Here is a 72,089-nt window from a genome sequence, read left to right on the forward strand (position 1 = left end):
GGCGCGCGAGGGCGGCCCCACGGACCCGGGATGGCCGGCATTCGCGCCGCCCGAGGCCAGCACCTTGCGGCTCAGGACGGCCGGCACCTGCGCCGCCCGAGGCCGGACCCCCGGGTCCCGGGACGGCAGGATCCCCCGCCGCCCGAGGCCAGCATCTTGGGGTTCGGGACGGCCGGCACCCGCGCCGCCCTAGGCCGGACCCCTGGCCCTGAGAGTGCCGGCCTCCGGGCCGCCCGAGGCCGGACCCTAGGGGCCCCGGGACGGCCGACCCCCACGCCGGCCGAGGCCCGCTCCACGGACCCGGGCCGCCCGGCCACAAGGGCCCCGGGACGGCCGGCACCCGCGCCGCAAGCACCTAAATTAACAGCTGTATTAACACCTGAATGTATAGGTTTAGACAACGTCTGAGAGCAGTTCCTGGCAAAAATGCAGCCATGTGGAATGTTGTTTGCAATTTTACTAAGTAGTGGGCTTTGGCATTCACTTTCACCCCCTGTTCATGTCTTGGTAAAGCAGTGCTTCAATCTACTTGTCTAGAATTTCTTGGGTTGGGAGATGTGAAATAGGCAGGGAGTTTGTTTAAACTTTAAAAGGGAATATGTGTGTTAGTTTCTTTTCTTTGTGACTTAGTAGGTCTTGAAGGATTAACACATTTTCTGGGAAAATGAAATAAAATGTGTGGAAGTAGGCTAGAGAGAACAGAGCACATAATCCTGTTGGCATGAAGGATTTCTCTTTCAACAAGGATATAGAAGCTGTTCAGAGCCTACTGACCTTTCTGAAATGACAGTTGAACAGTGTTTTGCATAAAAACCTAGGCAGCAGGAGACTCCACTGTTTTACTGCTGTGTGCCATGGGCAGCTTGGAGTTCAGACTGTTCTGGAGTCAACAGATAAATTATCATACGGGATCAGTATTTTACCTGTTTTATTGATTTCCTCATTTTCTCAAAGTATTTTCAAATATTTTTAATGAAACATTTTGGTCTGAAAATTGGTGAAAGTGCAGCAGGACAGTATGATGCAGTGCTTTTTCCTAAACGTATATCAACCCTCCCACTTCCACAGTACTTTCTGTTGGGTATTCCAAACCCCTTCTGATCACGTAAGGAGCCAAGAGCACAAACTTATGTAACGCATAGCACTGTCTGGAGGTTCTATACTTGTGAGTAGCTCAGAAATGACACTGACTGATGGTTCTAAATATTGGGAAGATGGTTATCTCATACTAATATTTTTTTTTCTCCAGCATAAAACAGCATAAAAAGCTGTATTATCTTTTCTATGTGGTAAGAATCTGTATTGTCTTTTTCTGGTGTTGCTTGTATTGTAGCAGGTAAAAATGGATCTGCTGAAGTCATCCAGTTAAGACTTGCTTTTGCAATCCTGTTGCTGTGATAAGAGGTAATGGTGTTTTACCTTTTGGTTCTTTTCAGGGTCAGTACTTTATATGCCTTCCTATGAGAATGTTTTTCTAACTCAAGTGAGATTAGTTCAGTGCAACGTACTGCTCTGTGGTATGTGTAGAATTTCATTAGGATGCCAGAAGTGGTTACTCTTGAGAGTTTCTTGAATTTTCATGTTTTTATCTGTAGTAAAGTTGACAGTGGTGAAGCAGAGAATATTGTGTCCTGCCATGGTATGATTAATAAAATTAACCTGAGAACAGTGTTTTACCAGCAGTGGTACTTGAAGTACCACTTATTAAGGTCGCCTTAAACTTGCCTTTTAAGGTAGTTTGCATTTCTATTTGTTCTACTCTTTAATTGCTTCTGGTCTAATTGCCATGTGAGTTGTTTGCAAATCAGCTCTTTCAGCCAAAACTGTTTGCCTTTTCTGGGAATAAGGACAGAGGAATATATGCTCGCTGCTGTTAAAACATTCTGGTAAATTCCAGTATCTACCTTGTTTAGGGTAGGGATTTGAAAGGTGCCAGGGTGTGTCTTCTAACTGAAGTCACAGCTGAACAGGAACTAAATAAATAATGGAAAACTTGCAAGAAGGTGCTTGGTACAGAGCTAGATCAGGGTGTGTTACAACTGCTCTGGCCTTGACACAGACTGTGAGAGTATCTTGGGAATGCTCAGGCTGTGCCTGGGGACAGTCAGGGCCCTGGAGGCAGAAGCTTGTGCACTTTCCTCCCTGGGATTTGTGTGGGGGGGTTCTGAACCCAAAACCCTTGACCATAGCGCAGAATACATGGAGCCAGCATCAGCCCTCAGGTCAACTGCTCAAGAACTTGGTGGAAAACAGCTTTCCTTTGTTGCTGATGCATGTTTGTGTTATGTGCATGTAATGCAACAGAAATGGGGGTTTCCAGTTTTCTTTTAAACATGTAAATTGTCTGCATACCTACCGCCTACTTTCACAAGACCTGCCCTTCAAAGACCTTTTAGGTTGAACAGTTGAAGGTAGAAAAAGTTAGATTACATCCATTCCTTCATCTTATTGTTTAATTTGAGTTCACATTGGATGGTAGAAAAATAAATCAAAAGCAAAAAGGACAGTAATCACACATCTTTAATCCACAAATATGATAATACATCATATACTTAAAGTGACCTGGACATTGTCCATTAGCAATGTCGTTACATACCAAACTACTAGTACAAAAGTAAACAATGAATATACCAGATAGGCAAATATGAGAAATGCTCAAAAACATTTTATTTCATTAAGGCTACTCAGATTTGTAAATGACAGATGTTCAGCTGGCCTAAAATATCAGATTTTGGATATTGATACTTGCACAAAAAGGAAGTCATATATAGGATATCTCTTTCCTTGTGGATATCTTCAATATTGAATAATCTCTTTGTCTGGCTTTAAAAAACATCTTATATTTGTTTGCCACAAGAGAAACAAACACACAGAATCTGACGTGCACTGGGGCAGGAATGTTGGATACAATAACTACTATTCAAAAGCATCAGTTGACAAGTACATGCTCTGAGAAAGAATGCAGCTAATGGTGCATGTAAATATGGCTCTGCAAATGTCTCAACTTGCAACCTTGTAAGGCAAATCTTAATAGACTTTCCATCCCAAAAGTTCATACGCTATTACTGTGCTGTGCTGCAAAGGAACAGTTTACCTTCATTGCTACTAAATGTACTTTTATGGTTGAAGGAAACATGAGGGAAAATTACATCATTACAAACTGCCCTGGTAATGTCTTGTGCTGCCATTTTTAGTGTTCCTCCTGTGCTCCAAAATGCATTCTCCTGGGAACAGATAAAAAACGCTTCTTGTACAAACCGTAGTGAATACGTGATCTGGGTATGTGTATTCTTACCTGTATGAAAGTCAGTAGAATGGTTAAAGTTGTTTTTGCAGGAGATGAGCTACAGTTTTTCTGGGATGAGGAAAGACAGAAGAATGAAAATAAAAATTTGAAAAGTTTTCTCCACCACCACATTATTTAAGAGTTTAAATGGGAAAATATAAATTTTTGTTATCTTGAAGTAATGGGTGATAACCCTTGGATGTTTTCTTTAGAGAGGAATGGCTTCTTGCATTTTGTCAATTTTAAAGTACGTAAGTCTCTGCATTATAATATATGCAATATGATATCTCCAGGTAATGGGATTGTCCGTTCTCTGTGTCCTAGTAAAGGACTGAGGTGAATCTGTGGGATAAGATGCAGAAAGCAAGGAGAGAGGAGAGATTTCTGCCCATTCTCCCCCTACTTAGAGACAGGCAGCACCATCAGCTGAGCTGTGAGATCCAGCAAGCTGGAGTATCTGCTCTGCTCTGGTTCTCCCTTTATCCCAACAAAACTTTCAAGAAACTAGTATCTCTTCAAAATGTTTTTGGTTTAAAGACATCAGTATATTTCATTTAAAAACAGAACAAAAGCTTGTTTATGAAGCTTTCCAGAGTCACTGGAGCTAAGAGGGCTGTGGATATTCTGCACTAAGATGGCACTGCAAGCATAGCAGATGGAGCTCCTTTTTTTGTCACAACTCTATTTTACTGTAGGCACAAATTCACATCATGGATATGGTAAACCATTTTACCTAGGCTGAATGTTATCTTTTGAGGATATGAGATGTTAATGTTGCTTTATAGATCCACTGATTTCTTCACAAGTGCAATTTCAAAATCTTTGCAGAGTGTTTTGCTCTGCTGGGCAAAACAGTAAGAGCACAAAGAGCAGCATAACCTTCAGCCTTAGCCTCAGCTATGTTACCAAATACCCAAAATCTGAGAGAGGGAGAACCAATGTTGTACTACTTTGTCTAATTTTCTAATTACCTTTAAGCTTGAAACACTGAGCTGCTTTTCAAAATTAAAGTGAAATCTTCTCTTATTAGAAGGTATAAACCAAAAATCTCTAATGAGAACATTGTTTCATGGAAAAGCTCTTTAAATTTTGTACCACTTCTACTCAATTTGTATTACTTTTTATCCCCTAGTAGACTTAAATACCATGTGAAATCAGAGATGCATTCTCACAATGATTCCTGATCCTTTAGAAAGGAGAGAGCTTAATCCATGAGAGCCTTACCTTCTAAGACTTTTCAATTAGTGTGGGAAAACATACACACCAAGGGGAGCCTAGGGGTAATTTCCATGCATTGCTCTTTTTCCATCACCTATTTTTACATAGCCATGCATTGGAGCTTACATTCGTTCATGTGCTCAGCCTTGACCACAAAGCTAGTAAGATCGTGATGTATAGCAATCTATTTCTGAACAATATACGTCAGCAGCCTTGTTCACACCACTCCTTGGAAAAGACTCAATTATCTGGAACAAAACATTAACATTGATAGCTTTCTGATTTAGGTGTTCCACTTCATCATGAGCCAAGTGAGCACCTTCAGGCTCCTGCTGGAGACTGTATCAAGAACGGTACAAAGGAAGCTCGCATGCTCACCACGGCTCATGAAGGGTGGCCAGTTCTAGACAGAAGTTTTTGGTTGGTTTCTTGTTTCTGAGCGTACTTTCAGAGGATCTTCTCATCAAGTAGTTTGTTGATGCCATCGCAGATCTTTTTGAGGTATGGCCGACAATCCCCATCAAGACTGTACAGGGCAGTTAGAAATTCCACATCTGCAAAATGATTGAAGACGTGGTTGATACGCCCATGGGATCTCGGTGTCAGGTGTCGATCTACTAGTTCATGCACAAGGTCTTTACACTCATTCAGAAGTTCTGCAAGAACATTCCTATCAAAAGTGTATTCTACCTCATAGAAACTGACAATTGTCATGGCAGTTTGGTTCAGCTTCTTCCTGAACTTGTCTACGATTTCCATTTCCTCTTGGTTGAACTGATTATTTCGATAGAGGATCCCAATTTTTATTGCCACTTTAATCAGGTCTTTCATAATTTTATGGGCTTCCTTTTTGTTTCTTGTGTGTTCCTTTGTTACCTTGTACAGCTCATCAAAGATTTCACTGCTTGTGTCATCAATTAGCATGTTAGCCATGGTTTTAGTGGCCATTTTGCTCAGGAGCTTTTTCTGGGCTTGCAGTGCAAGATTCTTGGAACTGAAACAATCAGGACCTGTTTCAGGATAGCAGAGAAAAGAGAAAATGTTAATTTTATTTGGTGAATCATTTTCACAAACAGGTAGGAAAAGTAGTACCCATGTGTATAACTGAGGTAGTGCTTATTTAATTGATCGTTACATATGGTCATGATTTGCAGTAACAGGAACATTTGCAACACTGAATTCCCAAGTATATCCGTGGGCTTTCAGACATCCATGTTTCAAGTCTTGTCACTGAGGATTTTTGTTTACAAGTGAAGAATAGGACGTTGTGGTGGGGGATACCTATGCCACCTCTTTTCTAGTCACTGGTTCAATAACAAAGCTTTTTCTATTCCGTAGTTCAATGTTAAAGCTTTCTTGGCAGAAAGATCCGTTGGGATGTGTTTATGAAGGTAACTGAGCTATCACGGAGAAGCAAAAAGCACAATACGGGCAAACATGTACGTGAACCTGAAAGAATTATTCTTTTGGCCACTAGGAGACACTGTTGCTCCTTGGTCAGGCAGCAGCGGCATAGACAGGCTAGTAAATCGGAGTAGGGCATTTCTTTTGCTTTCATCGCCACAGTTCCAGTTTGTTACCAATTTACAAAACTCTAGGCTGTGATTTTTGCAAAACGTTGGTGCTTCAGTGCATGCAGTTCCTGCCAGTTGAAAATACCTCAGCTATTTGCTGGACAGTTGTCAAATAAACGTAAATATCTTGGATTTTTCTGTCTCTTACCTATCTTTGCAGGTTCCACTCAGAATAGAATAGTTCTAGGATAGGATAGTTCCTTTGGAGCATGTGGCTACTGTTAATGAACTTTATCCAACGAAGCTCTACTGGTAGAGCTTAATTTGACCTTCCTCTGCTTTTCATCTTAACGTTTTTTAACTGACCCTATGTGACCAAACTAAAGGAAACAGAAACATTTCATATGAAATAACCACCCAGTTTAGTACTGCAGCAGTGGAGTCCCTGTAGGAGCTAAGGGCATTTTGTCATCGTACCAAAACAGTGATGAGTGTGTGTGTAGCTGGGGGAGCTCGGTCTGATGTGAGGAGAATGGAGAAATTGTGCCCTTTGCCAGCTGCTGGGGAAGTGGTCCACTAAGAGATTAAAAAAAAAAAAAATCAAATCTTCCTGTGCTGATTTGATTTTGGAGCCTGAGTGGGTTTTTGGCTGAGGCTCCTTCCAGCCATCAGGGCATGAACGTGTGGCTGCAGCAGCCACGCTGCAGTTCAGTTGTGCAACAGGGATTCGTCACTGTTGTGGTAGGGCCTGGGGTATTGCACTCTAAATGTGTGCTTGTATCACAGTACTCTATATGGCCTTTGCTCATGCTGCTGTGCTCTCACCCCAGCCTTCTTTCCCTCTTGGTGCTTCCTACATTGTCACATGAGGCAGCAGTAAGTAGCACCAAGAATTTAAAGTCCTCTGTTTAAAAACTGTTATCCACATTTGCTAGTTAAAAGTTGTCATCACGTTAAAGTTGTCATCTTTCCCTGTGTGCTACATCTGTACCACTGAGCAACAGAAAAGAGTAGCATTTAATTTCAGCTGAACCACCACCTGGAAAAAATAATTCAACATATTTAAAAGAATTGCCTGTCCTTTGGAGACAAAACTGTGGGCCTGATCTGCTGACTGGAGGAAATAGAAAAACTTGGATTTAATCTAAAAATGATAAAAACCAAGACAAAAGCTTTCTTTCACTTTGCAGTACAGGGGTATATAAATAGTATCTGTGATGAATAATTATGTGCATTAAACACAGTAAAATGGGAGGTTAGCATTAGTGTCTGTTTCTGTAGCAAGCGTTTGCTATTAATCAAGTGGATGCGGTTGTTCAGTATCTGTTTTGATCAGAACCTGCAAATAACTGCAGTAAGCTTTTAGAATATTAATTTGACTGGTATTCATGCCAATTCAGCCGCTGTGTCATATTCCCCAGTTGCCAACCTGGCTGGGTCCCTCTATGCTTGGACCTTGCAGCAGGAGTTGTGCATACACACTGCTGGGCCATGGCGTGAGGTAAAGTGAGGCCTGGGGGCCTGGCCAGGCCCCACACATGCACCCAGCCCCACACATGGACACCAGGGTGTCCATGAGGGGAGAGGGAGCAGCAGTGGCCTGGCCACCAGTGGGCTCCCAAAGCCCACAGGCGGTTAGCCACACCATTAAGGTCTAGCTTCTGTGTGGACTGCACGTTTACAGTGGAAGACATTTCTTCCTGCAGCACATTTCCCTTTAAACGTCATCACCTCCCACAGGCAGCACTTGTTTTCTGCTTTGTAGCAAAACAGATCACCAACAGCATTATAGATGCCATTAACTTTCAGGAACAGTACACCAAATCTGAAGAAGAAAATGCAGCCTCTGAGCATGCCACTTCACTGGGTAGTGGTTAGCCTCCGTTACAGAAATCCTGGCACCTGAGTTTTCACTAAAGCAGTGATGGGTTTTGCCTCCAGATTTGCACTCCTCTCTAAACCATCTGAAGTGTCGTCTATGATAAAAGCTATTCCAAAAGCCCATATGAAGGGATCAAGGGATCAATCCCACAGCAATCTCCCACCCTTCAGAAAATGCAGCTCCCCAGACCCGTATTTCCACAGCGGTGACAACAAACCCTGGCTGGTGCCAGGCTGAAGCAGCTGGGGTGCCAGAGGGCCTGGCGCACACAGTCAGCACCGTGCTCAACTCGACTGGCCGCAACCAGCTCCTGCACGCAACGCCGAGCGGGACAAGGACACCTCCCATCCACTAACCTTAATGACAGGCTTGCCTAATAACAGGCTTGCCTAATAGCAGAAGTGTGGGAAGAGTTCAGTGACTCTACAGAGGGGATATCTGAGTTTTATAAGTGTTTTCAGAGTTTTTGAGATTAAAAGGCAAGAGCATCTGTAATATTCTCAAAATGATGGCTGTGCCAAGTACAAATGGTTAGAACTAAATGCTCAGCAACTGTATTTTCATGTAAATAGCCATTCACCCAGTATATACATGACAGCAGAAACAGTACAAGCATGGGAGAGAGTGTGGCTGACTTTCTGGAAGCAATGACGTGGATGTGGAAACAACTACCCTGAGCAGATGAATCCATTTCACTCTCACTTAGCTCCTTTAGCCAAAGCCTTAAAAAAGTCTTGCAGCCAGGCTATTTTCTCCCTGGCAAAAGGCTGAAAAATGCATTGCTGTGAGCTCTGGAGGGAGCGCTTGTTCACAGGTAAAAATCTGCAGGGAAGGAGCTGATCTTCAGATTTGGTAGAGTTTGCCAACCACAGATTTTCTGCTAAGTGTATTAACAGGCTTGCTTTGAAGATAAGGAGATAAGAAGCAATTTATCTGGTTTTGTCCCACCTGTGGAGTTAAGTTTGCTTGTCTGACACTGGGAGTTGTTACTACGGTGCCTGCTGCAGCTTGTGCCAGTTCATCAATCAGCTTAGCCACTGACTGCCTCAGCTAAAGCCAAATGATGCTTGCAGCTGTGTGTGTTATCGCCCATTGAAACTGGGAGAATAATGCTGTGATGAGTTACACTACCAGCCTGTGGCAGCTGGTGGGGTGCTGTGCTTTTGGATCCATATTGAAGTGCATGTTTGTGGGGCACCTGGTGAGCCTGCATGTGTCCCACAGAGGTGAGGGGGGCTGAGGGCATTGAGGGGCTGGGGGAAGAAGAGGGTCAGGAAAGGTCCCTGCCTCTGTGCTGCAGCTGTCCTCTAAGTTAGCAAAGAGCTGCCCCTTGAACTGAACAAGAGGCATACTGTACATAAGAAAACAAAGATGATGAAGAGGCTGAATTATTTTTAATGTTCCTGAATCCTCAGTTTTCAAATGCAATGCAGTATCTGCAGCAAGAAGCAGGCTTCAAGGAGTCAGCAAAGCTACTGGAAATGTGGGCATCCATCCAGCTGCTAGCAGTGCTTGTGCCTTGGGGAGATGGACTAAGCCAAAGGACGGATATACCCTCCAAGTCTGCTCCTGTAAGAGAGATTGTGTTATGGAAACTGCTGTGGGAATGGGCACAACTGTGCACAAAAGGGATGTGCTGTGTTCATGATCTCAGTGATTCATGTGGCACAGTTCGAATGCATCTGTGTGTCTTAAGATCGTGCTACACCTGCCCCAGAGCCTGGGGAGTGCAGGTGCTTATGAGAATGAAGGAGGCAGTGATATTATTGTAAGCCATGGCACTGTATGGGCTGTATCATGAGTTGTGGCACTGAGGGATGTGGCTTAATGATGGGACTTGTAGGTCAGGGTGATGGCTGGACGTTATTATCTTAAAGGCTTTCCCAACCTAGGTGATTCTATACCACTCCTACAGGGAGTTAAATGAGCAGTGGATAACTACATGGCTGATCAAATGTTGCTGCTGTTGCTGAGAGCTTGCTTAAGTATAGCCTGGTTGCCTGTAATGTCTCTTTCTTGACATAAATAGTTTATAGAGCATAAATAACACTTGTGGAAAATAAATGAAGTTTTATTAACCTGTTAAGTAAAATTATAAGCACAAGAACAAGTGAGTGCTATTTTAGAAATAAGAATATGTAAAATAAATAACAGAAACCTCTTATTGCTCAGTGTGCAACCATCAGATAAAACATTGAGAAGTAGGAAGCAGAAAACTTGCGCATTGTACTTACCCTTCACGTATCACTTGTGCCATAAGATAGGTTAGAAAAAGCAAATGGTGGAACTTGGGATTTCAAAATAGCTCTAAGACCAGGCAGGGAAAGAAGCGTAGAAGTACTTCTCCCACAGTGTTTTAGTACAGCTTGCTGGCTGTAAGTGTGCGTATTGCTCTTGGACAGCTATGGGATCACTGCAGAAGAAACATTCAGTGTTTCCAGTAACTTTAAGCCAAGAAATCCAATAGACCAGATGGAATATATCGGCCTTCAGGGAGGGCCAATTTAAACATGTGTAAGCACAGGGAGCCTGGCGTGTTCAAACTGTTAGCACTTCTAAATGGTTACCATGAGTGTAAGAGGGCTGCTCCATTCTGCAGGGGAATGGGAGGTTCAGTAGTGATAATTACACAGCCCTGGGGCCAAATACCAGTATCCAAAATTCTGAAGTCAGGCTGAAATGGCAGCAACAGCCCCAAACAGAGGGAACGTGACTGAATGGAAGGTGGAGTGGGGGAAAGAACACTGCTCTCAGTGCTTCATGCAAGCAGCAATCACTCCCCCCCCAAAAAAAAACACTTTTTAGTGACCTCAGAACTGGAGATGCCTAGTGATAATCTTATTTTCAAAACACAAGCCAGCTGCTGAAATACTTTAATAATATAATGTTGGTGCATAATGGAGTGAGCCTTCCAGTGCCTGGCAGAGGAGCTGAGGAGCATTTTCAGCAATGAAAAGCCATGCAGATGGAGCAGCTGAGCTGCTGCCAGTGCCTCTGCCTGGCCTCTGGGCTGCAGCCAGGGAGAAGCAGCTTATTTGTTGCCTCCACCTGATCCGCTGGGGCTGGCCAAGTGCTTTTCCTGCTGCCCCCCAGAAGCTGGATGCGAATCAGTCTGTGCTGCTCTGTCTAAAGGCAGGAGCTGGCAAAGGGAGTCTGGATAACAGTGTTGTCCCATTGCTGGAACTGGGCCTTGGTGTGGCGGCCTTCAGGAGCTGCCCGGGCTTTGTGACAGCTGGTGTGGTGCTGTGACTGCTTCATCTCCAGACAAATCAGGTGTTTCGCCCCAGTCATGTCCTGATAGCTTGTGAGGCAGGAGCCAATCCCTGACTAAAAGGGCTCAGTGAGGACCATCCTCATGTGCCATGTCCCAAGTGGAGGGATGCTGCAGTGACCATGCTGCTGCAGGGGTGTCTCTGGGGGCAGGCTGCAGAGGACAAGCAAGGCATGTGGGCAGCCAAGTCACAGCTCTGAGAATGGCTGCCAAACCCTTAATTTTACTAATCTGATAGCATATCGGAACCAAGATCTAAAGCAGGCTGCTAATGTCTAATTGCAGTGTTGGTATCTTTGAGGACTGATTTTCAAACACTTGGTTTAAGCTTTGCACTTCCTGTTTGGTGACACACAGGGACGCTGTGCCAAGGCAGCAAATGTCTGGCTGACTTTTGGGAAGTGTAAGCAATGCAGGGGCCTTGTGTGAGCCTCAGGGTGCTGCACACAGACTATGAACAAGCTTTTTCTTATCTGGAAATGCATAGGTATTGCAGAGATGAGTAAGTCTTACTGCCACAAGTGCTAATAAAATACTGGTGTTTAAGCTTTGCTATACAACTGCAAGTTTTTGATGAATTAATCGTATTTTATAAACAGGTTTAAAGACTTTCGATGTTACTCACGTTGATAGCAAGTGTAAAATACATCAAACAGACTGAACATCCATACTCGACAAAGTTTAACTCTGGTTGATGCTGCAAGACAAAACACACACTGACAGCAAGCTTCGATAAGGGGGATATTTGCAGCAGATGGAGCCATAACAAACCAAGACTTTGCTGGGGCTGAGCTTTAGGGAATGAGACTGCAGGGGGAAACTGCTCTTACTGGGAAACCCCAGCCCTGCATGTGAGTAGCTCAGGTCTGGCTGTGCAGGAGGACTGGCAATCATCAATTGCCATTGATCCTATTCTTATATTTTGAGATGGAAATAATTTATGGTTATAATGGCAATGTTTTTCTTTAAATGGTAACTTCAGCCGAAAACCTTTTAGAGAAGAGAAACATGCTGATATATCCACAATGCAAGAGCAGGTTCCTCAGTAGATATGGATAGCTTGGAAAGCAGCAGAGAGCTCTGTGCAGGCAGTAGAGGGCATCTAGAATTACTGGGGATTTTTTTCACCTTCAAATTGTGATTTTTTTAATATCCAGCAAATCCTGTGCATCAACTCAGCGTTTTTACTACAGTCTCTGAAATATTTTGTGCTTAATTGCATCTTCCCCACAATTAATCACATTTCCTGTGATTCCTACGCCCTCTTCTTTTTAAAGATGATGTACTTTTTGTTAATCACAAAACTACCTTATTTTTTAAAAGTCTAATTACACAAGTAATTATTGCTATAGAAAATTAAGTTTGTTTTAATGTTAGTACATGTGACTTTCATAACAGGACAGTAGTAAGTTCCTTCTTACGTGCTAAGAAACTGTTTCCTGCTTAGACAGGACATGTTCTTTGGGAGAACATCTTATTTATAAGGAACAGTAAGACAATTTTCTTGTTAAGGGGAAAAAAACATGTCAGACTTGTGTGGAAAAATATGTTGGTCATATCCTTCTACACATGTAATGATTACCTAGAAAAGATCTTCTTGTGAAGGTACTATTTGCCACCGAGACTCTTATAATCCATGATAAAGCTTTCAAGATCTGTAACTACTCTGTGTTTACATATATGCAACTATTGTGGCAACTATTTGTATATGACTGGCAGAACATGCTTGCAGTGCTACTTCATGATCAGTTTCCAGGCTGGCAGATTCCATGTTGTGCAAAAACTTGGAAAATTAAAATTGCAAGCACTGAAAAATAGAAAACCTCCCTGCATCATCCAAGCATGGGAGATGCAGGAACCAGAATCACCTCACCTAAAGCTGTCGAGGCTTTCTGTGTTCAATACGCAGTCATTCTTGCTGCTGGAGTGCAGGTACAACTCGCCTCTTCAAAACAAACAGCCTGCACCTCCAAGAGGAGGAAAGAAGAAATGGCCCCAGGACTGACAGTGTTGAGCAGTGTGGCAGGTGCTTTATGCCTTTTGGGTCTGTGCTTTGAGCAGTTGCTTGCAGAGGCCCAGAAACAAACCTCCTGATTCAATCTCTGGCTGCTTTCCTGGTGTAGGTGAGGATTTGGAGCCTGGGAGCACCTACACCCTGCTCTGATGTCTGAATGCTGTGGTGGTTGTAATGAGTCTTAAGGGAACTCAGCCCAATTTCATGAATGACTTTAGGTTCTTTCTTGCATGTTCATTAATATCCTCCACTGGTAGTGCGAGAGAAAATGAGGGCTATGGAGTTATTTGGGATCCTGTGGTGTTTGCATTCAGTCATTACCATGCTCATAACTCCTCGCTAACAGGACATGTAGGCTTTGCAGAGCATCTGTAGCTCAGATGATTTTTATTCCTTCCCCAGCAGTCTCTTTATCACATGGGAGCCACTGATTCTCAGTAGGAATATAGTAATATGTTAGGAGAGCAAGGCTTGGCAATATCATCTCTAAATATTAAATGAGGCCTCCATGCAGTATGTGTGATTCAACAGGCTATTGGTTTCTGTTTCACTGATTTTTCTTTCCCCCACTTCTCATGTGCTCAGGAAGAAAACTGTGGGTTTATTTTTGTGCTTGAAGCTGTTTCTTGTTGCAGTAACTGCTCCTTCTCCAGAGATACAACCCCCTTGCCTTTTACATGGAGTAATTCTATTTTTGACTCTGATATATTAAGAATGGCATGAAAAATAACTACATCTACGCTCTAGGGATGCACAGAATTCCGTGAGAAAGCAAGCAATCAGGACCCCAAGGACGGCTGGTCCAAGGATGCTGTGAAACTCAAAGATGGCATTGCTCTATAGTGTGGTATGAGGCTGCATGAAAATGGGGGAAAATGTATGTCTGAACAAGGTCAAGGTGAATAACTGATTAAAACTCAATAGGCTGTGACTGCAGAAGGTGCCAAGCAGCTGCTGACCAAGCAGGCTCCCCAGGTAGAGGTGAGGGTGCATTGATGGCACCATGTCCCTGTGGAACTGAAGCAGCTGCTCTGCACAGCATATGGTTCTCGTCACCGTCCTCCATCATGCTGCTCAGAGACATCCAAAATAGCCCACCTTGTCCCACATAAGGGCAGCGATAGAAGGCAAAATGTATTTTCCTATTTTTAAACTGAAGATATGTGTGCAGTCCTGTTTGCTTGAAATGTTTTGAGGACTTTGACACAGTGCAAACCCCAGATGGGCAGGAGGAACACTGAACATTGGTGCGTGCATAAATGGGAAGAGGCCAAGGGAAGCAGCAGGGGAAAGGCTGCTTCAGCTTGGGGTTGATTTTTGTGAATGGCATCAGCATATCTGGAGAATGAGGAAGACATATTTGTGAACACCATATGCTGTTGTTTTACTTCCTTCATAACTGTTTGCTTGATAACTAGGTTTTGAATTAGGAAGGTGATGGACAAGAGGGAAATTAGATAATGGCATAGATGTGGTATATCTGGGGAGAAAATACTGTGGCTCTCTAAATAAAACACCAATTAAACTGTTGATGTTTTTTTTTCCACAATTAACTCCAGACATGCTTCCAAACTCAGCTTAAACTAAAAGTCAAATGAGGGGAAGATATCAGGCAACTTTCCTAAGATAGGAGTGGACACTCCAGGCTGATCATAATGTATTTAGAATTGTTGAGTCATACAGCTGGAACAGACATCTCATGATGAGACCTATCATTAAAGAAAACAAAGGATACTAAATCTGCTGCAAGTGTTAAGGCTTGCTAGGGGTATGAAGGAGCTTGAAGTCAAGTCTTTCTTGTGGCTTTTTATTTAAGAAAATAAATAGCTTTGTTGGAAGAGACTCAGCAGGTGTGTAAGTCAATTAAGAAAGAAATATTCTTTTGAACCTATATCTTGAGTCACGCTTAGTGATAGTATTTTGTATGTCTCATAAGGTATGTGGGTGCTGCCTATGTCTGTGTATTTATAAAATCTTTTCCTTCCAAGAATGTGAAGGCCTAGGTTTGCAAAGACACTTAATGTATTAATAAGTGTAGTCAAAAATCTTAATTCCTAGTCTGGGAATATTCAGGGAGAGAAAAGGACTTCTTTAAAAAAAAAAAAAAAAAAAGAAAAAGCTGGAGAAGTTATTGAGTTATTGCAACTACATGATTTTTTTTCAGGGTGAACAAGTGCTCCAAGATAATCGGCTGCTTGCTGTTGTAGTGACCCTCCTGGCTGCAGAACCCCTCTTGGTTTTTGCCCACTTTCCCTCTCAGTGCCTGCAGGATGGGGTGCTTTGCCTTGGTTACTCTAACCTATGCTTTAAACCCTTGTACTACCTTTTCCATAATAGGCTACAAGACATCAGCCCATGCTCTGCCCTTGTAAACTGCAGGGAGTAATTTCATTGCTATTTGAAGCAGAAAGTTTTATTTTGCTCAGCAGCAATTAGCTGATGTTCTGTGCTGGAGCTTCGTAACAAAGGTGCAATACCAGATGGGAATGTTGCTTTTGCAAGTCCCTGAGACCTGAAGGCATCCTCCCTCTCTGAGTAAGAACTGATAATATCAGTGCTTGACTGGTGCCCAGTCTGCTTTCTTTTAACTCATTTTAAGTGTTTTTTTCCCTGTACTGAAAGTTTGAAGATTCACTTAGAAGTCTACCCTGTGCTGAAACAAAACCTGCTTGCTACGTCATTACATTACTCAGGATTGATAGCATAAAGTTCATCTTTAATGAGACAGTTCAGTGGTATAGTGACAAATGAGCCAATAGTGTTGCAATTTAAAAAAAAAAAAAAAAAAAAAAAAAAAGTCCTGCTTATCCTGGCTGAGAAGCCTATGAGTAAATTCCTTTTCCTTTTAGTTCATTTTTTTCCTTCAGTTGAGACCAGATTAAGCACATTATACTGAAATAGCTGCCCACACACAAACATGGGCACTATGCATACCTTTAAAAGTAAGATCTAAACTGAATCTTTCAATACTGTCAGCTCAGGGATAAATCAATGTCTTGTTTTTAGACTGAAACTTTTAGAAAATTATTTCTTAACAACAGCAGGGCTGAAATTGAAAAGTCAAAAGACATGAATGCTTAAAGAGAAGCTGCTATGACTGTTTACTCTCTTTCCCAAAAGGACAACAGAACTAGAAGTTTCTCCATTCACTTAGTGCTTAAAACAATACTCTACTGTTTGCCTGGTCATTTTTCTTTTTATTTAAAAGTATTTTTACTGTTACAGAATATTAGGCTTTGTGGAATCCTTTACTTTTTTCTTTTTAAACTGTCTCTAGAGAAGACTAGCTGCTGGGGAGATGGCCAACCCAGATTCTGGATGGAAAACTTCTGCCTGAAGGAAAAATTAATACTGGTAAATGCAATGCAGCTGGGATTCATCACACTCTCCATCTCTTACAAGTCTTTGTGCAAATGACTGGGGACTTACTGGTAGGAAGAAAGCCCACAGTGCTGTGTGCCTCAGATGTGATCTATAATCCTGTTCTCCTTTTAGATGAAGTCTGATCTGGACTTAAATGTGTCCTCTAGGTGATCTGTTCTGTGCTGCTCACCCACAGCATGGATCAGGTGCCCAGTCAAGATGCACAAAGCACTGAAATGGAACAGGAGATGGCTTGTGGGGTGTGTGTAGAAATGTATGCTGTTAACGTATCTATCCACATGAACTACACCACCTGCTAAATTATCCTAATTGTTCTCTGAAATCCTGTTATAAAGAAGGACCAATTTTATCCAGCCTTTTCTTTAATGTAAAGGATGTGAATTGTTACACCATGAAAACCTTAGTACACCCAAATGAAAATAAAGCCAAATCTAACAATAAGAAGAGCAAAAGATTATTTTCTGTGGAAGGATACAAAGCTCAGAAAGGTGGATTTATGTTGTTTCTGTTCCTCCTTGGTTCAAAATCTGCATGAATAATATCTACCAAAAGCTAGTGTCTTTTCTTATTCTAATGAAGGAAAAATCCTGAGTCTGTACTGGAAAAAGTGGGAGGAGAAACTAGACTACAAATGATGGTTTTCTTGTTATGGCTTTAAACTGAAGTGATAAGCATGGTATTGATACTGTCACAGCTATGTAACTGGCCCAAGTAACATAAATAGTATCTTACAGTCAGAACTCCTTTAGAGGATAAATGCAATCTGTTTTCATGCTTTTAATTTGTTCATTGTCTATATGTTGTAAAACATCATGCCAAGAGGAACATCCCGGTAACAGGGATGCTTCTTCTCTCATCAAGGAGACTCTAATAACAGTTTAACAGCAGTAGCTGGTTGGAAAGCTGCCAGGCGGAGAAGGACCTGGGAGTATTGGTTGATAGTCAGCTGAATATGAGCCAGCAGTGTGCTCAGGTGGCCAAGAAGGCCAACAGCATCCTGGCTTGTATAAGAAGTAGTGTGGCCAGCAGGGCTAGGAAAGTGATTGTCCCTCTGTAATTCGCTCTGGTGAGGCTGCACCTCGAGTACTGTGTTCAGTTTTGGGCCCCTTTCTACAAGAAGGACATGGAGGTGCTTGAGCGAGTCCAGAGAAGGGCGACGAAGCTGGTGAGGGGTCTGGAGAACAAGTCCTACGAGGAGCGGCTGAGGGAGCTGGGCTTGTTCAGCCTGGAGAAGAGGAGGCTCAGGGGCGACCTTATTGCTCTCTATGGGTACCTCAAAGGAGGCTGTAGAGAGGTGGGGGTTGGCCTGTTCTCCTATGTGCCTGGTGACAGGACGAGGGGGAATGGGCTTAAGTTGCGCCAGGGGAGTTTTAGGTTGGATATTAGGAAGAACTTTACTGAGAGGGTTGTGAGGCATTGGAATGGGCTGCCCAGGGAAGTGGTGGAGTCACCATCCCTGGGGATCTGTAAAAGACGTTTAGATGTTGAACTTAGTGATATGGTTTAGTGGAGGACTTGTTAGTGTTAGGTCAGAGCTGCTGCCTCTGTATCTGGTTAGGAAGTAGAATAACATTTCATCAGTTCTGTTAAAGTGTTCGTGCTTACTCAATTCCAGCAAAACAACTGCTACCTCTGAAGGTATTTGTTCTATTTTGCTGTTTCTAAACTCCAAAATTTTTAGATTCTCCAGTGCATGCTAAAGAAACCAAGGCTTTCTAAACAAACTAAAAAGCCAAGCACAAGCTGCTTTTCCTCCTGGGTGATTCTAAGTGTAGGCACCTACTTGAGTCTGACCTAGAAAGCTGCAGAGTTTGACCTGCCTGGTCTCTCCTGGATTAGGTATGGCATTCAGAGTGGCCACCCAGTGTGGGGCTTGTTTAAGACATCCTAGAAGTCATCTGAGGGAAATACTACTTGGTTTCTTCTGCTTTCAGGACTTGGCAAATCCTTCTTTCCTAAAGACCTAAGCTGGCATTTCTCAGTTCTCTTAAGGTTCTGCTGCCTCCAGGGCTCATTCTGCCAGAAGTGGGGCAATGCCTGCTTCTTAGCTCTCACCCACATGGTAGAAACAAACTGTGTTCTGCCCAATTTCATGTTTCACCATCAACTTTCTCTACAATGAAGAAAAATACTGCTCCCTTTCTTGAAGAGGGGATTTCATGGTTCTGCTCTGTACTGCCAAGTACAGGCATCCTGCGTGGGGGGACTCTGCCAAGTAAGAATATGCCAGACCATGTGGGCCCTAATTCTGACAAAAGGCCTGATGCTTTTTAGCAGGAGGGTCTAGGGATCCATATGATTTGCCTGTCTAGAGAAAGAAGACTACCATGTTCATGTGCTTTTGTAGGTTTCAGCTTTTTGTGAAACGGCGTCTTTGTAGTTCCTGTGGTTGTCATAGTGGGATCCAAGGCCATGCAAACCTAATTACATAAACAAGGAGTAGAAAGCAATCACCGCCTGAGGAGCCTTCAATCAGATGATATATTTGTATGCTTTTAAATGGTGAATGGAACATTAGGAAGGAATTGGCCACATAGGTGTCATTCATCACTATGAATTCTCATACCAAAATCTCAAGAGTTTCTTATGTTTGCACCACCAGTCCTGGAAAATAATAATCCAGCTCTTGTGCTCCACATATAAATATTTCTATATAGCTCATAGGGAATAAAATGTTAGCAGTAACATTTAAATAAACTATTGAGTAATCAGGTTGACTGATATTCTGTAATATAACAAATCACTTAAATAAATGACAATTGCTAGGAAAGTTCAAGAAACTTCCTAGGATGACATAGGCCAAAAAAGAAGCTTGCTGCCCTGCTCATACAGATATAGCACGCTATATATTCAACATTATGAGTTTAATGTTGGTGTGTAATAGAAGTCCTTTTGTTTTTTCTTCATTTTAATTATTGCTAATTTGTGCTACTAGTGTGATGTTATTGTTCCCCACCCTGCAATAGACTTGAGGTTTCCTGTGGCAAAGTGCTAAGCAGAAATATATCTTGGCTCCACTAAGGTGAGGCCAGCTATATTTGCTGCTAAACTCAAGAGCTAGCATGCTTTATTTTTATCCTCCCCCCACCTTCCAAGTCTACTTAGATGATTTCTTTTTGCAGCAGTCTGTTCTCTTCCTCCAAGCCTGGTGGAGCTGCTGAGGATCTCTGCCTCTGGGGTGAGCTCACCTGCATTTTGGCTGCTGGAAGCATCATGCCTTCCCCAGCTACAAGTGTCTCACGACTGGTTGGGGTGCTGCTGCCATGATGGTGCTCCCCCATCACCTTGGGGGGGCTGTCTGGCCTTTCCTCAAGCCAAAAGCCTGCAATCGATTTACCATTACCTGCTTTTCCATGTCCTTTCCCCAGATGTTAAACACTCCATCTTACACAGAAAATGCATGCAAAGCTCTCCATATTGCTTCACCTGTAACAACCTGCCCTCCTATAAGAAATAAGCTCATGATAAAGTGCACGTTTTCTTATGGCAAATGGGCACCCCCATGAGCCTCTCAGAGTAGCCTTCCACTATGTGAACTCTAATTAAGCACTGCCCAGTGGTGCAGGCATAATGTAGCATCAGTTGACGCTTACTTGACTTTAATATGTGTGGTAAAAAACTTGTGGCAAGTTTTTATCAGAGAAATAAAGCTCAGTGACAGAATGTGCTCTCTTACGTAGTGAGAGACTTACACAGTGAAATCCAAGCAGCGTGTTAGAGCTTGTGAGATTTCTGACAAATGGCATCAGTTGGGGTGAGGGTTAAAAAGAACCAAGTCAGTTGTCTTTGCTTAAGTTTTGGTCCATGTTTGTGCTCACAGTTGGCTGACGCCTTTTTTTTCCCCTGGAATTTGCAAACAGGATACAAATGGCCCTTCAGTTACTGTCTTGGGATGTACTTTTGGTTAACTGTAAATATCAGTGCTGTTTATAGCAAATCTATAAATGTGATACTCCAATAATTTAATTGGGGCGGCACTGATTTTCTTAATTTGGACAGCTGCATTAATTGCATTGCTTTGTACACTGGACAAATGCAGGCTGATAAATCTTACTAACATTGTGATAAGTATGGTCCAGAAACTTCCAGCGCTGCTTGGCAATTCTATGACTGCCTGTTTTAACACAGGCTAAAACCAACAACAACAACAAAAAAACAACAGACCAAAGCCATAAAATAATTTGGCAAATTTCAATACTGGAAAAATATACATCTGAATGTTTAGATAGGCCTATAATGCATTCTTGTGTTATTAAATTACCCTATTTGCATTTACATGTAAAGGATGTTTATTTAAAAACAAAAACTCAGCTCCCCAAGCATTATGTAATCCTATTTATTGACATAAGAATCAATGAAACTATATGCATCTGGAGGTAGCGCTCTCCTTCATTTTCTTTATGAAGATAATTTTAGGAAAATGGAAATAAATGTCTAAGATGCAATAAGACAGTTATCTAGATATCTCTCAGATAAACTCAGATAAACAACATGCTTAAAGAAAATATTTGTTCTTATTTTCTGTACAAAGGTTCCTTGTATATCATGCGGCACTTGCTGGATGAAATGCTTCCGAGGATCTGCTTCTGAAATACCTGTAGATTCTACAGCTGCAAACTAACAAAGAGATTTAGAACATTGTTCCACCTCCTTTTGAATGGACCAGAACTGTTTTGCTGTATTCAGTCTTTCATGAAATAGTGCTTGCTCATGTCAATGGTAATAGCCTAAGGTGGCTATGTAAAATTCTGATCTATGATAATAGGGAGATTATTTTTCCAAGGATGCTTCCCTATTTTCCATGGTGTGCTCAGGCTTGACTCCAACCACTTTTCATCCATGACTGATTTAATACCCATCTGGTGCTCTTCCCTAATTCTTTTAGAGGGAACTTGCTATTTAAAGGGGAGGCATTTCAACCAGTGTGTGATTTATGTTTGTTATTCACTGCACCATATTTCTCAGACTATATCATCTCTACAGGATATTTGGTGTTCTCATTCTAATCTCCCACAGCTACCAGAGGGTAACCATGCATTGCACAGTGGCTTCTGCCTGAATTTATGTCCTGAATTCCAAAATCTTGTCTTTGGCATCTTTGGGTTCTGATCCTCCAGACTGGGGACTGGATCAGTAAACACAGAGAAGGACTTTCTGGTTTCCTTTAGTTATGTTTACTTTTTACCATGGCAACTTCTCAAACAGAACAATCTTAAATTTTACGGTGCTTGTTCTTGTCTCATTCTTCTTGTTTTAATAAGATTATAATGCAATTAATCTGGAATACAGGACTATACATTACTTGTATCAGTAGCTGGATTAAGAGTGACTTTCAATGTTGTTGTCCTTCCTTTAGTTTTAAAGGCAAAGGGACAAAAGGCATGGGTGACCAACACAGCAGCAAATGAGAAAACTGCCTGAGAGATAAGAATGATGAAATGTCTGCAGTGGGTGATTTAAAACCAAACCAAACCAAAAAAACAACCCCAACACCATAATAACAATTATAACAAATTAACAAAATAACATAAGGTAATTCCACCAAGCTCTCATGATTTACAAGATCTCTGGAACTCTTAGTTCTATGTTATTTCTTGGCTGTCATTCTTAACCCACATGTTAGTTAATATGTTTTGGTTAAATATGGGTGACTGTAATCACACTCTTCTTAAAGTCCTACTTGTGTAATCTTCTCCCCCTTTCTTTGTTGTAGAAAAAAATGGACTTTTTTTTTTACAAAAAAAAAAAAAAGTGCCAAAGCTAGTTGAGACCTCTTACAATGTCTTGCACGATCCAAATAATAAGGTTGTATTTCTATGAAATTCAGTATCTTGTAGGGAGTTGAATGTGATTTTTTTCTTCTATTTTCCTACTTGATTGTAGGACCACACAGATATTTGTTTGACCAGGAAAACCTTAAAAGCAAACAAACCGAAAACCATCCCTACTTGGATGAGGAAAGATTAAACAGTACTGAACAACACATAGTGCATTAGCTTGCTCTTTGTTGAATAGACATTTTGTATTGCATCAATAGAAGCATTTCTTGTTTTATTCATCCCCTTTGCAAAACATACCTGCTTTATTTTCTTTAGCTGCAAAGATGCAAGCTAAATGGATTTCTTCTTCCCATAGGCTTTTTACAAAATAATGTTCTTTTAGATTGCTTGTTTAATATTAATTATTCAGTATACACATAGTCCCCTGCTTCAGCTTTGATTCATCCCACGATACCTGAGCAGCAGTAGTGCAGAGGTGGAAACAGTTCCAAGGTGGGCTTACAACTCTGACACCACAGCTGCTGCTCTTCTGACCACAGGAATGGGCTGTGCTACTGCTCCAGGGGCCAAGGTCAATTCAAGTGGCCAGGGACTGCTTTTTGGTAATTGGCAGCTAAATACAGGGCAGTTTGAGGCTTGTCAGTAAGGTATCTTTCATGAGGACCTCCTTATGCCATTTAAGCACTAATACATTGGCTGCTTCAGATAAGCAGCCAAGATATGGAGACTGCACAGAATTTAACAAATGGGGCTCTCAGTACACTTGTACCTTGATCACTGACACAGCAAGAAAATGCTTCGTTTTACTGGTAAGTAACTTGTACGGAAATGTTGGCATGGGAAACAGCAGATTTATAGATGCACCTTCCATCCTTGGGTTAACAAGGAAGTACAGCTCTCAATTCAGAAGGGTCATCACTTCCCTCTAACAACTGCATCTTTCTTCTCATGCAACACAGAGTGTGGTTTTCCCCTCAAAAGTGTTTGTAATTATAACAATTCCCAAAGTGTCTATCTATTACCTCTAGTTGCTGTCTTTTGCTGTATTTTTGGAGTTACAGGTAAGATAGCCACCACTGCCTGAATGTTTCAGACTTGATGTTTACTTGGGGAAGTGACAATGCTCAACTCAGTTTTATGGCAAGATATGTCTGCATGGAGTCTTTAAAATGCTCAGTGGAAAAAAAATTCCTCTGATTCATTGCAGAGTTTGCAACATTTGGGAGCAGTATGCTGTTAATGACCAAGTTCTGCAGAGTAAAGCTGTTTGGTGTGCTTTCCCTAATTGAGATGTACAGAACTGAATGGAATGAGCTGAGCGTGAGCGGGGCAAACCAAGGAGTGATGCTTTTGCAGCCATGACTAACTGCAAGAGGTTAGTAACACCAGCAAAGCCACCTGCACGTGGAAATATAAAATCCTTCTCCTCCAAACAGGTACAATAATGAATGTATTGTACTCTGTTAGTCCTGACTAACCCCCCTGAAGCGGGAAGAAAATGAATGAAAAGCCATTTATTTCTCCAGTGCCAGAGCACAGCTCTTAAAACCCTGCTTTGCAGCAGTGCCCTGACTGGAAAGACTGGCGGCTCAGGGGACTCTGGGTTGCCAGCCTTGGCATCTCGCTGATTTTCGGTAGTATTTGTTTCCTTTTTTAAACTGAAAGTTGAAACTAATCAGAACATACTGCTTTAACAGCCAGCGACTTCACAGCCAAGCCCTGCTTAAACTTACTCATGTAAATAGCTTTGTCATTTATAGGTTACTCTGAATGAAATAAGTAGAATTTAGTGTAAAATAGAATTTAAAAAAAAAAAAGATTTTTGTTCCCCCCATATCTTCCAAATGTGTCTTAATTTTTTGCCTGCACAAAGGTAACTCTTCATGCAAGCTAATGTTTAATTGTCATATTGACTAATATCCTGAAGATGAGTCAGAGCATTGCTGAAATTTGCACTGAAGTCGTAGGAAAACATAAACCCTGAATCAAAATGCATTTGCAGTTTTTCTTTTTTCTCCTGCCACAAGGTGCAGTCCCAGTCTCTGAAATTGTTGTTTGCTCTTCCTAAAATATGAAGCCAAGTCCTCTGATATAAACTGGCATGCTCGCATCTGTGCTGATAAACCACTACAGTTGTATAGCAAGGGAGGGAGCACTGCCCTCATCAGACTTTTAATTGATTCACTGAAGAATGGTAATTACTCTGGACCTAAAAGGACTTGAAACTGGACATACGTTATGGCTGTAACTACTTATTCAATTCAGCAGAAGGAAATTCATAAATTACAGGCTATCTTTAACTTTAATATAAGCAGGGAACTTTCTTATTAAACTACTTTGAAAATGTGGAAGGGTTGACATATTGTTGGAAATGCATGTCTTTTGGACAGAATTCCATAGAATTTCTTGACATTCTCCCAGGCTGTCAGACAGCCCTTTCTTCCTGTGCCTATTGTTTGCATTAGCTTTGCTGCATAGATTTTGGCTGAAAAAGTGAGTTCATGTTGTGCAATTGGGAATCCAGCTCTTTGCTCCTCTTCAAACTAATAGAGGTGAAGAGCTGATAGTGACCTTGGTTTGAGGACTCAATGCCCTTTTGGCACACACACAAAGCTGTGCAGGTGTACGTACACATTTTATTTTGAATACATATGTATTTTAAATTTTCTCAGGAAACTTTCCATTCTTAATCAGAATGTAGTAGCATTAGATTTTGCTAGTTTTTCAGCAGTGTAAAGACTTTGCCTTTTAACTGTGTCTAATCTTGCAAACACTTCTGTAGATTTCCATAATCATATAATAACTTCATCTCTGTGCCACCACAGGACTGACAGTAGTAATTGCTTCAGCATTTATTATCCACTGTCCAAAGCCTTTGTCACCTCATAGGATACCAAATGCATTTATTGGGTTATCCTACTTCTAAAATAAACAATGGATAAATTATTGTTGTCATAAAATGTTTAAATGGCAGAAGCACTAAACATAAGTCCTATTTCTCAAGTACTGCAGGATTAAATCACATATTTTGGAAGAATTGTTGCTTATTAAGAAATTATTTATGAGTTGCATTATATCATTTCTAAATATATAAAGAGTTGGGATGGCTTCCAACAATTACTAAAGAAGCCAGCCAAGTGATGCTTTCCAATTAAATCGGACTGACTTTTCCTTATTAACTTCTCAGTGTTCGGTGTTCATTCTTCTGTTGTTCATGATTCAAGTAGACAATGCATTAACCTTGTACAACAGAAGTCTCACACATCTCCTCTTTGGTATTCTTTCATGCAGTGGTGATCAGTAGCAGTCTCTGTAGGTGCTCTCTACATGAAAGGTTTCTTTCTTGTCCATATAACTGCTGCTGGTGATGCTTAAGTTCTTGCTTTTAGTTAGGACCAGTTATACAGAGCTTCAAAGCTTATAACTTCTGATGGCTCATTTATATCTGCATTGTTCAGCCTTTGATAATGACTGTGTTCAAAAAACTGCAGAACACAGAGCAGTGCGGAGGTGCTACCTCTGTGGTAGTACCTATACTGCTTAAGTTATGGAAGGAAATAGGTGTAACTCCATGACCTAATTTATTAGCAGGGGAATAAAGACTAATTAATTAAAAACAAAAGTGCCAAACACTAAAAAAGGAAATCCATTAAACCACAAAGCACTTCACAGAATCACTTCATTCCCACTTGTATTGGATGAAGTTCAGATGTTTACAGAGAGGTTTTATATCACCTATGCACCACAGCTCATGTGCTGTATAACACTTGTACCAACTCCCTACAGAGTAAAAAATAAATAATAATAAAAAAATCATAACTTTCTACAGAGGTTTGGGTTTCAGTAAAGACTATTATAGAAAGTTACTTACCTAGGTAGAGTCCTAGACTGTAGACCTGAGTGGACATACCCAGACCAGAGCAGCTCGTGAACCTTTTCAAAGGTGTCTGTGAAAAAGGTGACTAAGAAATCCTAGCCAATTATTGGCTTAGTTTTACTATGTAGATGCTCTCAGCTGAAGAAAGGTTAAGTAATCTGCAAAAATTAAACAAAACATTGAAAATCACTGCAGTAGAGAACTGGGATGTTAGTGTTTACTCCTTGGCAGATCAGTCTTCCCATAGCTGGCTATAGTCATTGCTGCTACAGGGATCTTTGTTCTAGCTGAAGGAGTTTGTCTCCTCTGGCGTACATAAGGCCTGTCTTTATTGCTGGGTTTAGCCTATTTTAAGTTTGCCCCTCAAAGAACTATCTCCCTTTTCCAGCACTTTGGAGTAGATAGCAGGCTTGCATGGGTACCTGGCACAATTACTTAGCTGCATTACTGGTTCATCTAGTTACTGACAATTGTTTTCAAGACTTAAAGGTTTCTCCTCCATTTAGCTGGAAAATGAAAACAGACTATGTTACTTGGAAAAATGACTTAAAATGATGGAAACAATTCTTGTACAAGAATGACAGAAATAACCCACCACAAGTGTATTTCTCAGTTGTCCATTGAAACAGCAGCTTATTTTGTGCTTTGCTTTTCACTGACTCGTTTCTGGGGTTGTTCTTTAAAAAGAATCTGCAGTTGGTGGGTCTGAACTGCTGTTTTCTGTCTGGAAACCAAGTGGCTATTCCATAGCCTGTTTTCCAAAAGCTCCTTTTGAAAGCTGAAACACTGGACCACAGAGACCTGCCAGAAAATGCCACTGGGAATGCAGGAATGTGGTCCTTGCCTAGTGTCTGTATGTCCTGCCAGCTCCTCCCTTTCTGCTATGACAATTCATCTGCTGTAACAGCGGCTATCGTTGCTTGCACCATACGTAGGAGTTTTAGCCAGTGGATTCAGGAAGCCAAATCCATTTGTCACACATCCACATCTCCACCAGCCATTATGAGAACTTCCCTGAAATAACGTTCAACAGTACTTGGACATGCAGGCATCGCACAGGTTTACTCAAACTGCAGTTCCTACTGACTGGAATTATCCCCTCCTGCTGTTCTGTGGGACCATATATTACAGGGTTGGAACTCACTGAACAATCTACTGTTTTCAGCATGTGTTTTTTAGGTTGGTTTCAGAACCTCAGGATTTCTGAGCACAGAACTACCACCTGAACTGATGCTTACATAAAAATGCAACTGTTTCCATATGGAGATTGTAAGTTGGTAGGCCTTGCAGAGACTGATGGAATTATGCTTGTGAAGGATGCACCCTGAGCAGGGGCATGGATCCTGATCATGTGCAGAGCACCTCTACTTTTCCCTTATATTGCATGTGGATAGCACAAACTGTGGCTGTTCCCCATGAATGTAGTTCTTACCCTAAAAGAGCCTAGGAGCAAGCCAGAAGACAGGCGGTCTGTCAGGTATCACCAATTAGCACGAAGTCAGTGGATGAGCCTGTAATTATTGCAGCTGAGCTACTCTGACTCATAGTTAGTTTTGTTCACAGATCAGTCTCACAAAAGATATGTTAAAGCCACTATGTTAGGCTCAGTTAGGGCTGTCAGTCCCTTAGGTAACATTCCTTACAATCAAGGGATGCACAGATTTGGGGATCAGCAGCAAAACTCACCATTCCATTGAATTGCACCACACCTCACTACATCTCCACAATGACATTCACAGGGCAATGACATCAACATGCATCTCTATGTACTTTAAACACATGCCCTTAAGTGGAACACCCATTGTGCTTTTTCAAACTGCGGTCTCACAAGGCAGCAAGTTTCCATAAAACTCTTACCAACCAAGATCAACCAGAAACAGTCATTTATAGATAGAATTGAAGGTGGTTTTTTTTGTTTGTTTGTTTGGTGTTTTTTGTTTGTTTGTTTTGTTTTGTTTGTTTTTTCACTTTTTATTTTTAATACTGTATTATCTGGCAGTAATGGAACATGTAGAGAAGCCCTGCAAAACTTCAAATTGCTTAAGGCCAACTTAAGCCCTTACTAGTATACGGACCTTAGGTCCTCACTGAAGCATGTCTAACAGAGAACCTTTTTTACCCCTATGAATTTCATGGTCACAGCTGGGACAAGATAGAGGAAGGAGTGGGAGAAGGGAAAGCCTTATCCCCCTCTCACCCCAGTTCTGCTCAATTCACTCATTTCATTATGTGCTGGGCCTGTGCAATATATCTTCCTCTGCTACCTCTAGGGCTGTAGCTATCCCATTGATTGTATGGTTTTACCTTCCTCTGCTGCTTTGACAACAGCTAGTTTTTCAGCTCACTTCCAAAATAGCACTCAGCAGCTCCAAAAATTATCATAGCTTCTTTTTGGGTCACTGCCAATGTGGCCTCTGTCAAACTCTTTATTTACAATATATCCTAAAAGCCCTTTGACATCCCAATCAGTAGTAAAATGAAATAATCATTGATTTCTTACAAGATGCATCAATCTTTGTACCTTTATGGAGAGGAAAGAAAACAGAGGCTTGACTGATAATGAATGATAACTTTTGAATAAGGATTTAAAACATTTTCTGCATTTTTATAATTTGAAAGCTCTCAAAGCATACTGCCCACAGATAGCTTTCATTTCTGGTTGCAGAATGCATCCTGCTTAATAAGCTGTCACCACACAGCATGTTAGCTCTAGTAGATAGCCACTAAAATGAAGGCTATCTAACAGAGTGGAGACCTAGCCAGCTATTAATGTTAACACTTAGCACCTAGATGATCTGAGTCTCTGCTCAGTGAGAACTGAGAAGTCCACTGCATTTGTGTTAGAAATGTCGTTCCGTACTAGCCCCATTAGGAAAAGAAAAATGAAACATAAACAAGTGACCTCCCTCCTGCCCTTAGCAGAAGTTACGAAAATTGTACACAGCAGGATTTCTTGTTTGATATCGTAGCTGGAATCAGAGCTACCTGCCTCTTCTACATTCCAATTTCTCAAACATTGGAAAGGTGATGTCCTAATTAGAACATTTCCTATAGGATTGTCCTTAGATAACATCTAAAATGAAGTGATTCCGACCTGTATTTTGGACTTCACCCACAATCACTTTAGAAAATAAGTTACCTATCTTTACAAGCATTCATGTACAACACCTAACTTTTCTCATTTGGTAATCTCTCTGGACAGTAGCAGTCTGACACTTTATCACTCTTTTTAGATGCCATTAGAGACACCCAAGAAGTCCTTTGTGGTTGCTGCAGGCAGAAATCTGTCTGGCCCACAAGCAGCTATTCATTTTGCAGGATCTCATTAGACAAGTTTCAGTATTTTTTTGCAGTATTACAGTTATAGAACCTAAAGTCTGATTCACTGTATATGTCTTCTTAATGGTTATCTTTAAAGGCAACTGGTTTCTGAGGTATTTAAAATTCCCTTACTTGACTTAGTATAAAAGTAGTACTGCTGCTGCCACAAGTTTTTTAGAAAGATAATGAGAAGTCTGTCCTGAGCCTTAAATAGCAGGCACTTGTTCATTCTTCTTTCACAATGAAATACAAAGTTTTCCCTCATGCTTGGAAATCAAATGATAAAATCCTTTATTTACAACTATGTATAACAAAAGCACTAGAGGAAAATTTCCTAGCAAATGAAAAAGCTAAGCTTCTGTTCAATACCATGGTGTTTACGTTTATTCAAACAAATCAGAAATGCGGATGACAAGGATAAACAGGTATATTTATGTAACCTAAACATTTGTATCCCCGCATAATTTGTACTAGATTCTTTATTTCCATACAAAAAATATACCTTCAGATTTTCTTAAAAAAATACCAGCAGCATCTTTTACTTCTCTTAAGCTGTAAACCTCTTTATGCTGTATCTGCTATCCATCTCAGAGAACAACCCCCCATTATTTTTTAATTTAACCAGTCACATCATCTTTGTCTTTGTAGCCACTGGATTTCACGCTCAAGCTGAGAATTTTCATTAAGGTTTGCAAAATGACAGATTTTGGGACACAGCTAATCACAATTCCTTTGTCAGACACAAGTATTATATTCCGGTAAACGTGAACTTTCCAAAGCTTTACACCATTTGAACGTTTTACTTAGCACAAACCCTCAGTTCTCTAGTTGTTTTCTGTATGTAAACACAAAGTTTTTCTCTCATGCTCGGAAGCCAGCTTTGCACAGAGGCCTATTAACCACCCCTGAGAATGGAGGAGGACTGATTGCTGTGCCGGCACACTGCTGTTTCTTAGCAACCAGCAAAGATGTGGGGAAAGATGTGCAAGAGAGACCCAAACAGCATCATTTCTACATTGAGAACTTCCACCTAGATTACCTGCTAATGTGGCAGTAATTTAAGACTTCCATTTTCCTACTCCACTGCTATGTCCCTTGCAGGCTCCAACAGTGTGATTTGTATGATCCGAGATAGCACTTACTTAAGAATTTAATTTCCACTGAGATGGTATCTGCTAGCTACTCGTGACTCCAGAAAACTTGTAAAATTTCATTAGAAAAATATTTTTCTGCTTTCTTCTCAGATAATGACTTGTCTATCACTAACTGCTCACTTGATGGGAATTTTACCAAAGTAAAACTGCAAGGTCAGGCCCTGTTCCAGTACCACACAAGAAAAATATAATTATTAATAGGAAAATTAGTAATTATGTCTTTTCTCATGATGTTAATAAAGTATTTTGAGCACTTAAATTATTTTACTGTATTTTGAAGATACTTATTTTATATATTAAGTAATTTTACACTGCAAGACAAACAATGGTGTGACTAGTTTTCAAAAATATTAACAGAATTCAAAAAACAGTCTGACAGCTGGAACTCCAATTTCATGGAGTTTCTGCCACAGAAGGAGGGAAGAACAGTGAGACCAGTATGCAGTGTGGGCATTTATATTCCGTAGGACTTTATTTCTGCACTGGGGCCATCCTGGGATGATGTCTGGGCCAAAGGGGATTGCTGCCAACCATAGTACAAGGTGCTGCCCATCAGCACAACAAGGGCATCACTAAACAGCTGCACATGGTCCTTGAAATAGAAAAGGTGGGTGGGCGGAGGGAGGAGAAGGTGGCTATGGAAGATTTGCACTTGGGATGCACAACTTGTGAGCTGGGAGTGTGGGTCCTTAGTGCTACTGGTGTGGTGCTAAGCTGGGAGGTTTTGGGGCTCTTAGTTGTTGGAGGCTGTGTGAGTGTTTCTGTGCAGGAAGCATGCATGATGTTCTTGGGGTTCTTTCTGTCCTCGTGTTTGGTGCTGGGTCGGAGGGGGCCCTGGTCTGACTTGGTGTGTGTTCTGTGCAGCCCAGAATGGCTACCGGGGTGTGCCCTGAAAATGTTTGTGACAGAGTGACCTTGCAGAGCTATGGAAAGTAGTGCGTGTGTATAGAGTTTCTATGGTCTGGTTATGTTGTTCTGGCTTTTGGATCAAAAGAAGAAGCCAAGTGGTACAGGTGGAGCTAGTGTTTCGTTGGCCAGTATAGCTCTGTTTCATTATCTCATGGTACTGCTAATGGCTCTGATTGACTATGTAAGCTGTTGCTTTTGCTGAAAGAAGCCAACCTAAACATACAAAAATCTCAAGCTGTAACTCTTTAGTCACAAACTGATAGCAGCATCCAGAAGGGCATTCTGCAAAGTCCTGCGTGAACCAAGGAGTGACCTCTGGAGACATTATGTGTCTCACACATCCACTAAGCTTTTCGATTACGTATGTGAAAAGGAGTAAGGCTATGTATAATTCATAAGCTCTAACATTCTTTTTTTTTTTGTTGTTGAAAATCAGATTTCTAGGATAGACTAAACAGACCATCCATCTTGAGTCACTTTAGGAACAGCTCTGTTTTGTAAGACTTTTTCCTACCATATATGGTTTTGTTGTAACAAGATGAAAATAATAATAATAATAAAAAGACAAAGCAGATGTTTAATGTACAAAATGACACACTCAGGTTTGCCAGAAAGTGTATCTGCTCTTCAGCAACTGCACTTGGTATTAATTTGCCTCTTGGCCTCACAGTAGTGTTATACTGTAAAACAACATGTAATCAGTCTCTAGGCTTGGAATAGATGGTGTACATCTAATTGAGCAGAAAAACACACTTCTTTTTTAAAGGTGTAATTCACACCCACAAAGTGCCTCTAGGCACTGGGCAATTTTCCCTTACAGCTACGTATAGAAAGATAGGCTTCTCTTATTTAAAAGTGTGTGCGTGTTCATCTAGCTGTCAATAATGGCTCTTATGCTCAAGGCTACATAATATGCAAATAGAAGATATTATTGACAGACTTCCAGGTATAGTTTGCTGATGACTTAGACGAGCTCCTTTTCTGCTTTCAAAGCCAGCTGGCACAGAAGGTGGCTGCACCTGGCTTTCTGAAGGAACATTAGCTTCTGAACAAGTGAAGGCAGTCTATAGGGCAATGCCCTATAGGGCAGTGTATCAGTTAAGAACCAATAATACCTGAGGTGGTGTTGGGAGTGAGAAGGGGGAACAATCTCAGTTGAATCTAGTGAGGTCAGAATGGATTATGTATTTAAAAACTCATATGAATGTGGCCTGATAGCAAAAGATACAAGGGATGCACGCTTGATTTCATAATTTAACACAATCTATAGTTTTCAAGCTAGCTGCAGAGGAGGAGAGAAATCTCTGGGTTGGTTTAGGGGAAAAGAAGAATCAAGTGGTTTTCCTTAATCTTTTTTTTTAGCTGTGTCTTGATGAGCCTATGCACATAACCTGTCTGTATTTATGTTTTGGAAATCAATGTTTGTGTTAAAATCACCTGCAATTTGGTGATTTAGGCAACTGATCAATCAACAAGGTTCAGAAACTCTGAAGTTAAAGCCAGCAAGGGTTGCTTGGCTGTTGTCAAGACTGGTGGGCTATCTGCATAGATACTAACTGGAGTAGTGATCTTTTTTCAGAAAGACTGGAGCTTGTCTCTAACAGGCTGCCAGTTTTGAAAATGAGGTGTTTAGGACATCTTTGGTGAAAGTTATTGCCTGCTCATATAAAAAGTAAAGTGAAGATAACAATTTGGTTTGGTGTAGAAAATCTTTGTTTTCATTGCTGAACTAGGCTTTGAATCACTGTGTATTGTTTCAGTATCTATTTTACAGAGAAATGTGAGCTTGAAAGAAGTTATCAATCATATAATGCATTCATTTCTCTGAGATAAAACCAGCAGGCCAGATGAGAAGGTGTTTTCATCTTTTATTATGCTGTAGGTGGACTTTGGGTTTTATATGAGAAGTCCACTCAAACTGTGGTAGAACACTGTGAGGAACTCAGGTTATGAAAATGGAGCGAATCTAGGTGCTCTGGGAAACACTTCTTGCTCTGACTTAGAGTGGGTTTCTTGGGGAAGCTACAGACTTAGACCATGGTGTGTGCATCACAGTCATGGAAGAAAGCCTACATCCTACCACTGATGATTGTGATCTCATTTTTTGTGCTTGATCCCACCCTGTATTTTGAAAGAATTATACTCGAAATTATGCCAGCAGTCATGAGCACATTAATTTTGGCAGACTTCTTTTGTTCTGGTAAACTCTCCTTAGGTGAAAGGCTTTCTTCATTTCAGTAAGAGGCTCGTGTATTAGGAGGGGGAGGAGAAACACTACTACTCAACAGAACCCACAATTTGGAGCTATTTTTATTCTACACATGCTTTCACTGCCAGAGAGCTAGATGGTCTAAATAGGAAGCAATGGAAAGCTGAGGAAGAACGTGTTTTCTCTCTAGCTAACTTGCTAAAAATGTAGTAAGATTTTTCTACTTTGGTTTGTAACATTCCTCTACTGTCTCATGACATGCCGTAGCATTAGTTCAAAAAAGAAAAGTAAAATTGCAGGTATCTGCTTAACATAACAAAGTCAAGTGTGGTTAAGAAATTAATTATCAAACTGCAGCCTCTTATAAAACATTTCTAAAAGACAGTGTCAAATGCATAGTCGAATGTATTTTTCATATTCAAGTTGTCAACTTCAGAGGTGTTCTTATGGGCTGAAGCTTTCTCATTAGATACCTGTAAATGTACTTGCGGTGAGCATGAACTGCATTGGTATTAGTTTTTACTAGCTTTTAATAAACCATTGGGATCCTTACTGCACAGACTCATAACAAAAAATATTTCTGTCCTAAAAAGGACAAAGGTAAATGGATGAAGCAGACCAGAAACAGGAGGAGAAAGACGCAACTGAAATACTTCCCTAAGGGTGTGATTAAGACCCTGCTGTCAGTCCAGTAATTTATCATCCGTATTGCACAACCTCCCATATGATATCCTTTCAAAGGGAAATTAGACTGATGTCTTTGCAGTATGTTAATACATGTCTTTAAATTTCAAATCCCTTTCACTTTGAAATTCAGGAAAGTGTTACTTAGAAAACCAAAGCAGCAAATCTTGTTTTAGAAGATATACAGATGAGTTAACTCCACCAATGCATAAAATTGGTAGCCAAACAGTTAATATCTTTTTAAAGTCCAGGCTTAATGTGAGTGTAGTATCACTAGTACACACTCTTACTGGGACATTACATGACGAAAGGAATCCTGCCACAATTTTAATGATGAAAAAACAAAAAAAACATATTTGACCATAAATATTTTCTTCTCTTTCCAAATGAAAGACAGTGGAGTTTCTTTAATACTTGCCTTTTTTCCTGTTACTCATGCATATATCAATGTGTGCTCTTATAGAACAACTCTAAATTATGTATACCCCAAATCAACATCCCAACTGTTGAGATCTGACATCTGCGTGTATCCTGGGAGTATCTCACCTACGGCCTCTAACTGTAGCCATCTAACGCTTCATCTGTGATGTCTCTGTATGTGTCTGACTGTGGTATTGCAGAACTCGCCACTTCTATGGTATTTCAAATACCTATATTACATGTTTGCATGTGTATAAATACTCATCTGCTAAAAATAAAACAATGCCACCAAAAAAAAAAACAACACAACAAAACAAACAAAAACAACAACAAAACAAACAACAACAAAAAACAAACTCACCACTAGAATTTACTTTAACTCCTGGCAGAATTCAGACTCTCAAGGCCTGAGAAATAGTTGCGAAGTGTCAAGGTGCAGGACTTCCATGGCATAGCAGCAGTGTTGTGTGTAATTCTGTTCCCCCCAGGAACGCAGCTTCCCAGCCATAAGGCTCCTCAGAGGCCAGAGTGGGGAGGCAGAGATTAATCCCCACCAGCAGGGTGCAATTTTGATGGCAGAAAAATGGTCTGTAACATTCTCTTCTTCCCCAGAGCTGTTATTCCAAATGTACCTCTTGAGAGATGAAGAACCTACCCCTTATTTAGGTCTAATGACTTCTTAAAAAGTACTTAAACCTTGTCTTAAACATCTGATTTAAACTATGTGCATCTCCCAGGGTACGCTCATTATTAGAGTAAAAAATGTGAATCAACAGGAGAATGGCTTCCATTTTGCAGAGCACTGTTCTCTTTAATTACTAAGCTGCTTCTGATGTTGTATGTGTTTTTATGAAGGAGATTGCTTTTATATTGTTTACTGTATTCCTCTCTAGACTTTAACATGAAAAGCAAAATAAAGAACTATTGAAGCCCATGACTTGGAATTACTTAGTTTTTCTTCTACATATAGCATTTCGGTAGTTGAAGAAATCACTTTTGCTCACTCTAGGGGAGGCAAAAATAAAAGGCCTACCTATACTCTGTCACATGCTGTCCATAAAAAATATTTTTAGCCTCAAAAATTTTTAGACCAAGCCAAGTTTCAAACCAAATGAATCAAAGCAGATAGTTATAAAGCTTTCAACAACCAAAGTTGTGAGTCTTTAAGTTCTGTGATGTCATGTGTATTTTTATGACTTTCATGGTAAAGAAGCAGTATTGGTTTAAAAGAAAGCTAAGTACTTATTTAAAGATTCACTTTCAACCTCTTTAATAACATATGAACAGAATTGTCCTTTGGTCACTGATAAACTGACTAAGAGGTGTCAGCTGTCCCTAAATTATAAACCCTATTAGGAAACATAACTACTGCTTTATCTTCTGTAGAAGTGAGGGAAGAAATGAACCATTCCACAACTAGTGTTTAATATAACTGCACATATGCTATCTGAATTTCCTTCAAATGTGGCTATGAGGAAAAAGGAAATCAATAAATGTAGAAAAGCTGTTTCAGTGATGAGTATATAATCAAAAACCCTCCTATAGTTGTGGCTGCCTGCACTGGTTATTTGGTATGTCTAGTCAAACTTCATGGTGCAAAACCAGAGGCGTTTCGTGTGTAGCTTTTTACTTCTTTGTCACTGACTACAGTAACTTCAAGGAATTAAGGAAATAATTCAAGGAATTCTATTCAATATTTTTCACATTTTCATAGAACAGTGGTTTCCCAATTACCCTAAACTCCCTTCCTGCACATTGCTGTCTTAGTATTGCTCAGCTGTTGCTAAGGCAATATTTTTCTAGAGAAGAACCAAAAGATGATTACACAGAGCTCTAAGCAAGGCAGAGCAACTGTTACTTGTCTTCTGTGTATGGATGGGAAAGCATGGACATGGTTCTTGTGGGGATTTCGAAGCTGCACAGATCTGAAGATATGAACATCATATGATTTTACAACCTTTCTGTTGTGCTGAACATGTAAATGGGGAAGAGATGCTGTGTGGGGCTGCCCCAGGGCAGAGCTGTGCTCTTCCTGCCTGCTGGGTAGGACCAGGTATCCTCCTCTGTGCTGGCAGGTCACTTGCAAGATGCTCCTGACTGGGGACAAAGGAGGGTGGGTCTGGCATTTGAGGTACATGATCCAGCAAGATACCCTGGTGCAAGGTAAGGACCCTGTTTCCAATCACCCTTGTGTTGGACGAGTGGGAGACAGAGAGTAGCTTCTTTGGTCTCGGTGCTTGACAATGCTATACATGCGCGCTAAACTTTGCTAACCTGTCAGGAGTCACATCTACTCCAAACTCAGTCTCAGGCAAAGAAAAACCACAAAGATAAGGCAGTCTCCAAAGTAAGAGTGAGGGACTCCTCTCTGCTGAAGGCAAAGACTAGTTGTCAGGGTGACTGCTGGCCCTACAAGGGGCAGATTGAGCTGATACTTGTTTGGTTCAGCTCAGCCAGGTCAGTGGTAGAGAGGAAAAGTGGGTGCAGCTGCTATACTGGTGTTCTGGTGAACCTGCTCCTCCTTGACAACTTCCCTGCTTCACCACCTTTCCTTAGTACATCCCTTGTGTCTGTCTTTACTCTCCTCATCTTGATGGCAAAAGAATTTTGCTTCCATAAGCATCTCTTGCCTGCACTGCTTCTTAGCAGCTGCTGAAAGTTTCTGCTTGCTTCCTGGAGGCAACTTCTGAATCCTCTCACAATATCTATTCAGTCAAACTTTTTCATTAAAACACTTAAGAATATGTTGGTAAACGTGGGAGTGGTTCTGCTCTGCTTTTCTTTATTCCTTGTAATTAACCTATGTCACTAGAAAGCAGTGTCCTCCTTTGACCTCATTTGATCAGTGACAGCCACAGGCTGCTGTCTGCAGAGAAATGTAATTCTGCCCCTGGACCTTCTGTTCGAGCCCAGTGATCTGATCTTATGGGGTAAGAGTGTGCTGTTTCTTCAAGTAGGTGTTCAGGAATGCATTCTGGAAGTAAGAGCAAAGCTGCTGTTTTCTGTGGAGGTATTATTGTATTCTCATTTTCTAGCAAACATCTTATTTATCTGCTCCAATATTTCAAGATCAAACTTTCCTTTACTTGACATGCCTTGTTAATCAGGATGATGCCTATCTCATTTGCAAGCTCACTGTCTGGGTTGTTTGTCTGCCACAGGAGGCAGGTTAGTTCTGGCACAGCAGATCTGTTTCTAATACCTCTAATTAAGACAAGACGATATCCTACTCCCATCAGTTTTCCCTTTCATAGAGGGAACAGTATTTATCCTATTTCATAGTGGCAGAACTCATAAATCCAAGAATTCTTGAAAAGAAATTAGTTAAGCATGAGGAATCGGGTTGAGATTGGAGGAACTGAGGTTTGTGAAAGTAGTGTATTGGCTGATGTACATGTACAAGGGAAATCACAGAATCACAGAATTGAAGGGGTTGGAAGGGACCTCAAAAGATCATCAGGTCCAATCCCCCTGCCAAAGCAGGTTCCTTAAAGCAGGCTGCCCAGGTAGGCATTCAGATGGGCCTTGAATATGTCCAGAGAAGGAGACTCCACAATCTCCCTAGGCAGCCTGTCCCAGTGCTCCGTCACCCTCACCATGAAGTTCTTTTGCATGTTGGTGCAGAAGTTCCTGGGCTCTATCTTGTGGCCATGACTCCTTGTCCTGTCCCTGCAAACCACTGAAAAGAGGTTGGCCAAATCCCTCTGTCTCCCACACCTCAGGTATGTATACACATTGATGAGATCCCCTCTCAGTCTTCTTTTCTCCAGGCTGAACAGACCCAGGTCTCTCAGCCTTTCCTCATAGGGAAGATGCTTCAGGCCCTGTATCGTCTTTGTGGCCCTCCGCTGGACTCTTTCCAGGAGATCCCTGTCTTTTTGTACCGGGGAGCCCAGAACTGAACACAGTACTCCACGTGAGGCCTGAATGCGATCAAATGAGATCAGTAAGGCTAGAAAGTTGTGGATATTTGGAGAAGGAACACAAAATGTTAGCTCAAGAGGCAAGGATGGGCAAAAAACGAAAAGCAAAAAAGATTCCAGAGGTTGGAAGTTAAAGAAAATATCCAAAAAGTTGTTTTTCCATTTGTACAAAGGACTTAACCTCTTCAGTAGCATGTGGCAGTCAAAGGGAGGGTGTAAGGTGGCTTTTGACCTTCCTTCCCTTCTGTGTGCATTAGCAGGCTGCATGTGCTGAGCTTTATTTCAAGCCCTGTATATCCTCCCAGGGAGCAGTTCCATTCACTGTTGTTCATGTAGTCAAAACATCCCCTTTTACTGGTACAAGCTATTGCAGGTAGCAATTTTAACATTGAAAGCGTTTACTTTCTAACTGTTCTTTAATACATTTTTAAACACTTAGCACTGTGCAAAATCAGCAAAACTTTCTTGTAAGCTTGTTGGGCTAGATAACAACCCATTAAAAAGAAACCTAATTCACAATCTGGACATAGTCCGCTGGGCTGCAAGAGTGTACTGGCTGATTAGCAACTGAGTGCTGGGACTGCTCTAAGCCCTTAGGAATCTGATTCAATCCAAAATTTAATGTTTGAATCATGGAATTATGCTGAACACTGGTATTCATCTGTCCTTAAAAAAGATGATTTGTTCTTGGCTTTCCTTCAATTCTGTATGACTTCTGTAAAGGAAGTACTCTGTGGAGAAATACCAGTGGTGGCTGTTTTGGATGAACATATTGGTCTCTTCTTGGAGAAAGCAGGGAGCTGGCAAGAGTGAAATCTCAGATATATCTGCTCTGAGGATACAAAGTGCTATGTCATTCCTTCTTATGCAGGATGATACCTGACATCAACCTTTAAGAAGTGACATGAAAATACACTTTCACAAACAAATACAGGTGAGGAAAAAGCCTGAGCCTGGCTAGGAGTTTTCTCTGGCTAGATTTACATGATAGAAGCTGGCTTCTGATAGAGAACAACTGCTGAACAAACATTTCCTTTTTTACTGTTACAGCACCTGGTATATTTAAAGGGCACCAACTAGTCCAAGTTGGTAAGAAAGGGCATACTGGCACTCCACAGAGTTCATGGAAGTAGTCTTCACGTATATTTAGGTTTGTGAACTTTTTATTCCATTCCTAAATCTGTAATCCAAGCTAATATTTTCCCCTCACTAATTCAATAAAGAATTCTAAGAAATCCAGTAGCTGCATGTCGTGACTGTACTGGTTATTTTTGCATCTATGGTTAATAGTCTCCACTGTTAGGAGAAGCTTTTAAAGAAAAGATGCATCAAAATAGTAATGAGTATCAAAATAATGAGACACCAACTATAACTTGCTTTGAAGTGACCACAAAGATAATTTGTGATACCTCTTGCCTACTTCCCTCTGTTTTAAGAGTGAGGGAGAAATAGTGCACAAATATACAAAGTTTAAAATTAAACGCAAGCAAACAAAAAGCATTGACATTTGTCTGACATAACACTGTGGTACAAAGTTTTTATTGGAAACATCCTCTGAAAGTTCGTCGTCTTTAAAATAAATAACCTCCCGAAGAACCTCACTTTCAAAAGTCCAAGAAACGTGCAATTCTTTGATCTGCATCTGTCAGTGATTTCACCACATAAATTAAATGCTGTAGAAATTAAGGAAAACTATTTGGAGAGAAAACAGTGACACAGTAATAGTGTTAATATATGTCTTCAAAGAGAGGATTTTTTTTCCCTGTAACACAAGCTGCTTGGATAAACAAAATTAATGCCAGAAATAAAATGTTTGTTGGTGGTAATTAGGTGTTCTGCTAATTTATACTGTTTGTGTTTCATAAGATTACATTTCATATTAAACAGCACCAGTAAGAAGACCAAAGGAATGTCTTTATGGCAAAATATCATAGGTTGAAATACTCTTCCATCTGTTATTATGCTGATGGATGTTAGTCAAACCTCGGCTAGGGAGGCTAGACAGCATACCAAACTTTGACAGACAGCAGAATCTCTACCAAGGAGGAATTAATGCCCACTGGAAAGGACAGAGAAGTAACTTTTACTCTTTGCAGTCTATTTCATTTAAGATGGCTGCCTTTAAGAATAGAAAATCATTGGCTACCAGGCAGGGCCTGAGCTCAGCTTGGCTTCTCAAGAGGAAGTTTTATACCACAGACCCAAATCATAATTACCGCAGCAACTTTGTCCCGGCTTTCCATAGGTCTCCCTGAACTAAACTTCTGTCAGCTTATAAGATGCTGACAGAAGCTAACTGGCAAAGAGATTTCTGTGGGGAAATGGCAAATAACTCAACTCTGACTGGGCAAGGCTCCAAACCCTGGTTGTAGCCCAAGGTAGCTGCTCTGAGAGAGGCCCACAAGCAACCCACCAGCCTGGACACCTACAAGTGGTGCACCAGAAGTCACTGTCATGGCAAAGGCTGCAGCCTGCTCTGACCACTGGGTCTACATCCATAAGTAAACTGGGACAGAACCTGTAGTACACACTAGAGTACGGCCATCTGGATGCAAGCTGAATTCTTTCCCACACTGCAAATGTTTAATTCATACTGGCCACTATTATCTTCCATCTCATGCCAGGACATTTTGTGGGAGGCTATCTGGCATGGGCTGGAACAGTGACAAAAGATATATTAATAGATGAACAGTTTAGTGTACCACTGATTGGGCCCACAGCCAGGCTTCGCTTAGCTTATGAGAAAAGACAGTAAGTGCTTTTAGGAAGGTAGAGGGTTTACCTACTTTCCTGGGACCTGACCGGGCCTGTCACCCCAAGTGATACCAAGTAAAATGCAAACAGCCAAATGGCTTTTCAGGAAGGCCAGGTCTTTAGAACTCCCTCCCACCTAGGCTGATGTACTTGTGAATCCACCTGGCCTACCATCTTCCTTTTTACCTAGGGCTTATAGCTTTGTTCTTTTTTCTTTCTTTACCAAAAAAAAAAAAAAAAAAAAAGTGACCTACTCTTCCTGCCATGACTTTTTAGACTTTGGTGTAGATGCAAAGAAAGATGAAAGACACATCTCTTCAAAGTATGAGTTATTTTTGAGGAGATATGTATATAGCTTTATACAGCACATATGCTATTGCCAAAATGTCCTATGAAATGAAACCCACTGTCATTCCAGGCTTTTGGCAGAGCAGACAGGAATAACCACTGACTTCTGTGACAGGGTACAGCTTCATATTCCCATCTATGAACTGGTGTCAAATGTTTGCTCCAAGGTTTGTCCATATCCACTTTATTTTATTTTATTTTATTTTATTTTATTTTATTTTATTTTATTTTATTTTATTTTATTTTATTTTATTTTATTTTATTTTATTTTTTAAAGTAGAGACTTTCTGTTCAGACTGCTAGAAACATATATTTAGGTATGAACACCTCAGTTTAGGGCCCTTCATACATGTATATTCATCTAAGTGTAAAGTCTATTTCTGTGCCTGAGAAACATGAGCTGTTTGATTTGGTGAAGTCATGGCTGGCTTTTGTCTGCCATTTGTGTGTCTGTTTGGCACTAGCATGCTCTGCCCTGAAAGTAAGTAATTCTGATGAAGAATCTCAAATATTTATTCAGTAAGATAACATGAGATCCTTCATGTACCTGTTCTCACTGCCCGAGAGTCAGTCTGCTTCATGGTGACTGGTCCTTCTGAGACCGCATGGTTCGATATGCCATCCTGCCAAATGTAGGAGGAAAATCTTGAAGATCTTTGTTTTTCATTTTTGGTAAGTGCAGGAAGGATGAGTTTTTCTTAAGGTACAAATTCCATACTGGAGCACATCAAAGCTACTGAAAAAGGGTATTATTTCATATGCTATCCACTGCTGCTGCTTAGCAGCCTGGTCCACAGATGCTCAAGCAGGTGACCTTTGGTTTCAGTGAAGTGTTTCATGAAGTTCGTATTTCCACTTGATTTTAAAAAACAGAAGCCTGAACAGGTTGACCTATTCAACCATATTGTCTATTCAGCTTAACAAAAATAGGATTATTTGTGGTTTGTACTAATGTACTAGAACACAGCACGAGTGGATTCTTGCCTTTTGAAGGTGTTTGTTTGTTTGTTTGTTTGTTTTCCCAGTTTGATAAGGCACCCAGTCTGACAGTCATTTTGCTAAGGAAGGGTCTGTATGTAAATCCCAGAAAGCCCATGTTTTTCCTGGAGGGAAGAGTAGAATGGTTCGAGAAAACTTACCCAGTCAGGCTCTCAGGTCATGCGCCTGCCCTGGCTGCTCCTCTTTCGTGGGAATTGCCTTATGACCCTGAGGTGTCTCTTGCCTGCTCTATCTTGTATCTGAGTGTCTCTGCTACGCTTGCCTTAGTTGGCAGTTTGATCTAAGCTCTTTAAGAGGGATTAGGGTATGGGACCCTCAGACATGCTAGTTCTTCTCTGTCCATCTCTTTTCAACTAGCTTTTTTTCTTTTTCAGCAGAAGGGAAGGGAGAGAGAGTCCTTTGTTAGCTGGTAGAAAGCACTTAATTCAGAAGCATTCAGCAGAGTCTGCAGCTTCTACTAAAAATAGTGAGTTTTGTTTTGTTTTGTTTTGTTTTTTTCTAGCTTCAAAACTTACAACATGCTGCTATCTACCACTTCTGCTTGCTTGTCTAAAGTCCAGTAAATTTTTTGGCATATGTGACTTGGACCTTTTACATAAAAAGTGAAACATTTTCTTAAAATTCTCCCTATTCAAAGACACAGGCATTCCCTCAGGCAAAGGATACTTTGTCATGATTTAAATGTAAAATAAAATAAAATGACCAGCAAGATACTGTGAAGAGAATTACAAAATGCCTATTTGCACTTATGCAATGTCTTCAACAGTTTTTGCATAGTGCCACATATCTTATGGAACTCTCTAATTAATCTTCTGTTTACAAGGGTATATTATATTAACACTTCAATGGCATTTAGCTGTGTAAAATGGTGTTAAAATATGCAAAAGGCTCAAAAGATAAATATCACAAATGTACAGACAGTTTACATACCATGATAAATTATTTCCAGAAAGCATTATTTTCTAAGCATTGTGAATCAAATAATATTACAGGTCCAAAAACATTATTCACGTCTGTTGTGGCTGTTTTACAGCATTAAGTAATGTTTAAATCTGTTGTTGTTTTTACTAAGAGCATGTTTATTCATCAGGGTAGAGTTCAGATAATTGATCAAATTTAAAATGTGTTAATCTTTTTGCGCTGGGAGTCACAGGGTAAGATCTTGGCCCTGCTGAAGAATATAAAACTCCCACTTTCTTTATGGATGCCAGGCTGGTGATAAGGTTATTTTCATCTTGTTCTCCCTGGCATCGCACAAACCTGTAGGCTCCACAGTGTTAATGTTCCAAAAAAAATCGTATCACCACTTTAGAGCTCTACTTGGAGCACAAGTTGCTCTTTTTCCTAGGACAAATTTCTCTTGACTTCAGTGGGAAAGAAGGCACTGGCAACAGTTCATTCTCTGGGATAAGGTAAATTTATTAAAAATAAAAAAAGTATATTGGTTCAGAGACAATACAGGTACTTAAGCATCTAGATATCATATGCTAGTGTAGCATAATAGTTCATTAAATAAGCATGGAAACCTATGTTCTGACCTAGTAGCTTGTAGAAAGGCTTAAAGCAATATTGCATTAGAACTATATGGCAGAATTCCTGCCTGTTTTAGCTGAGGAACCTAGGACAACAGACTCCAAATGAAGGTCTGTTGCCTTTCACTTGCATGGAGAATCCTCAAAGCCACTGCTAAATCATTGCTGCTGGAGATGACCTGGATTTTTGTGAAATGTTAGTTTAAAAGATGGCACAGAGAATCATACTTTCATGTGGCAGGGTGCCTGTGAAAGAACTAGAAAAAAAATCCACTGCTCTTCTGAAGAACTTTTTTTAAAAACAAAAACAAAAACAAAAACAAAACAAACAAAAAAACCACACCTCTGAATAGGTGGACATAAAATGTGAACAATGTTCTGTTCTAGGATTACTCATTCATATTCTGAAAGCTTATATTTAGGACAAGAAACACTACTGTCACAGAATAAAATTTGAGAAACTTTACCAAAGGTAGTGCTAGTAAGCATATATATATTTTTTTCTTATTTTTAATTACAAGGTACAGATTCTGGAAAGAAAAAAAAATCATGAAGATCTGTTTATTTTTATTTATTTATTTATTTATTTTTAACTAGGGGTCAACTCATGAGTAATTTTTTGAGGGGGAAAAATGTGATCTTTGACTATACAGCCAACTCAATACAAAGCAGTAATGGATGGGTGTGAGGAGTCTGGTCTGATGGAAGCCAAGGTTGTGGAGCTGAATGTTCTCGTGTGCTGAGGTGTGGGGTTTTTGGTTTTGTGGTGTTTTTAAGTACAGCTAGTATTTTAAGATACTCACATATAAGGAACATTTTGCTTGCACCAAAGAAATATAAAGATGCTATCATGACAACAGATTCAGAAGACATGAAAAAATACTTCTGCTTCCTTGGAGACTTAGCTTTAAGTGGGCTATTAAAGGAAATGAGGCTGCTGGGATCTCAGAGCTGGCTCTTGGAAGTCAAGCACGTGTGGCAGATGGTGGGGGTGCGCAAGGAACCTTGCTGTCCTGTCCTGTTCACGCTGCCCATGTCCCAGCAATGGTAGAGGGGCTGTTCCAGCAGGACAGAGCAGAAAGCTCAGTACGTACTGTAGGAGGAATGCAAGCCCTTAAGTGGGATGGATGTGCTTTTAAACATCTGTATTGCATTAGCATCGTGAAGCCCTAGAGAGAAATTACCGTACTGGGTTTGAGCAGTTGGACAACTTGAAAAGTGGGCAGTGGCCATAACAGGCTTATAGCTGTGCAAGGTGAAGTCATTGCTTTATGTACTTTAGGTGTGGAGGCTGGTTAAAGGAGAATAAGCTAGACGTTCAAGTTGATGTGTCACTTCCAGTACAAAACCCTAGCTGTTCCATACTCACTGGCCACAATCAGACCATTACTAGGACTTCATCTTGAATATTTATCCAAGGCTCTCTGCTTGCCCTATTAATCTGCAGGCAGAATGCCCCTGGTCACTATGTCTGTGGGGTATGACAGTTCCCTGAGCAAGGTGGTGACTGAAACCCATGCTGCAGTCCCTCTGTTTCCGTGACTGCAGCAGTGACTGACAGCAGGATGCCTGAACACCCACGGCCAGAGAGATACAGCACTGCACATATGTCAGAGTACAGAAAAGAGACCAAATGAAATCTAAAAAAAATAAATCAGAAGGGGATGATGGGGGATACAAACAGCATGTAATAATTCTTTAGTTTAGGAAAGACTGATTGCAACCCGTTAAGACAAAACCACTAAGTTCTCACTCTGTTCCAGTTTTGTTCTACTGCATTGGCACATGCCACGTATGGCCAAAATACCAAATTTTTCTTCTCTTAGTACAAGGAAGGAAAAGGTGTAGAGGAGAACAATGAACATCAGTTCTTGGCAGCTAGCAAGTGATGACATAAAAAGCACTTATGGCAATCTATAGTTATTTTTAATTTATTTAAAAGGAAAATCTATTTGCAACAGGAGCAAGTTGGCAAGAGCTATATCACATTAATTTCTCTATAAATGTAATGCTTGTAATTTACACTCCGTGCACTGCTTTGTATATTTGGATGAAAAGTGCAACTGTTGGTGGTCTTTGTTAGTACTTTTTTTAGATTTTGAGTAAGAAAATAAAAAACAAAATGTCAAGAACAAACACCATTAGTAGTTAAAACTGGATTGGTCTGAAGCGTATGTTAGGCTAGACAAGATGACACCTATTTATTTTATCACAGAATCGTAGGGGCTGGAAGGGCCCTATGGAGATCGAGTCCACTCCCCTTGCTGAAAGCAGGTTCCCTTTACGATTTCCTTCAGTTGTTCATCACTCCTGCATTAATAGGACAGTTAAAAGATTTCACAGATTATTTGGCACTTTTTTTTTTTTTTTTAATGGGTTAAAATGTTTGGTGTAGAAACCTTTTTTTTTTTTTTTGGAGGGGATGAGGAAGAGGAGGAGGAGATGACAGCTGGGATAAAATGACATTTTCACCACGATCTGTCTAGCTTAGATTTTTCTCAAAGATGATCTCATGATGTAGCGCAGTAACTTTCTATCTGTGTTTACGATGATCTCTGTGACAGCTCCTGACACTATTCCAGTTGCGCTTGCTTGTCTCCTGCCAGTTAAACACCTTCAGAGAAGGTACCCGTGACTTCCCCTCTGGGAAGCTGGAGTCACATGTGTCCCTCCTGCTCCTCGTGCCCGTTCTCGCTGAGTGCCTGTCCTGGGCCAGCCACGTGTGACAGCACCGCAGCCCCATCCCGACGGTGGTAATGCCGCCGACTGAAGGTATGTGTGGAGGGGCAAGGGGTGGCCCTGAGCTGGTTGCCAGTGCTGGTAGCACAAATCTACTTCTATACATACAGGGCTTGAGGCAAGTTTGGCCCCATTTACTGCTTACATGGGACACCCTTTGATTACAGCACATCAGCAACGGTTTGCTGCTGCTTTGCGTAGGACTTAGGAATGTGGAAATTTGGAAATGGCAGAAAGATGTTTGTTTTTATTTTCTCCTTCTGTCTCATCTAAGAACTATGCAGGCTGCAGCAGAACAGCAGCATTTTTATGTTTTTTTTTGGGGGGGACAAGTTAGGACTCTTGAAACCAGAAACTGAGCGGCCTGGGGGCCCGGCATGCCTGGTCTCTGAGGAGCAGTCCCCCCCTCCTGCACACAGGCTAACTGTAGTGGCAGCAAGAAACTAGCCAAACCCGGAGAACTTTGCAGCCTCTGGACATAAGGCACAATGGATCGGATTGATGCCAGCGCTGCTAATTCAACCGCCCGGCACGACATGCCTGAACTGCACGAGCTGCAAGGCAGCTCTCTTCCCTAGTCGGGGCAGGAGGCAAGGAGGAGCCAGGCCGGACCCCTCCTGAGTGGGGCAGCGGGAGGCTGCTCGCCTCTGCCCGGTGCCTACCCTCCCGAAAGGCCGGGCGGCTGGAGGGGCTGGTGCCGGGCGGCAGCCGCCCGTTCGCCACAGCGGCACCGTCCCCGCGCGCAGCCCCTCGGCACGGCACGGCCGCTGCCGTGCGAAGTGCTCCGAGGCGGCGGCGGCGGGGCGGTGAACCCCTTCCCTCAGTCATACCCCGGCCGGCCGGCAGCGGTCCCGCAGGCAGCATCTCCCCCCTTACCTGCAGGTGAGACCAGCTCGCCTTCGCTGAGCTCCCCGGAGTCCGAGTCCATGCTGCGGGTACCGGCGGGGCAGAGGGACCGAAGCTGGCCGCCGCTGTCAGGAGAGCCCGGAGCGGGGGAGCGGCAGCGAGAGACCAGCGGCGCCTGCTGCCTCCTCCTCTCCTCCCAGCCCGGGCGCTGGGTCGGCGCCACCACATGCAGCCACCCCGCTCAGTTCCATTGGCTGCCAAAGGGGCGCGGAGACGGGCGGGCTCCGGCGAGGGGAGGAGGCAGCGGGGGCGCGGCGGAGAGCCGGGCTCCTCTTGCAGCCTGTTACGCAACTTCGGAGCCGCCCGTGCCTCCCTGGCCTCGCCGCTGTGGCCGCGGCCTCGGGCCCGCTGCCGCCTCAGGGACGTGGAGTGGGGCTACCCGGAGGCATCCCGGCGGCTGTGGTCTCCCCTTTGTGGGCTCGGGGTCGGCTCCAGAGGCAGAGCTACGGGGTGTGGGAAGGACCGAAGTGACGGTCCTTCACACGGGCTGTCTTTGCTTGTGGGCATAGCCCCGACCTTCAGTCATTGCTTTCTCTCTTCACAGCTCCCTCCCCTTAATCTCTCTGTTTTCTTTACAATCTGTCATTAGAGCGGTGGAGGCCAGCAGATACATAGAACTCAGCAAGTGCCCGGGGGAGTATCGAAGTGAATTTTGGAGCTGCCAGTTCGCTGTTGCTTGCTGGCAACGTTTGGTAAAGGCTATGTCAGGAGATCATTTTGAACTCTGAAAACTTTATAGTTTAGACCACATTGCACACTTTGCACATGTCCCGCAGGCTACTACAGCCCTGAGCCATCTCCTAATTCAGGTGGTTGAGGCCACTTGATCAGTTCTGACAAGCTTGGGTAGGTCTCTGTCCCTGGCTGCTCTTCTTTCTACTTTTTTTTTCTTTTCTTTTTTTTCTTTCTTTTTTTTTTTTTTTTTTTCTTCCTACTTCTTTGTTTTCTACCTTAATTCTAATGCAAAAGTCCCAGGAAAGTAGCAAGACAACTTTTCTATCTGGGAACCAAATATCAGCCTAAAACAGGCCTCATAGATTTATCTGAGCCTCGGGTATGCCATGTCATGAGAGCCAGCCAGTGCCCTGTCTGTAGACTACCACAGTCTCCAGCCCAGGGAGTAGTAGTAGTAGACCAGTAGACCACAGATCCTCCCTCCCTCCCTCCTTCCTTCCTTCCATCCTTCCTCCCTCCCTCCCTCCCTCCCTCCTTCCTTCCTTCCTTCCTTCCTTCCTTCCTTCCTTCCTTCCTTCCTTCCTTCCTTCCTTCCTTCCTTCCTTCCTTCCTTCCTTCCTTCCTTCCTTCCTTCCTTCCTTCCTTCCTTCCTTCCTTCCTTCCTTCCTCTGTAACTGCTCTCAAACATGCACATCTTGGTGCTGCTGGACAAAATAATACCTGGACATTGCTTTGAAGCTGTGTATATGTAGTTATCTATTGTCATCAGACTATGTCTAACATTCTTAATAAAGACTTTCTCTGTTACTGTGTACTGTGACAAAAATAAACAAACAAAAAAAGCAACAACAAAACACACCTGCAACTTTCAACACTGGGACGTCAAAAGTTCTAGAATAACTCTAAAATGGTTATAGAATGGCTCTGGAATACGCCCTGGTATCTTGAATTTAGGCAGTTATCTTGAATTTAGGCAGTTTTCAAGATTTAACTTGGTATAAAAGACTTAGTTTCCATTTGCTTATTTTCTTATTTAGCAAATTTTGACAAAAATCTTCAATGTCTAGAGTGGAAAGTAGATGTAAAACAATTTGGCAAGTTGCTGTCAGATACTGGGTCTGTAGTATTAAGAGAGTGCCTTTGTTTTCAGTTCCATGGAAACAAACTTTGACTTTTGTTTGTAATTGCTTTCATTAAATTTTAAATGGCATTACTGCTGATTACAATCCCATAAGTTAGTATGAGAAATAACATTTAAATTTTAGTGAATCTGTGATTCCATTGTGAGGAAGAACAAATGCAAAATCTGAATTGTTGTGCACAATGTATTGATTACAGGGAATCTACACGCATGATGCAAATGACATAGCAGCAGGAAAACACCTGCTGCCTTAACAGTTTAACAGTCACAAAAGTTTAACAGTCACAAAGATAATCCCAAAGTCTGCACCAAGAACAGAATCTGAAAGCTGGAAAGAGTTCAATCTGTGTCTCTCTTGCTTTCTTTATTTGCTTTTTACCAGTAGGAATTGAAACTAAAATCCCTCCCCAGTAAAAGAAGATGGTGGTTTAAGTGTAATGGGAAGAGTAAGTTTGTATTTAAATTCAATTTATTTTTTGGACTGTCTTGGGTTGTGTGAAATTCTAATGGTAATTTCCAACCTGGGCAAATTCTGACTTTCTAATGACAATCAGTGTAATTTGGTAAGCAAAAAACAAAATGGTTGCTGCAGGGGTGTATGTGCAGTGGAGCACATTCTGTCTCTCCAGTAGCCAAGAGGGCTGCCTGGTATGATGTATTCTGTGTCATGTAATGAGCTTAGCACAATGCAGCTGTATCTGCACTTCCAAGATATTATAGGCACTAGCTTTACCCAATTTTCTGTGTGGACTTTTTACTGTAATTGTGCTTACATGTTAAACTCTTAATAGTCTTACTTCTCTAATCATAGTTCAGTTGGTAAAAGGACAGATTGTTTTTCATGATCTTCTGAAACACGGAAGTCTTGGCCTGGGACAGTTAACGTGAAAACTGAATCCCACATATTCTAATTCTTGTCATTTTTATTTATTTATTTATTCTTGTATAAGCAAACCAATAAATATTGTGATGGAAATGGTATAACAATACTGTATTGCGTCAGACTTGTGATATATACATTGGGCATTCTCATTTCTATGCTGTAATTACTTTCTATTCCACAGCAAATGCTATTTCAATATTACTTTCCCTCTTTATTGCTGGTAATTGTAAAGCAGTCATTGAAGCCTTCAGCTGTAACAGAATGAGTATATTGTTTCATTTCAAAACATATGGTTAGAATTCATTTTTTTTTTCCCTTTTAATGTTGTCTGTCCAGCAGAGTCCAGCACTTGGCTTAACATGTGACCTGGAAAATTCCATATACTTGGATCTTTGAGTTTCATAGTTTCCACTTATTACAATACTAATGCAGAGAGAAACACAAAAGCTTTATTAACAGCAATATATGTACTAGCTAGATGCATATTAAATGCACTAAAAAAAGCTCCACATGGAGAAAGTTGACATTTCATGATTTTTTTTTTTCCATTTAGTATAATTTGTGCAATTACATACTCATTGTTATAAGCTAAAGCTCCGACTGTAGCTCTGCGACTGTTTTCTTATTACCAGGGTAGACGTAAAAATTGTTAGGATATTTAGAAATGAGAACACTTTTTTCTCCAGACTCAGTTAATACATTTGCCAGCAGAGCTCTACAAATACAACATACCAGGGGAGCTGGTAACGTAGTCGGCTGCAATGCCCCCTGTGTGGTGGGTATGCCCAGTTACATGATGCTGTCTGTAGTGGCTACATCACAGTATGGCCCCTCCATTCGCATTTCAGCTCCATCTGGTCTTGATCTTCATTCCATATGGAACTTATCTGAAATCCATCTTTGCCTGCTCTTTGTAACTGGGTGCTGGAGATCTGCCTGTGAGAGCTTTTAGGTTTCATGCTTTTTTCACTGTTCTGTCTGTAAATTATGCTTGTATGTTCATACAGATACAGTTTAATTGTATTATAAATACTTAGGTAGCCCAGCTATGATAGCATCTATATCTAATATATTTATTCATACAGGGCTACTGTATGAATAAATGTAAGAATGGTATTATAATGCTTATTATTATTATTTATTTATTTATTTATTTTTTCAAGTCAAATGTGAAGCACAGACTTCTACCTGTATATTTTGATCCCTACCTTGAGCCCTATCTGAACTCGTTTTCTGTTTCTGCCTAGTAAAAGACTGGCCAGCTTCCTCTGTGACTTGCTGCTTAACCTTTCCTCCTTCAAACTAGCCTTAAAGCCTATCCCATGAAGCAGTCTCTCATTTCTTTCCGCTATTAAATCACAGACCCTCCTCTCCACTACCATGTTTGTGTTTGACTTGTCTGTTTTAGACTGTGAATACTCATGGGTAGGATTACATCTTTGTTTTGGTTCTAAATATAGGAATGCAAAATCATATTCTTTGATCTCACAGATCACTTTTTAACATTGTTTAAACATTGTGTCTACCCTCGGATGTAGTGTTTCTAAAACTGGTCCCTAAAGTTTTGCTTCACAATTTATGGTATTGTCTTTCATAACCAAGTGTTATTGCTACTGTGTGTTTTCAACAGAGCAGCATCTCCCACAGGCTGGTGTACTCATGAAAAGCACTGTAATAGCTATCATCATTTAATAGATACGTGTGGGTTTGTGAAGGGTAGGTCCTGCCTAACTAACCTGATTTCCTTTTATGATAAGATCACCCGTATGGTGGACCAAGGGAAACCAGCTGATGTGATTTTTTTGGACTTCAGCAAGGCTTTTGACACGGTTTCCCATAGGATCCTACTGGACAAAATGTCCACCATACAGCTAAATAAAAACATCATATGATGGGTGAGCAATTGGCTAACGGGCAGGGCCCAAAGGGTTATGGTAAATGGGGCTGCGTCAGGCTGGCGGGCGGTCACCAGTGGGGTCCCTCAAGGCTCCATTTTAGGGCCGGTACTTTTCAATATTTTTATAAACGATCTGGATGTAGGAATAGAAGGTATTTTGAGCAAGTTCACTGATGACACCAAACTTGGAGGAGTTGTGGACTCGAATGAGGGTGGAAAGGCCTTGCAGAGGGATCTGGATAGGTTGGAGAGCTGGGCGATCACCAACCGCATGAAGTTCAATAAGAGCAAGTGCCAGGTCCTGCACCTGGGACGGGGAAACCCTGGCTGCACGTACAGACTGGGCGATGAGACGCTGGAGAGCAGCTTAGAAGAGAGGGATCTGGGGGTCGTGGTAGACAGCAAGTTGAATATGAGCCAGCAGTGTGCCCTGGCAGCCAGGAGGGCCAACCGTGTCCTGGGGTGCATCAAGCACGGCATCGCTAGTAGGTCAAGGGAGGTGATTGTCCCGCTCTACTCTGCGCTGGTGCGGCCTCACCTCAAGTACTGTGTGCAGTTCTGGGCACCACAGTATAAAAAGGACATGAAACTGTTGGAGAGTGTCCAGAGGAGGGCTACGAAGATGGTGAAAGGCCTGGAGGGGAAGACGTACGAAGAACGGCTGAGGTCACTGGGCCTGTTCAGCCTGGAGAAGAGGAGGCTGAGGGGAGACCTCATCACAGTCTGCAACTTCCTCGTAAGGGGGTGTCGAGAGGCAGGAGACCTTTTTTCCATTAACACCAGTGACAGAACCCGCGGGAACGGGGTTAAGCTGAGGCAGGGGAAATTTAGGCTTGACATCAGGAGGGGGTTCTTCACAGAGAGGGTGGTTGCACACTGGAACAGGCTCCCCAGGGAAGTGGTCACTGCACCGAGCCTGTCTGAATTTAAGAAGAGATTGGACTGTGCACTTAGTCACATGGTCTGAACTTTTGGGTAGACCTGTGCGGTGTCAAGAGTTGGACTTGATGATCCTTAAGGGTCCCTTCCAACTCAGGATATTCTATGATTCTATGATTCTATGTATGCTGACATCACAAAGAAACCTTGGCCACATCAAACATGGTACTACCCTGGCAGCTTTCTGCAATGTGCCGTCAAGGAACACCGCCAGCTATGTAGCAGGGCCCAGCGAGCTCCATACTTGTCATCATTCAGGCTCCATTCCAGGCATTAGCCTGGAGCCACCTGGCAATAAAGATCTTTTGCCAATTCTCAGGGGTTGTGTGAATGCTTCTTTCCCATCCCCTAGCCCTTGAGGTGTCAGCCCTTCAGTGCAGAGCCTCGAAGAAGAATACATGCTCCCTTTGGGCTACTGCGCTGGGGTGGCAGGAGGAGTCCCCAAGGACCACCGTGTGCCTTTAGCATTTGTGAAAATAAACTGAGGGGTGAAAATAGTGGTGTGTAAGCGATTATAGGTGTCTAATTTCTTATATTAGGAGTGAGATTCCATGTCTAAGTGGTAATGACAGACATGGAGAAGACTGAGGTACTCAGCAACTTCTTTGCCTCTGCCTGCACTGGTAGACAGGCTCCCCAAGTCTTTCATTTCCCTGAACCCGTAGATGGAGGCTGAGGGGTCAAAGTCCCACCCACAATAAGTGAAGAGCAGGTTCAAGACCACCTAATGAATCTAAACAGGTACAGGTCTATGAGGCCTGATGACATGAATCCCAGGGTCCTGAGGGAACTGACTGATGATGTTGCCAAGCCTCTCTCCATCATAGTTGAAAAGTCCTGGCAGTTGGGCGATGTCACTGGTGAGTGGAAAAATGGAAACGTCATGCCCCTACTCTTCAATAGTTAAAACAAAGAACTGAACAAAGAGCACTACTCTTTAACAATTAAAACAATTAGGAGACATTTATTCTCAGAAAGAGTGGTCAGGCACTGGGACGGGTTGCCCAGGGAGGTGGTGGAGTCACCGTCCCTGGGGGTGTTCAAGGAAAGGTTGGATGTGGTGCTTGGGGACATGGTTTGGTGGGTGACATTGGTGGTAGGGGGATGGTTGGGCCAGATGATCTTGAAGGGCTTTTCCAACCTTAATCTTTCTATGATTCTAAGAGCTGAGGAAGAGCTGAAGAAGCAGTCAGAGACTGAGACTGCAGCCTGGAGCTAAACTATACTGTGATATTTTTGGTGTATGAAATTTAAAGCAAGGACTGAAATTTAGCTTCAGTGATCCCAAAAGAAATAAAATAGATTTAAAAAAAACATACTCTTGTCCAATTTATAATCATGCTGAAATGCATTACTCTTGGTAGGTTACCCTTGGTAGGTAGGGAAAGGATAATTTTGTCAAGTGCTGGTATTTTTAACCTGTTTAAAACAGGCTGTGACTGTGGGTTAACTAGTACAGAAAAGTTTGTTAGGAACAGTAAGAAACTGATCTACCTAAGAAATCTGATCCAAATTTTGACTGTTTGTACTAAGAGAGAAAGAAGGACTTTTCTCATTGTGCTGATGCAACACAGTGCAAAGAAGGCAACATTCAAAGAAGGTGTAGTTAACTTGGGAGGCAAGCTTGCTAACATCTATATTTTGGGTTAGAAGACCAGCACAATTTGATTAGTGCCCGCTTTTTGTCTTTTTTGTTTTTACCTCCTTCTTCCCTAAAGTAGTAAGTTATTCTTATTCTGTTTCCTTTCACCTTATAGAAACAAGACTCCCATCAGAGCTGAATGGCATAAATGTTCATGTCCAGACTGTCCGTAACAGTGTTACTTTTCTACTCCACTAAGTAGAAAATAGGATTTTGCTTGTAGAATATGGTTTTCCATATTGAGCATTAATTAGAATTGCCTGAGCATTTTGTAGTCTTGTACTACTTTAGTGATTATTGTTATTTTAAAGATACTTTACTGCTCTTTTGGGGATAGTAATTTGTCCTGTGCTTAGAAGGATGCCCGGCTGACAAATTGTGTATGCAATTTGCTATAGATTACAATGTTATGAATGCAAGAATTTGCAATTCTAAGCAATGAAGGAAATGAAAGCAGTCTTCTAGAAGTGAAAATGCACCTTTTAATTCTGTTGGTGGAAAAATTCTTCTGAGGAAATCATGTAGAAATTTAATGGGTAAGGCCATGATCTTCTCTTGTTTTAATGAGCAGGGAGTGAGGCATTATTATTTCAAAGCTCTAATAAATTAGTTGCTTATTTTACCTGTAATTTTAAATTCCATTACAGGTAAGACTCTAATAATATTAAAGGATAAGACCAGTTAGCCAAAACATGAATCTTCTCCCTCCTTTCTCTGTTCTGCACTGGCAAAATGAAGTTTTTTTTTTTTTTGTTTTTTGTTTTTTTTTTGTAGGAGTCACTGTAAAGTACAGGATATATGAGGGAATTGGCTTTATTATTTTTTTTTTTTTTTTTACTTTTTTGGGGGTGTGGGAGGGTTCTGATGCTATCTAGAGAAAGCTAGTGGACAGCTGCCAGCTGAAACCACTTTCCCCTCTACTACTCTATCTGGAAATTACTTAATTACTTTTCATTCTTGGGGTGGTCAACGAAGTTATTCTAACATCCCATTCTTTTTCTTTCCATGTTTTGTTGGATTGTGTTATTACTTACCAGAGCTGATTATCTGATTGCTACATTTAAGTATTTGACCATGGCTAAGATGCAAGTAAAATAGAGCTAAAACAGCAACAGATGCTGCTTGTTACTGAGCTATGTTTCAGTAGGCTTTGAAAGTGTTTTCAGCTTCTAGTCTGTAAGATGGGTCATCCTTGTTTTCATCCCTGTTTTCAGATTATGTGTAGGAGGAGGATTCCACAACTTCATGATACTCTGAGAAAGCAGAGAAAATCTTGTTGCTAGGAAACTGAGGTGGACCTACACCATGCTGTCTCTTCAGGGTGTTTTTGTAGTTAGCATCAGTTATTTCATTAACGTGTCCAGTTCTGTTCTTTGTGCAAATATCCACATAGTTTATGATTATGACTTTTGTGGTATATATAAGTGCCTAACAAATTATTTTTATATATTTTTTTTCTGTTTTTCTTTTTTCTCCTCTCCAACACAGAAAGAACAACCCATCGTACACTTCATAATGTGGTGTTTTGAAGGCTAATATTTATTCACATCCTAGTGTTGCCTAGACACCCTAAGTTGTTAGGATCTGGTAGGTCATGCTTTCTTACAAATGGAAAACACCAAGGCCCACAAAGAGCTGCACATTTAATTTAGTAGAATTTTTCAAATCAGGTATTATTAGGAAAAGTCTTAAAGTATACGGTGTTTTGCACCTGACTAGATCTGGTGCTCCTTTATGCTGGATATTGTGACTCCTGTTTTAGAGCCATATGACTTATTTAGACATTGGAAAAATAATGGACTTCAATTCAGGAGTGATATACCTGTGACTGAAGAAGTGAAACAGCAGCTGAGATCAGTCTTGGTACAGAACTTCTGTTAAACACTGTAGTACCCTTTGGACTAAAGGGAATCATATTTTGCCATCTATGATTGTCTCTCGGATTTTTTTTTTTTTTTATTTTTGGAACAGTTCACTAAAATCCACGGAATTGGCTGTAAGTGATGGTTTCTGTAGAGCTTGATGTGATGTTTAGGACAGTATGGAAACATCCTCATCTGACAGTGTGTGCCCATTACTTCACAACCATTTTCAAGAACATGGAAAAAGGCATTCTGCTAGCCACTTACCTATAAATAAGAAAATATCATCAAGCGAGACATAATATTGCATTTTATGGGTAGTTTTAGGAACATGCAACACAGACAATTGGATTACATGTAGTCCTACAACATTCCCAGTAAAGAGAATGAAATTACTTAGAAACTTACTGTCCAGACCACTTCCAGGTGAATTATTTCTCTTGCACACATGTTTGAGGGACTCTGTACCCATAAATACAATATATAAATGCCTTGAATTCAACTTGGACTGTACTGATTTGTCTGTAGATATATAGCCCTGCATCCTTTACTTTTGTATGACTAAACTTTTGGATTATAGCTGTTGGGGCCTCTGTGCTTTGCAGCTAAGGTAGCAGGGCTGGAAGGCTTGAGAATATGCATAAAGGGCCTTTTTGGTACTGCTGGGATCTTGAAGGAAACAATTTAAAGGACTGTGATAAATTCCCCAGTCTCTCAGTGAACAACAGACTATTTACTCTTAGCAACCCCTAAACGAAGGAAACCTATCGCACTGTGTCCTTCTTTTTATTTTTATTTTTATTTTTATTTTTATTTTTATTTTTATTTTTATTTTTATTTTTATTTTTATTTTTATTTTTATTTTATTTATTTATTTATTTATTTTAAGTAGAGCTGCTCCTGCAATCATGATGGCTATGTGTTTTTAGGCAGAATCATTTCTTCATCTGACAACTCCATTTTTTCCTTAACAGACGATTTTATGGAAATACTTGGATTAGACATGGAAAGTCTGTGCTTTAGTATGACTTGAATATGAAAAAAAAAAACAATCTTGAACTAAAAAAGGTCTAAAGCAGACCTATAGAGCTTTTCAGCATGCAGTGAATCATTCTAAGGATGAAATCTTGGTATCTACGTTGAATGAACACTTTGAGAGTTCAGCGTGGCCTCCATCTCATTTCGGAGGTGTAAAAGCAACACACAGAGATGATGACTTCATGTTGCTCAAGTAGGATGACTGAAGCCCTCTTTCCCTCACATTTCATGCATTAATCTGTGGATGTTACTGTGAGGGAGTCTCTTAGTTTTCATGACATCTGATCAGCTGAGATAAAAACTAACGGTCTGGGTCGTATTACCATGTCACCTAAGCCAGTGGTGGTGAAGCGACAGGGAAGGAAAGACTCGCTGGTAGATTTTCTATTATCAAGGCTCCCTTGAGTGCAGAACATCATTGCAAAGCCCTTGGACTGGGAGAAATGCTGCATTCTTGCTTTGGCCTTGTGTGCTCCATCTGGCTCATGACTAGTGGAGGAGCATGTGGAGTTTCCTGCATTACACTCCCAGTGTATTTTGCTCAATGGTGAGGCAGGGAGGGCAGGGTGCTGTGTTAATCTCAATTTATTTGCTCGTGGCTCTGAAAGAGCACATCCTAAGGAATGGTATTTGGTTAAAACCTGATGAACTCTGAACAACTTCAGTAGGTGAAAGTGCTCTGGGAGGTGGATATTGAACTAGAACAAGTATTGTAAGATTAGTGTTTGCATATGACAGTAGAAGAATGCCATCAGCTGTTTTGACACATACTTGGAAAGAGAAATCTTGACTATTGAGTCTTGCTTATTAGGTTCTCTTCTGCTGCTGATGTCTGGGTGTGATTGGGGAAAAGAGAAGTGTTTGTTACTTATCTGCTGCTATGAGTGTAATTTGTGTGAGGGAAACAAAGAGATCGTGACTACTGTTTCTGCTATTTCAGTGCAAAGAAATCCTAATGTCCTTTCTGAAGTGAAGGAAAATACCTGGAATTCCTGGCTTTCCTCCCTGCTCCATGCCAAAGACCTATAGTGAGTGAGGTGGGACTTGATGACAGAACTGCAGTGCAGAAACTTAACACTAATATGCTTGAAGTCTCGAATTGCTTTCACTGCATGATGGCTTGCTTTACTCTTTCACTGCTTAATTTGTTGAAGATATACAAAGAAAAGGACCTATAAAACAATTATACAATGCATTGCATTACAACAGTGTTACAATTAACTAGTGCAGCATCTATGGTTGCCAGTCAGCCTGAACAGTCTGTAACAGGAAAACTATTTTAGGATTATAGGATATTTCAGGTTGGAAGGCACCTCTGGAGGTCAAGCACTCCATTGTCCTGCTCAAAGCAGAACTATGCCAAAGCTTCGTCTATGCTAAAGACAGAGGTTGTAATGTTTGTCAGAGGGGCATGTTATGCCCCTGTTTTGGGGAGGGGGAAAAATAGACAAGAAGTTGTAAGCAGGGGAGAATGAGTTCCATTATCTGCAAGGCAATTTCAAGTCAAAGATAACAACCCAGCCATTACTATAACTTTTCTACCAAGCATCTTGTCAGATTAAAATTACAGTGTCTGGTGGATCTGAAATGAATACCAAATAAAGGTCCACGCACAGCAGGGGCTGAGCATTTCCCACTTTGAGGCAAGCAACTAGAAGCAGAGGCTCAGCATCTCATCAGAAGCACCGAATACCACAAAGGAATTGCCTTTTGGCAGAGGAACAGTGCTGATGTGGAACACTCATGGCCTGGTATGATTTGATTGGCAGCACGTGAGCAAAGTCAGACAAGACATCACTGTGTGTTTCAGAATGTGAAAATCCAAGCCCTCTTTCTCTGTGCAAGGCTAAGAAGCCCAGTTCATTACTGAGATATAACAACGTACAATGTTGTTATATAACAACGTTTCAGCTCTGTATCAACAGTTAAATGTGTGGCAAATTGAGTCACTGTAGATTCATTGTGGATAGAACAAGCCTAAGGGCAGATCAGCTGCTACAACAGGTGCGATAATGAAAGAATATGAAGGAAAGTGTGAAGACATCAAAAAGTCTGCAAACTTCAATGTTTCAGGAGAACATCGGTGTCCAAAGCAACCATACTGGTTGATTAGGTAAAGAAATAAAATTCACATGACTTTAAAGGACAATGAACTGTGATTGCACCCCATAATTACCAAGAAATCATGCACAACAAACCTCAGTCCTTTTAATGAGACCACATGTCCCTATAAAGCCTGTTTAGGGCTTTGGTAAAGTCAGTCAGGTACTAACATGCACTTCTAATGGGATAGTATGAAGAGAAAGAGAAAAAGAGAAAGATATATAGCAGACGATGATATCCTGGAATTAAAAGGAATTAAAAATGTTTTTTAAAAATGTTTTATCTGGGGTAATGGTAGACCTGGCTAATCCTTTTTTTTTTTTTTTTTTTTTTTTTTTTTTTTTTTTTTTTTACTGAAGGACTAAGTATTCTTTGTTCTAATGAGTTCTAGGAGTGCAGGAATTCTAATGAGCAGCATTTAACTACATAAAGGAGGCATGGAGCCTGTGGTGTTGCTGTCACCTCCCCACAGCATCGTGGAGTAGGAATAAGGACTGATCCAAATGTTCAGCTGAGACACTGTTGCAATCAAATCCTGATGCAAACTACAGGAAATAGTAGAGATGCAAACCTTGGTTAACTGGTAATGTAGCTTTTTAATTTTTTTCCAAAGTTAAGGATGGACTTTAGAGGTAGAAGTGAAAATATATACTCTTGCATTTCTACAATTACCATTGTAGAGAAAACAGGATCACGATGAACACTAGTCCAACTTACTGTAGGAAAACAGGTTCAGTTCAGGAAGTGGACTTTTGTTTAAATGAGATATTCTTGTTATTGAAAAATACATACTGTATGAAAAGGTAACCTTATGAAGCATTGGACAAAGCATATGTAGGCTGGATTTAAGCAGGCCATTTGTTATATCCCTGTCACATGCTGTGATAAAATGAATCCTGAAATACCTTCTATAATGACTCATCTGATATTAAGATGTGTCAGTATTCATAAACAATGCTGTTCATCTTCTATGTGTATGTGCATGTGTAAGAGGTGTAGGTGGAAGCTGAAGTTTTGGTTATGATGACTCAGCCTTTATTCACTGTTTCTCTGTTTCTGATTTATGAAGAAATTCTCTCCTTTCCTGTGCCCTTAGATAGGTGAAGTTCCAGGAAAAAATGTAAAAAATATAGGGTTGAGTGAGAAATGTAATGTTTCCTGGAATAATCCTGAAATTGTTCCAGATACTTCATCGTTAAAAATTCAACCTCCTGCCTGTTATAGGCAGTGGTCTGTTTTTGTTTGGCTCTTGTTTTCTCACTCCCTTTATTAATCTACTCAAGATAATGGGGAATTTTTACCTACCCTCTTTGTCAGATTTTACCTGTTATTATTAAAGTGCTTTTGTAGGTATAATTCAAGAGAAATATGCCTTTTATGAATTTAATATTCTCAAAATTGATATTCTCATTTTGCTTTATTGCCAGACTACTTTGGTAAACTGGTAACCAACTGGGGTACAATGCAGAGTGCTTATGTAAAAAATGTAGGGAAAAGAGCAAATAGTTTTGTTAGTACCTTACATCTTGGTTTTTAAATTGCTTGGTCTATCCAATTTTCCAGCACTTTTTTCTTATACGGAGCAGCATTGTTTATAACTTCAAGTCTTTAATTTTTATAATCTACCAGCTGATAAAAATCTCCTTGAATGAAGTATGTACAAATGTGTGTTATCTCATAATAGGACTAAATTGAGACAATGAGTGTTCATACTTAAAAATTGTATTGGACTTGCACATTGCATATGCTAAATTTAGCCAGAAGGTGGAGGGCTGTACTAGTGGCTTAAAACTGTAATTTGGCTATTCATGGCAGACACAAACTGGCTGAAAGTTTTTATAGTTTTGATGCTTCATATTATTTACAAAGTAAAACTGATATTTTAAGAGAGTTCTTGTTATGATTATTTGGACTACATTTTCTTCACAATGATTTATAGCTCTGTTTGTGACTTGTAAACCTTTGTGGGTGCTGGTATTAGCAGCCCTTAGAAACCAAGTAATTGTTGCACGGTCAAGGTGTGGGGGACTCCGCGTTTCTTTCTAACATCATCACAACTCAGAGGTCCATAGCAGAAATATATCTGATAAGCTTGACACAAAGCGAGGGTACATGGCCTTTTTTTGTTTCAATTCTGAACAGTGTAATTTACCACGATAAATGAGGTTTCCATGTACACCATGTAGGATGTGGATTGGTAACAGAACTGAGCTGACATCATGTCACTGGAAAAAGCAGCCCTGGCTGTCCTGTCCTCAGCCTCTCTGTATATGCTGAAGCTTGGCTTTTGTCCTTATTGACACTGTGCTGTCCGATTCAGACCCACCCTCTTCTCCCAAAAGCCAGTGAAGAGAGCTAAACTGACAGAAATATAACTTGCCAAAACAAGCGAATAGGTCTATGCTGTCTTAGTTCCTTGAACAATTTAACATGAGATGTACACCAGCAGATGCAGTTGTCCTGTAATGAAAGGTGACTTGTTGTGCACAGCTTCTCAAGAACATTGTTATACCTGGTCAAATGGAGACGTGTTGAAACAGTATCTATTAAGGCACACTTGGCCTAGTAATTTCTCTTATCTCTTATTTATTTTGTTATCTGCTTACTCCTTAAATGGCTAAAATAACTTCAGTACAGAAACCTAGACAAGCTTACAGCCTAAGCAGTGACAATGGCAGTGAGGAAAGAGGTGCTTGTGTCAAGTGCTGTTGGCACATGAATGGACTAGGGCTGCCATTTTTTCCTTTGCCAATTTTCATTCCGTTCTGACCTCTTGCACTTCAGGGAACAGGAGGAACAGAAGCAAACTGTGCACGATACCCCCCAGGTTTTCCCCTTTTCTTCTCTACAATGAGTGTGCTGGACTATCTCCCTCTGTTTCATTTTAGCTGCTGAGGCAACCCAGCATGACTTTTCCCTGGCTGCCTACCATCTGCCTGTACTCTTCTCCTTTTGTTCCTCTTTAAAAAAAGCTCAATTCTGCAAGGCAGTAAGATTCTGCAGTGAAATCCTGAACATCTACATATCCTACTGATAAGTAGGGCAAATGATTTATCCAAAACAGTTAAAGAGTTAGCATCTAAAGAGAAAGTTACATGACTTGTAATACAGCTATGCAAGCAATGTGAGCTCAGTTTGAGTCATGTTTTTCATAGCCTTGTAATGATGTCCTAATGAATATTTATCATTATTTGTGAGACGCTATTTTCAGCAGTTGTGTATTATAGTAACAGCTGACAAAATGTTCGTTTTAGTTTGTAATGAAATTGTCTCTATTTTAGCTGTTTATTATGATGGGGATGTCACTCCCGTTGCATTGCCTGCCATAGTAACACAGCTGAATTATTGGCAGAGTAGCAAGTTTAAAAGTATATCTGATTATTTATTTATTTATTTTTCCTCCCAGATGAAGGTCTCCCAGTGGAAATGTTAATACTTCAGACTGGTAGCAGAGGAGAACAAAGTCCAGTAAGGTTTGACAGTTTTTTTAACTTATTTTTATTTATTTATTTATTTTTATTATTATTATTATTAGTCTAAGAGAATTTCCTATTTTTTTCCAAGCTTTTGCTTTTAGTATTAGTTGCTAAAATAAAACTGTTTCAGTAATGAGCAATACAAAGGTATTCTTTGATGAAGTTCAATTGCATTAGATCTGTGTCAACCTTAAAGCAGTTCAAATCATCTATAAAGTAAGTAGTGCAATAAAGAATGCTTGCTAGCATTTTTTTTTATGTCACAAGAAAATTCTATGTACTGTTTGTGTCATAAAGTTGTAATTTATTTTGAATGATAACCAAGCCCATGACTCATGGGTCAGACTGTTTTTCACCTTCCCTGTATCATTGCTACACTGGATTGATCAATCCAGAGATCTGGTGACTAGCACTCATTCTGTACATCCGTGGCCCAAAGCTCTCAGTTGTTCTCCAGTCTCTTCTACTTCCTTCAGACCCAGACAGTGCATTAATTCAGGCAATTTCATTATTATACAATACATTGCTTAGTTTTACACTTGTTAAAAATATGTTTGAAACTAATAAAAAAACCCTTTAATGTTCTCTTGCTCCTTACATTTTAAATTAACTTGCTGTATTTTCTTTCAGTCACATTAGATACTTCAAAAAACAAACAAACAAACAAAAAAACCCTTAAACATTCATTTTGGTAAATATCTGTTAAAATAAGTGTCTACAGAGGCTGCTTATTAGTAATAGCTATTGTACTTTAAAGCCAAGTATGCTTTAAGGCAACATACTGCACTGATTTCACTGCTACATTTTTATTATATCTGACACAGTAGTATAAATGTAAGTTTTTACCTTTTAAGGTAATTATTGATAGTGTCTTCAGGCATTACAACACATGAAACAAGGATGAGCTTCTGCCAAAGAGGTAGTGATCTAATTCAGTGAAATATTGCTCAATTTTCCACTCTGTTTTCTGGAGGAAAAAAAATTTAAAGTTACTTTTAAGTGTAATGATGTTTCTTCTGCAGTTATTCATTCTGTTGGTCTGAAAAGTAAGGCTTTTTCAGAAAATAAAATCTGAAATACTATGACTTGCCTTATTCCTTGGAGCATCATTCAGATGGCAAATGCTTTGTTACCTCATGACAAATTTGTTTTAAAAAACGCTAGTCCACTAGTCAGTATTTTTTATACCAACCCAAGGTTCTGGTGCTAAAGTTGGCATGAATGGCAACAGTACAGTGCAAATGCTTCAAGTGTTTATTCTGTTTCCTTTAAAATCTACAGTGGTTATTTTGGTAAGGACATTTCATTTAATTTGGCACACAACCTTGGGTTTCAGCTACTAATGCAATTCTTCTAGATTTCATCAGTGAATTATGCTTGTAGTTTTATAGTAACATTTAGGAATCTGGTTAAGCTGCTCTTTTTTTTTTTTTTTTTTTTTTTTTTTTTTTAACCATGATTTAAATTTTAACACAATTTGTGTTATTATTTTTTTTTTTTTTCTCTCTCCCCTAAACTGTGAAATAAAACAGAATGGAAATGTTCATTAAAGTAGAGGCTTCAACCTAAGTTTCTGCCAACAGAAAGAACAGCTTTAAATAAACCAATCTTACTTTTGGGATCAGTCTCTCCCTTCCGTCAAATAATGCTGTTGGCCTGTGGATACTTTCTTGGCAGAAAATAGCTTCTGGGGAAGATGTTCAGTTTCAGCAAATGGCATTTCCAGATGAAAAAATATTTTATTAGGAATTCCCAACCAGCTCTACAAATACAATGTTACATTGACTTAATGGTGTATGATAGATTAAACGATAAGCTTGTCTTTACAGTGTTAATTTCAAAGCTTCAAATAAAAGCTCTCCAAAGTTCAGCCTCAAATACATATACTCATTGAAATTTGAGTGGAAAAGCAATGATTGATTCCACCCTTGGCCAATCTCCCTTTTGTAAAAAATGGAGAACAAGTGCTGATTTTGCCATAGGAAATAGTGCTGCAAATGGGTGTTGGCTCTTAAAAGAAAATATCTGGAATGTTTTGGAACTGGATCCCATTTATCACTCACTAATTCCAGGGAGTTAGCAGGGAGCAAGTATTTCCTATTTGTTCTGCGTAACAGACTGTTAAGTACCTAAGTTTGTCACTGCAGCTAGTATAGCACTACATCTGTTTTTTTCTTACATCCTCAATTTAGAAATAGAAACCCAGCTGGTGTGGAGGAATGGTTAAGTGAAATAGGACACGTGGATGTTGGGCAGTTAAGAGGCAATGGGCTAGTGAAGTACCGTACTCAACTCACATGAGTCTGGCACGTACACAGCTGGCTGAGAGCCAATCAGGCTCAAGGACACGATGCCCTTGAGCGATGGGGACAGTCCCTAAGGCGGGACGGTGGCTAAAAGAAGGAGGAACTACCTGAAAAGAGCGGGAAATGTTAGCCAATCCTGAGCTTAGTTTTTGCAATATGTATGAGTTGATTATGTTCAAACTAGATAAAAGGCGACTGAGCTATCCATTAAAGTTGAAGTTCATTGTTCACTCATATTGAGTGTCTGTGTCTTCCTTCCGTCGACAACAAGCTGGTACTGTAATGAAGGGAGAGGGTTGTGCTGGTATTTTTAATTATTAAAAGACACATTGTAGAATACTTAAGTTAAAGCAGGAACATTGTTTCAAAATGATTGTCCTGTAAAAGTATTCAGAAAGTGTTAATAATATAATACAGCACACAAGAACAGGTGTCCCACGGCAAAGTCTAAATAAAACTGGAAAAAATTATCATCCAGTTTTCTAACATGCAGCAATGGAAACTCTGTTCTACATACAGGGGCTCAAGTTTGGATACTGACATTCCCTCCTCTCCCCTCCATTAATGAACAGAGAAGAAAATAACACTAAAAATAGAAACAGGTTAACAAAAACAAAACAAAACAACAACAAAAAACAAAACTCAATTAATGTGTTCATTTTTATCCTGTAGCAGAGTTTCATTTTCTGATCCGTGTTCTTTGCATAATTGCCATTGAATTTTGATCACTTTTAATCTTTGAAGCACAACCGTCAATTGCCTAAATGCATTGTATGAAAGGATGCAATGTAATCCCAGGGCCAGTTCCAGAACAGTGTTACTTTGATCTTTCCCCGGGACATTAGTCTGTCACTAATGTTTTATCTTAATTAAATTGTTTGAACCCAATAAGGCTTGGAAGATCAGAAAAGTGATTTCATGTTTGGCCTGTTCTGTTTTAAGAAAGAAGAGAAAACAGGATCAAATCAAGTCCACTGTATCCAGTCCCGGAAAAAATTGTGAGTAGTATTACACATAATAGCTTTGTAAATCTACAGGTTTTCATCTTCTTCAGAGATCAGAAATAAATCCATACTGTATATTTATCATCTAAATCTCTTCTTCTTGGCTTATTCCAAGGCAGCAGTGTCACAACACAGTGCATAAGAAGAGTTGCCAAAATAAGTCCTTTCTTCTTTTTTATGTGTAGATCTTTGTCAACTGGTTGATCTGATGTGCATGTGTAAGCATGTGCATTTGTGGATGGAGAAGCAACAAACCAATGACTGCTCTCAGGTCAGAGCTGTCTCTGAAATGCAGGAAGTCTTTCATATGAGTTTCATTTTTTCAGGTGAATTAATAAAATATGTATATAAGTTGCTGAATTACTCCCAGCTGACCAGTTACTTTGCTGCCCAGTAGGTAACGAGAGTTGATTTAATGTTTCTGGCCTCTATATCAAAGTAATTGTTGCGTATCAGCCCTTTTGGACTTGCAGGTCAAGAAAGTGTGTTTAATTTGGCACTTCATAATAAATTCTTCTTTACCTATAACAGTCTAGGATATCAGAATTATACAGTTTGTCTTCTACTTCATGGATTGTCTAACTAGAAATTAGTCTGAGAATCTGGTATTTCAACTGTATTTGGTAGGCAGGAAAATGCCATGGTGACTGTGTTGTGATGACTGACCAAACAACAAATACCTTTAAGTAGATTATTCAGGAATGTAATTTAAAGATTTTATATTTTAAAATTGACCTTATAAAGATTTTGTTTTTATAACAAAGTTTGTTGGAGTTTTACCCTCCAGTCCTTCCAAAATTATGATTCCTTTTGTGAGTGCCAAGTATTAGTTGTTCTTCCTTCCTAAAATAGGTTTTAATTGCATTTGAGTCTTAGGTAAAGTGTTGTTGAATAGGGCTTGGGAAAGGACAGATTCAGGCTAACTAAAAGATAGGCATGGCTGAGCAGCATATATCTAATGCACATGTGATTTACCCCTCGAGTCTGTTGCAAAATTGATTTTACACAACTTTAATAAAGCAGTAATTAAGGCTTTATTATATACTTTTTATGGTAAATAACAAGATTAGATTGTATGATTTTTAACAGCTCTTAGTCAGTATTTAAGTATTAGTCAATTAACACAATGATTTAAAAGAATTTGTTACAATAGAAACAGTTAAAGATCTGAGAATGGTAAAGGTCTTCGTGAGACTTACTGCGGGGTCTCATGGTGCGGGGTGGGTGTTCTGTACTAAGTCAAATGCTTCTAAGGTTCCCCCTTCTTGTCAACATTTGTCTGCAGCCAAGCTTTGTTCCTCAAGGCATCTGCTTCCTCTGAGGGATACCTTATGTTTATGAAAGTCAACAAGGGGGGAAGTGCCAAGTCATGCACGTGGGAAGGAATAACCTCATGCACCAGTATAGGCTGGGGGCTGCCCAGCTGGAGAGCTGCCTTGTAGAAAAGGACCTGGGCTCAGTAAAGTGCCCTTGCTGCAAATGTGGTTAATGGCCAGCTATGACCTTGAACAGCGTGAGAATAACCCCAAGTCTAGAATGCTATTATATAATATATACTTGTTTTAAGTCCTATTCATTATTATTTTGTAGTGATTTTATAGATTATTATAAGATGATATGAACATGCATTAGTGAAGGACTTGGACGAGGAAAATCCTCTCGTTTTTACTCCCAGAAAAACCTCTACTGAAATATTAGTCTGATCCATGTATTGTACATAATTTCAGCTGCAGTGAATACAGCTGCAGTACTTTGATATCTACTGAGCAGTGGAAGTACAGCAAGTAACTAAATATATATCAACTCCCTGTTTAATCCTTAGAAACAACCTTAATATAGACATAAAATAGATTAAAACATAATACAATTGTATTATGAAAAAAAATACTGAAACCTTACAGAGTAGTGGGAAGTATATAATGCTGGGAAGAAAGAGAGTACAACAGTGATTTGGTAATATAGTATGGGAGTTTTGAAAGAGCAAAAATGCCAAATGCATAAAATTCCCACTAAAAATAAAATACCGTTTCAATAAGCCTTTAATTTCAATCAAAATGCAGTGGATTAATGGTCTGATTCGTTATAATTCAGTAAAACTTTGACTTTAGTAAGGTATGCATTGGAGTTTATCACTTATGTGCAATAAAGGGTCTGATTTTTTTTTTTTAATAAAGTATAGTATTTGACGGAAAAAAAATTATTCCCCACTACTAAAAGTTCCTTCAACTTTAAGGCAAAATAATTCTATGTTATGACAAATATGGTAATAGAGGTGGCAGAGAGAGAGATCCTATTGACTACTGTATGTGATTCATCAAGAATTTCCGTAGTCTAATCAGTGAATTCTATTTATTTTGTTTGTCTTGTCTACTGGATTCTATAGAATTCTACATCTAGTTTGAGTGAAACACTGTGGAGAATTATGTGAAATGTAGTCACTTATTACTTGTTGCTGAGATGGGGCAAGCATCTGAGGTTTGATGCAAGACAAAAGATTTTTGAATAGTCATATACCAACTTAAATGAAAAGCACAATCCATAATAACTTCTCAAGAGATGGAGATGGAGTAGGAACAGGCAGTCAGGAGAGAAGGAATTTCTTTTGTTTCATTGTTTTGTAGGACCATTAGGCCATGTTGTTCCAATAGGACTCGTAAAGGACATCTGTAATCTTGATAAAAGAATATTTCAAAGCTTGCTGTGGTGATGTAATAGCTCCAATTGCAATCTGACTTTGAGATCAGTATAATATGCCCTATGTGATACCTAGTTTTAAGAACTGCAATATCAGAGAGGCAAAAGGGAGCACTTTGATAAGAGAGGAAAGAGGACACTCCACAAGACTTCCTAGTACTGTTAAAGCCAGCCATTGTGTCCAGGCAGCTAGCTGACTTGAACAAAGCAAAATGTAGATGGGACATAAAGCAGTAGACCCTCAGGTTTCTACATCAACAGCATGTGTGAAATAGGAAAAGATCCTGATGAAAGTTAGAGTGCTGGTTCTTGAAACTGACAGGGAGCTTCAGGAGAGCAACTGACTCCTGGAGTAAATGATGTTAAGGTGCCTGCTTCTGCAAACAACACAGTGGTGATGGTGGAATTTTGTTCAGGCTTTTTAAACAGCTTTTGGTAGTGCAGGAAGGATTCAGATTTCTAAATGTCTTCAGTCTGATATGTTTTTCCATTTTTAATTTACCCTGTCTCTGATCAGTCTTTTTTAATTTTTATAAAACGTAAAAAGCTTGAGCTAAAGTGCATGAAAGAAAAACCTTCCTTTGCCTTCAAGGGGCTTCATGTAAGTCCTGTAGTCAGCAGTATTCAATTACAAAGAACAAGGGTCATTAGAGATGGAATTTATGATCTCTGGTTGTACTACTAAAGCTAGTTTTTGTAAGCTTTTGCTTTTACTTAGGATTATGTTTCAGGTAACATTTTTTTTTTTTTTTTTTTTTCTGTTCAGCTAAAAGCATAATTAGTTCTCCAGTCTTTATTGGAAACATACAGGCATGGCAATGAAATATAAAGTGATATAAGGATCGTATGAAGTGAAAGTGAAGCTGCTTTTTCCATTGAAATGATTTCCACTTTTTTGTTTGTTTGTTTTGTTTTTAGTATAACGTAAAAGGATTCTCTTCCCTCCTCCCCCAGTGGAAAACATTTTGGAAAGCAGGAACCTGACATACTGCTCTACTATTGAATGGCATTCAGTTGTCATGGTTGGTGTATTCTGTAATAGCAAAAGACAAGAAAATCTGATGATGTTACTAAATCTGATCTCTAGTTTGGACTATTTATTACGTAAACGTCTTTAGAATATTGTGTGGATTGAGGATTGGTCTTTTAATAGATATTTTTGTGAATCACTTTGTGCTAGACCATAACAGTAGAACTACATGTATAGATCAGTCTAGGCTCTAAAAGGACGAAGATAAAAGTATCCCTGTTCCTAGTGTTCTTTTAAAATATCTGTTACTACTGATCAGCCTGTAATCAAGATGTAGAGATGCTGGAAGAAAATAATTTAAAATGTGACTCCAAATGATAGCAGAAAAAATAGTTAACTGTGGAATTGGATGCTTCCACCACCCAATTATTCAGGTCTTTTAAAAGAACTAATGGATCAGACTTGGTAGTTTGATAGTAATAGCATTAGTTTGTTATGATGGGATATTTATTTAACTGACCTACGTTTAACTTCCTTTATTTCTTGAGGGACACTGAGACTGCCAATGTGAGGTATTTTCATTTTTACCTGGCAGGAAATGACACTACATCATTTTGTTTTAACAGTAGCCTACTTATCCTGTAGTGGCATTAACAGGCTGACCAGATAAAGTGAAATAAACAAAGTAGGTCATATACCTCATAGTACAACACAATAATGCTGGGGGAAATGAGCTTTGATGCAGAAAATCTTGCTGTGGTATACCGTCACATTGCTATTCTGCAAAAAAAAGAATAATTCAGGACCTTGTGGGAGCCTAATAAAACTGAGTGTCAAGAATCCTCTCACATCCATTCCAGATGGTTTAGACGTTCCTTGGAACTGGATGTCTCATGTAAAATTAGCTCACTGTTTATTCTCAGCTAATAGCAGTTGCAAAGGTGAAAAGAAGATTAATCTAGCAGAAAAGTCATGAGAACAGCAAGATGTCTTTCATGTAAAATAGTTAATACTGAAAGATACAATTCTGGCGCATGAGCAGAAGGAGATGGCTGCAAATAAGCAGTTCGATTTACTACATGTATTCAAACATATGATGGCATGCAAAGAAAAGGAATTTCTTAGTAAGGCAAGGTTTTAACTCCTTAGAGGAAAAAGTAAAATAAAAATAGAGAAAAATAAAGAAATGCAGATTCATGTAGCATTCCATGCTTGCAGACTATAAAGGGATCCTATGTGTTTTTCTGTACCTATGGTAAATGCTATGGTCTAATGTTACTTTTTTTTTCATTTAAAATGTGAGTGACTTTTTTTCTTCAAAGCCTATCTTGACAC

At 40.3% G+C, this 72,089-nt stretch overlaps 1 protein-coding gene across 1 annotated transcript; it reads right to left on the reverse strand.

The window, feature by feature from the left end:
* Window positions 1-4,951: 4,951 nt before the first annotated feature.
* Window positions 4,952-48,164, reverse strand: TNFAIP8L3 (TNF alpha induced protein 8 like 3; the record flags this gene model as incomplete). The annotated part of the gene is made up of 2 exons (XM_084293571.1): window positions 48,095-48,164; window positions 4,952-5,514 (listed from the first exon to the last, which is right to left on the reverse strand). Exons 1-2 carry the CDS (start codon window positions 48,144-48,146, stop codon window positions 4,952-4,954), a joined length of 615 nt encoding a protein of 204 aa, XP_084149697.1. The 5' UTR covers window positions 48,147-48,164.
* Window positions 48,165-72,089: the final 23,925 nt, after the last annotated feature.

This window comes from Netta rufina (genome assembly GCF_964035555.1).
Source record: "Netta rufina genome assembly, chromosome: 11".
In the NCBI taxonomy this organism is placed as follows: Eukaryota; Metazoa; Chordata; class Aves; order Anseriformes; family Anatidae; genus Netta; species Netta rufina.